Source organism: Petromyzon marinus, chromosome 10, assembly GCF_048934315.1.
Source record: "Petromyzon marinus isolate PM22_M1 ecotype Great Lakes invasive population chromosome 10, UKy_Petmar_22M1.pri1.0, whole genome shotgun sequence".
NCBI lineage: Eukaryota > Metazoa > Chordata > Hyperoartia > Petromyzontiformes > Petromyzontidae > Petromyzon > Petromyzon marinus.
The window spans coordinates 10,565,181-10,637,269 of NC_133676.1; the positions used below are offsets into that span (position 1 = coordinate 10,565,181).

Here is a 72,089-nt window from a genome sequence, read left to right on the forward strand (position 1 = left end):
GTGAGTGTGTGTGAGTGTGTGTGAGTGTGTGTGAGTGTGCGTGAGTGTGTGTGAGTGTGTGTGAGTGTGTGTGAGTGTGCGTGAGTGTGTGCGTGAGTGTGTGTGAGTGTGCGTGAGTGTGCGTGAGTGTGCGTGAGTGAGTGTGTGTGAGCGTGTGAGAGTGTGCGTGAGTGTGCGTGAGTGTGTGTGAGTGTGTGTGAGTGTGCATGAGTGTGCGTGAGAGTGTGTGAGCGTAGCGGTTAGCGCGCTGCGCTATAAACCCTGCGACCCGGATTCGATTCCCGTTCACGGCCAACACCAGTGACGATATTCTGAACCTGTTTCCGGGCATCCCCTAGGTCGACTCAGCCTCAAACGAGTACCTGGTTCGGTGTGTAAACATCGCCACTGGGGAGACAAAGGCGGTCGAGCGTGGTGCTGGCCACCTACCCCCTTGTGTGCCGTTCCGGCCTTCATAGGTGATCGCTAACAGCACTTGCCCCTGCAGTCTGTTAAGTCTATGCGGGGGATCTTTGTCTTTGTGTTTTTAGTGAAGTTTTTAAAAGGTCGCGAAACTGCGTGTTCCGTCTGGGTCCTCTACTGAGGGTCACGTGAACTCTCTGTGAGTTGTTGAGGTCTCAGGAAGTCATTGCGGCGGTGGCCCCCGTGACGTTCAGATGTCGTTGTGTCGGCGTGCGACAGATTTGGGACTCGGCTTTATCTTCCAGTTCCTGTGCTCAGTTGAACAGACGAGAGATGCTGCGTACACATGCGTTTACACGCACTGGCAACACACACTAACACACGCACGCTCATAGAGCTAAGTCATACATAGAGCTATAATAATTACTCACGGCAAAAGAAATTCAACACGATTAGCATCATAAGTTACATCTGAAGATCGGACACATAGAGAGAGATATACACACACACGTCATGGAACTTTGCACATGTAGGGCCGTGCACACGCATAAACGAACATACAAAAGCAGCCACACAGAGATGCACACACACACAGAGTTACACACACATGGAGCTACACACACACAGAGTTACACACACATGGAGCTACACAGTACACACACAGAGTTACACACACATGGAGCTACACAGTACACACACAGAGTTACACACACATGGAGCTACACAGTACACACACATCGAGCTCCACACACATGGAGCTACACAGTACACACACAGAGTTACACACACATGGAGCTACACAGTACACACACATAGAGCTCCACACACATGGAGCTACACAGTACACACATAGTGCTCCACGCACATGGAGCTACACAGTACACACACATAGTTACACACACATGGAGCTACACAGTACACACACAGAGTTACACACACATGGAGCTACACAGTACACACACAGAGTTACACACACATGGAGCTATACAGTACACACACAGAGTTACACAAACATGGAGCTACACAGTACACACACAGAGTTACACACACATGGAGCTACACAGTACACACACAGAGTTACACACACATGGAGCTACACAGTACTCGCATCGAGCTCCACACACATGGAGCTACACAGTACACACGCATCGAGCTCCACACACATGGAGCTACACAGTACACACACAGAGTTACACACACATGGAGCTACACAGTACACACGCATCGAGCTCCACACACATGGAGCTACACAGTACACACACATAGAGCTCCACACACATAGAGCTACACAGTACACACGCAGAGTTACACACACATGGAGCTACACAGTATACACACACATAGACCTCCACACACATGGAGCTACACAGTACACACGCATAGAGTTACACACACATGGAGCTACACAGTATACACACACAGAGAGCTCCACACACATGAGGATGCACAGTACACACACACAGAGTTACACACACATGGAGCTACACAGTACACACACAGAGTTACACACACATGGAGCTACACAGTACACACACATAGAGTTCCACACACATGGAGCTACACAGTACACACACAGAGTTACACACACATGGAGCTACACAGTACACACACATAGAGCTCCGCACACATGGAGCTGCACATACATAGAGCTCCACACAAACGGAGCTGCACATACATGGAGCCCCACAGGCATGGAGCTGCACACACATCGAGCCACACTCGCACACTAAAACAGCCAGTCTGTGACACACACGCAGGCTATGACACACACACACGACTGTGACACACACGCAGGCTATGACACACACACACGACTGTGGCACACACGCAGGCTATGACACACACACACGACTGTGGCACACACGCAGGCTATGACACACACACACGACTGTGACACACACGCAGGCTATGACACACACACACGACTGTGACACACACGCAGGCTATGACACACACACACGACTGTGACACACACGCAGGCTATGACACACACACACGACTGTGGCACACACGCAGGCTATGACACACACACACGACTGTGACACACACGCAGGCTATGACACACACACGACTGTGGCACACACGCAGGCTATGACACACACACACGACTGTGACACACACGCAGGCTATGACACACACACGACTGTGGCACACACGCAGGCTATGACACACACACGACTGTGACACACACGCAGGCTATGACACACACACACGACTGTGACACACACGCAGGCTATGACACACACGACTGTGACACACACGCAGGCTATGACACACACACGACTGTGACACACACGCAGGCTATGACACACACACACGACTGTGACACACACGCAGGCTATGACACACACACGACTGTGGCACACACGCAGGCTATGACACACACACGACTGTGACACACACACGACTGTGACACACACACACACAATTCTCTTGAGCGCAACGCGAGTCACACCCAACACTTCACCGCCTCCCCCCCACCTCCATCATCCACCTCTCACACTCCCTCCCCATCTCACCCCCCCCTCTCCACCACCCCACTCCCACGCCCCAACACACGCGGCCACCGCCGTCGCCCCTGCCGCCTGTGTTTATCGCCTCCTGAAGGCTCGCTGGCGTCATCCTCTCGCTAATGAAGATGACCACCGTTAGAGAGACGCGCACGGGGCGGATGGACGGCTGACAGATTACAGAGGGGGCGCGATTTAACCGGAGCGCGGACTCCGAGCGACGCACTTCGCCTCAGCAGTCCCCGCGGGCGAAGCCACGGACGGCAGCGAAGTGTCGGGGACTTCATTGGCTTCGAGCGCAGGGGGGCCAGGAGTGGGTGGGTGTTTGGTGGGTGGGTGTTTGGTGGGTGGTAGTGGGAGACGCAGTTGTTAGTTTAGCGCGACGCGGGCCGAAGCGGGCGATGAGATTGCGTGGGTCTTCAGTGGCCATCGCGGGCGTTGCAGAGCGCGCCGGCCTCGTTTAGCGTCGTCGTCGTCGAGGTTGTGAAGAGGGGCGAGTGGCAGGGCGCAAGTACACATTGGTCGAGGTTGTAGGACGACACCGGGGGGGGGGGCTGTTGCGACGTGGGATTGGCAGGCGGTAGACGAGTCGAGGTATATAGGATTGAGTCGAGTCAGAACACAGCGAGCCGCGGACGCAGACGTTTCACGAGCCGCTCAGATCATCGGCGCTCACGACGACGTCGAGCCAGCAGGCGGGAGGGTGTGTGGGGGGGGGTTGAGTCCAAGTACACGGGCACGTGTTCAGCTCGCTGTCGAATTGTTACCAACAGAGGCGTAGGGTTAGCGCGTATCATCAGTACACACACACACACACGCACACTCTCACACATAATTAGAGCTATCTTATCATCATCAGCAGCAGCGGCAGCGTCGTCGTCATTATTTATTTCCCTGCGCCCATGGACGCCGTGCGAAGGGACCTGATGATGCTCATGTCCGAACGAGCGCTCGGTGGACACAAGTCGCACTTGCGATGCGAGCCTCCGCCGAGTCCGGACCAGGACAGCGTGGGCCACCGCACCCCGCCGCCTCTGCACGCGCACGGCCTCGGCATCGGTGGCGGCGGCGGCGGCGGGGGCGCTCGTCTCAGCCCGCGAGCTGCCTCCCTGCCGGGCCACCTCTTCTCGCGCGACGAGGCGACCGTCCACAGCGCATTCCGTGCGGCTGTGCAGGCAGACCACGCCGCCAGCGGACTGTCCCTCGGTGGCGGCGGCGGCGGCGGTGGTGGTGGTGGTGGTGGGAGCGGCGGGGCTCTCCTGCAGCTTTTTCGGCGGCAGGCCGCGCTCCCCGGGCCGGCTTCGCTGTCGGGACCGGAGAGGTCCCTTCACGTCATCCGCCAGCACGGGGGGGCAGCCGAAGCGCCCGCCAGAGGCGAGCCCTGCACCTCGGAGGATGAGATACTGGAGGAGGAGCTGGAGGTCAGCTGCTCCTCGCCCGAGTGTCCGGCGCCGGCACTGCGAGACTCGGCCAATGCGCATCATCATCATCATCAGCAGCAGCATCAGCAGCAGCATCAGCAGCAGCAGCAACACAGCACAGTCGCGGCAGCTGCTACGGGAAAAGGGAGAAGCAGCGACAGTCCTGGCGGAAAGGGTGAGGAGAGAGGGGGGTCACGGGAGGGGAGAGGACTGGGACCCCTCCACGGGCCCTGTCTATGAGTGTCCCCTCGTCAGCGGGTGTTTACGTGTGCACATTTTGCCGTGTGTGTGTGTGATTGTGTCTGTTTGTGCGTCATTCAGTGTGTGTGTGTGTGTTTTTTATGTTGTTATGTAGATATCTGTGATTGGCCAATAAACAGTGACGACTATCTGAACCGGTCCTGGACCTCCCCTAGGTCGACTTAGCTTCAGTGCGCTGTGTAAACATCACCACTAGAGAGACAAAGGCGGCCGGTCGTGGTGTTGGCCACCCACACCATTGTTTGTCGTGCCGGCCTTCATAAATGCTCGCTAATGGCACTTGCCGCAAGTCTGTTAAGGCTATAGGGGATGTTTGTATTTGAGATTGTGTGTGTATGTGTACGCTTGACTATATGTGTGCGTGTGCCTCTGTACATGTATTGGGGAACGGTAATGCAGCGGTTAGCGCCTTGCGCTACGAAACCCGGTGACCCGAGTCAGATTCCCGAATCACGATGGTATACTCGCTAAAAGCACTTTCCCCAACAGTCCGTTAAGGCTACACGGGGGGTCTTTGTATTTGCGTGCGTGTGCGAGCGGGACCATGAAGAGGTAACGCAGGGTCTGGTTCAGACATTATTCGCCACTGATGTTATCCGTGGCCGGGCAATCGAACTCACGTGTGCCTAGCTCATAGCGCGCACCGGCGATAACCGCTTCGCTCACCGTCTGTCTCCTCGCTCTAACAACTATTCCGTTTTACCAAGTCTGCGCCACGTGCGTCGAGAGAATGGGAACGTTGTTGCCGGGGGTCACGGCCAGGGGCTTCACCAATATGCACTGCCCAGCGCGGTGAAGTAGAGACGAACGAGTACACGCCGCTAGCCGCATGGCGCGGGGGGGAGGAGGTCATCTCCCAGCAGGGCATTGACGACGGGCTGGGTTAGTGTGCCATGCAGTTCGAGTGCTGTCGTGATAACGAATGGAACCCATGCGATGTTTTATCGACTAACTTCTCCCCACCCCCTCCCCCCGCGCGCGCTAACAAGTCACGAGAATGATCCACACGAACAATTCTAGTCGACTCTAAAAAAAAAAAGTGGTCTTTTTTTATTGCTCGTCGTCAAAGCGGGTAAACTATGGACCTGTTTCGACTTTCCTGGCTTCGTTTTTCTTGGGTCTCATCAGCCAGCAGTAGAGGCATGCGTGCGGAGAGCGAGTCCCGCTTGGCATGTCTGAGGTCTCCTTCCGCGACAATGACTCTTTGCGCGTAACGCATCAGCGACTTGCGTAATATGTGATGCAGCTCCTTCGCTAATAATAATCCACTGCTGGATGAAGGCCTTTCTCTCTACGGCTGTTTGACCATACTTCACCACTGTGGGTCAGTAAGGGGGGTGGGGCAGAGGGGTGACTTACGTGATGTGAAATGAAACACGGTTGTCTGTCGAGATTACAAACAATTGAAACAGTAGTTGTTAGGCCATTATATAATAGTAATAATAATCGGCCATCATCAATCCACTGCTGAATTAAAGCCTCTCCAGGTCGTTGCCATCTGTCACCGTTCTGCGACGTGATCGTTAGGTTCACGCGGACAAGTTCGTTGGGGATCGTGAATCGCGAGCGAGCTGCGGAGCCGATGGAGGCGGCGGCGGGGGGGGGTCGTAGCGATGGAGGTAGAGAAAGGCGACCTCACGGACAGAGAGACGCGGCAACTCGAATGTTCGGCAACAGAGAACGGCGATCGTAACAGGACAAATACGCGGGCACACACCGGGAGATTTGGAGTTTTGTTTTACATTTGAACGTTGCCTGAACGTCCAAACAATTGATCGTAATTCACGAATTACTCGCACCGACATAGAATTAATTTAACGTGATATATATATTTTGGAAAGGTGTCAGTGCGTATAGTTAGTATTGTCTTAGATTATTGATCATTAAAACATTCGAGTTAGACTAATTTTAATATTATAGTTTTAAAAATGAAAATTGCAAGGAAATATAAAAACGACGTATTTAAACAAACGTGTGTATTTTACACTCTGTAAATAAATAAAATGACGTATGAACTTCAGTAAAATGTAATGTTTCACGCATGACGCTATGTATATATACACACGTATATATAAAAAAAAACACGTTACTCGCACTATATATCATATATTGTACGTTGAATTAAAAGTAATCTGGGGTTAAATAACGCGCTGTTCAATATTTGTCCAAGACGTGCGATTTTATGCGGTATTCCTCAGGCTGACATCGCTATATTATTTGCAGCTGTTAAGAGGCAGTAACTATAATTTAAGACGCAACATTTTTTGGTGACATCTGAACGCCAGTTGTTTCTCCCCATCACGGAATTGACTAATGTAGCAGCCACTGTGCACACATGTGTGTGCACGCCTACACGAACACACCTACGCTCATACTAATTGATACTAGCTCGCATTGCTGCTAAAGCTATCGTGGATGCTAATACATTTCAACGATATATAAAGATATATATATACATTCAACACGTGATTCATTTGCCAATGAACAAATACAAATACTTAAACGCTTGGCGCTGACAGTACCTTAAGGATCAACACCACATCTTCTTTGGCGATTTGATACTATAATAGGCAATCATGATGAATACTTTACACTGCAATTAACTCCCATATAATATATGTGATACATTGCGATAATTTATTATTCTACACGGGGTATAAGCGCAATTCTCATAGCGCACGGATATCAATCACAACTCTTATTCCTGTTTGGAAAGTTACCATCGTTGGCGCATTCATGATGATCATCATGATCATCATCAACAAGATGATCATCATTATCTTAATCATCAACCATGGTCAATCTACTGCTAGGATGAAGGCCCCGCCGTCATAATTCATATCGGACGGAAATTGTGACTGGAATGATACTTGTTTAAATCCCGTTCACAGTTTTAATAAATAATAATATGAATATAATAATAATGATGCAACAAAATATGTGGTGGCGATGCTGCTTCTGCTACGTTGGCAGTGCTACACAATTAACAACACCCATCTCAAAGCATTCATCAAACAGCACTGCCACGTGTGCCCTGAAGAAGGGTCATTCGCCGAAACGTCACCTACTATTGAATTGTTATTTTAAGGCCACGGTGGTATTGACGAATCTGTTGAGTTTTTTTTATTTTTATAATTAAATTATTACGCTTCATTCTAAAATCGCCACTGTCATATTCAGCTAAAATCGCCACTGTCATATTTTCTAAAATCGCCACTGTCATATTCAGCTAATGTGTCATTGTAACGGGCTCGCAATGCACGCGTCAACAGATTCAATACTTTGACCAACAACGAGCGGCATTTACAATCTCACGAACTGTGATTACAAACGCGAGTGTGTGTAATTGTGTGTGGGTATATATGTGTTTGTGTCTTTTATGCGTGTATTTGGTTTTGTTATTGTACATTTATGCGCGTGTTTTGTTCCAGTGTGTTTGCATGTATGTGTGTGTGTATTTATGTATGTATGTGTGAGTGAGTGTGTTTGCCATATTGTGTTATCTGTGTGTTTACGTGTGATTGTGTGTATTTACGTGAGTGCGTGTGCATGGATTTGTCTGTGTATGGCTGTAAGTGTGACTGGGCATTATGTGTCTGCCTCTGTGTGTGTGCGTGTGTGACTGTGGGGAGTGGTGGAGCAGTGGTTAGCGCACTACTCTACGAACCCAGCGATCCGAATGCAATTGCCGCTCACGGCCAACATCAGTGACGAATATCTCAACCTGTCATGGAATTCCCCTAGGTCGACTCAGCCAACATTTAGTACGGGCGCGGTGCGTAAACATCACCAATGGGGAGACAAAGGCGGTCGGGCGTGGTGTAAACCACACCACCCCCTCGTGTGCCGTGACGGCCTTCAAGAGGTGCGCGCTCAGAGCACTTTGCCCAACGGCATGCATTTGTCTATATGGGTGACATTTGGCTTTGTCTTCTGTGTGACTGTGTTTATCTGTGTGTTTAAACTGCGTTAAAGGTCAAGTGATGCGATATTTCAATTGACTCTCACAGGGCGGGATCGTGCGCGTGTGTGTGCGCGCGCGTGTGCGCGTGTGTGCATGTAGGTTTTTGTATATATGTGTGCGCGTATATGTGAGCACGCGTACATATATATGAATTTGTATGTGCATACGCGTACGTGTTCGCGTATTTGGACGAGTGGTGTTAGCGAGCACCTATGAAGGCTGCCACGGCACACGAGGGGGTGGGTGGGTGGCCAACACCACGCCCGGCCGCTTTTGTCTCCCCAACGGCGATGTTTACTACACACCTCGCCAGCTACTCATTTGAGGCTGAGTCAACACGGGGGATTTTCCGTCCTTCTGCCTCCGTGTATATGTGCTTGCGCACGCGTATGTCAGTTTACATGCGAGTGCGTTGGTTTGAATGCTCATGTGTGTACGTGTATGCGTGTGTGTACACATGTGCGTGGCGAGCGGTGGTGTAGCGGTTAGTGCTACGCTGCGCTACGAACCAGGCGACCCGAGTTCGATTCCCGCTCACGGCCAACACCGGTGGCGATTAACTAAACCGGTTCTGGGCCTCCTCCTGGGCGACTCATCCTCAAATGAGTACCTGGTGCGGTGTGTAAATATCGCCACTAGGGAGACAAAGGCGGGCGTGGTGCTGGCCACCCACCCCCTCGTGTGCTGTTGCGACCTTCATAGGTGCTCGCGAACAGCACTTTCCCCAACAGTCTGTTAAGGCTATACGGGGGATCTTTGTCTTTGTTTTGTCGTTGTACACATGTGCGTGCGTACGTGCATGTGCGTTGATGTATGTCCGTGGGTTTCGTGTGTGCGTGTGTGCGTTTGTGTATCAATGCGCCTGTTTTTGTGTATGGGTGTGCGAATCCCGATTCGATTCCCACTCACGGCCAACACCGGTGACGATTATCTGAACTGATCCTGGGCCTCCCCTAGGTCGACTCAGCCTCAAATGAGTACCTGGTGCGCTGTGTAAACATCGCCACTGGGAAGACAAAGGCGGGCGTGGTGCTGGCCACCCACCCCATCGTGTGCTGTTGCGACCTTCATAGGTGCTACTCGCGAATAAGACTTACTCCAACTTTCTATTAAATCTTGATTTGATCTTGATTTGAAGCTTTCGTGACTGCAGGAATCCATACTCTTTGGTTCTTTCGGTAAAGTCGATAAAGTCACGAAAGAACCAAAGAGTATATTTATATTAAATGCTATACGTGGGATCGTTGTTTTTGTCTTCATAACGCGTACATGTATGTATGTTGAACTGCTTTCGCGTCGAACGTAGCAAATCATGTTAATCGGAGGTGCGGGGGAAGGACAACAAACTAAACACGAAAACCAGTTATAAAGTAATTAGTTTGCCATTTGGATGTAAAAGTGCATAACGCTGTGAAATCCTCGATAACCGTCATCGTTATTACACGGCCGTTACTAACAGCGTCACCTCGTTGCGCGCACACATCGTTCGCGATGCTAAATCTGCGATGACCTTCACCAATCACCGATCCGCTGGCATACACACGACAGTGACCGCAACATTAACACGGCGCATACCGCGACACGCTTTCAACAGCTCGCACTCTGACACTCTGATCGCACCGCCGATACAGTTCCAGGTTCTGTGCTGTGGTCTTGATCGCACCGCCGATACAGTTCCAGGTTCTGTCCTGGGGTATTCTGGACCACGTGTCCCTTCACAGTCGTTCGCAGCAGGTCTCTAACATAGCCAACGGCGGCTCGTTGATGAGCGCTGATGTGAGCGAAACCGCGCGTGCGTCACCCTCTCTCTCTCAACCGTGGCTGTACGCATACAGTCCGTTATCGATCCACTGCTGGATGAGAGGGCCTGTCACCCATCGTGTGAGTTTTAGAAGAAACGAACACAACACATTCACGTCAATAACACAGTGGGCCTAATAAATAATCGGCGACGTTTTAGACAATGGCCCTGATGTCATCATGTGCTGCGAAGGGCAATTACCCGAAACGTCGCCGATTTAATATTTTTATTTGAAAGCCAATGTGATATTTAGGAATGTGGTAATTTTTATTATTATTGTTATGAATTGTGTTTGTGCATCACTGCCAACGCAAGTGGCATCATCGCCACCACATATTTTTATTTAGTTTAAATCGGTTTGACGAGTTGTTTGAGAAATAATATTCACTGCCGTTTGTGAAAGGTGGATAGCACAGACGTGGAAGCATAGAAGTACTGTACAGCAATTGATATTGCAGACATGCCTTCTGCAGCGACAATGTAATTCACCTCTTTATATACGCAAAGGACTGTCAGCTGATGTTTTGGGGAACGCCTGTAAGTGAGTAATACATATATTTACAACATATATACATTAATGAATACAAAATATGTATTAATTCAACTAACCACAGTATTAGTTTTGTTCGACGCTCATGAATGGGAGCGGCGATTCTTCCCAAAGGAAGATCTTACAACAAAAAATAGTCTTCAGGCTCAGTTCAACTAACATTACGTTGTTGGTTTATCATTATTATTTAAATCATACACAGGTACTGGCTATAGAAGCAATGTACAGTTTATTGTTAGGGTTGTAACTATATACATTATTGATTTGTAAGTTGAATTAATTCTTTACACTCGATGCCGCTACATTCACAATAAAACAATAGATTTTTTTTATCGAATCGCAAGCTGGGGGAGGAGGAGAAGGAGGGGGGCAAGGGGGAATATACTGGTTATTTAGCCAGCCATACTTCACCGCGCTGGTCAAAGCGGGTCGGTGAAGGAAGGGGGTTGCCTCGGGGGTTCCAGACATCGCTCCTCACCGATCATTGTCCGTGAGCCGGGAGTCGAGGTGCGGGAGACGTTCATCGGTTGAGTTCCGGAAACACTGAGCGAGGCCCCGTCTCCCGCTGGTGGTTGAGAGCCGCAGCGGGTACCGGACAAAGGTGCCTCACCCATCCCTGGGGGGGGGGGGGGTTGGGGTCCCCTTGTCCCCCCGTGTGTTTGACACCGGCAAGGACTCGAACGCGCGCCGTCACTCGCCGCACCGAGGTGACACGGCGCTGCGGTCGCTGCGTCAATCTCAAGCAAGGGGTCACCTACAGCTGGAAGCGGCCGGTTGCGCGACTAATTAGCGCGACAATCGCGACTCGCCTGCCACCGCTTTGTCCACGTCGCGGCGAGTAGTTGATGCAACAAGGAGCGTGATGAGTGTACAATGCACGATCGGTAATAGCCAATAATGACTGGCTATGCATCGCTGAGCCGATCGGATACTTGGAGAGTCCGAAGCCTCTACTGTGAGCAACCAGTTGCGCAACTTCTTGCAACCGGTTGCAGAGACGTCCACTTATATCAGCGACTGCTTTGTCCACGTCTAACCGAGTAGTTGATGCGACAAGGATCGCTCAAGTGTGAACCCGGCTTTATAGACACTGACCACAAGTATTATTCTTATCCGTATGTAACGCAATATTTCAAAGATTTGCATACGTATAGAGTAAGTTCGTGCAATAAAATAAACAAATGTTTAAGCGAATATTTACTGTAGGTTGATGGCATAGAAAGGTTACCCCTCCACCACGGACCCCCATTATTAACACCATCATCACAACAATCAATCATCATCACAATCAACGATCATCATCATTTATATCACAACCAATCACCATAATCAATAATCATCAGCATCAACCATTATCATTCCACTGCTGGATGAAAGTCTTTCTAATCCACCGCCATCTCCATCTGTTACGATCCATTTATTGTAATCGATGCTGCGCACTACACACGTCGCATGCTTATTGATGTCTGGTAGTGCACGATCGATCGAGTCAGGATCGTGCTTGATTGGATGACTGCCATGAACATCGTTGTCACAGGCGGTGGTTGGCAGTAGTGAGTAGTGCAGAGCAATTCATTGATGTGCTGCACCTGCCCATGTTTCCACGGCTATGAACTCGCATTGCTCGGCTTGGCGAGGAGGCTCCAACAATCCTCACACCCCGTCGAGGTATGGGCAGTCCCTCAACCAGCAGTGGATTTGCGAAAGGTGGGCACGTGTAGAGGTGTAAACTAATAACGCTCCTTGCCTAGCACAGCAAGATGAGTCTCAGGACTCCTCTTTAAGAGGGCCATGCAAAGAGGATGTTTGGCCAATTTTCTGTGTGCACCCGGTGAACCCCCCCGCCCCACCAGGAAAACGAAGTGGGCACAACACACACACACAAAACACCCTACAGATAGATTCAAGAATCCAGTTGCTGCAATGTCACCATCTGGAACACCTCGCACCCCAAGTCTGGTACACCTGATATCCCCCATGCAGTCTCCACGTGGAAACCAGGCTCAACAGCCTGCTGAGCTTCCGAGATTTTGGGAACATTCCGGGCGATTTGGTCGACTCGTGGGTGACCTGGCATAACTCAGACCCCTCACCTGACTCACTCACTCACCTGACGCACCTGACTCAATTGAGCATGGTGGTGGTGCTAGATACCGCACTACGGGAGGATGTGGGATTGAGTGGACTTGCCGACGACCGGTACCAGCAGTGTCAACATCGGCCTCTATGGAAGAGGCTCGTGAAGGACGCTGCTGGGTAATTGGAGGCAGTCGCCCTCCGACAACAACGGAGGGCAGAGGAGCGCAAGGCGCCTAAAACGCAGCAAATTTGGCACAGTGGGGGGTACAGCTGGTACATCGACCGGTCATCTCAGTCAGTCAGCGAGCCTTCGACACTTCACGTGGCCCCAAAGTGCACCTGGCTTGGCACAGGCGCCACGGTGACGTCACCGTCACTTAGTGGCGAATGGCGGCTGTTGGTATTGGTGCTGAATAGTTGTGGTATTTCTACGGAGCCTAAACATTCCGCTCCGTCAAGCGGGAGGCAATGACGACCGTCAATATTCTGCCGAGTGACCATCAAGGTCACGGGGTCATCACGGCCAATGGCGGCTGATGCAAAGTAGGATCGCCGCGATATGGCGATATCGCGATGTATCGTACGATATAAAGTCCACCACGAGTATCTTTACGTTCCGTTGTGCAAGACGTCGTTGTTATATCGTGATTAACTCTGCTTTCGTTAGGTAAAATGTATATATGTATTTATTTTCGCAGACATAATATCTGTGAAATAACGCGCGCAAAAATTACATGTATAACTATATATCCAATTACATCATTTATATATTGAAATACATATGGAAAAACAAATATTTTGGCGGAGCGATTGATTGACATGACGTCTTCATGTACGGACAGCGCATGGGTTCTGAGCGCTATAGATTTACTGGTAAGTGGCAGTATATCACAGGACTCGTGGTAGGCGTGCGCCAAGTGAACCGCAGTTGAAGAACACGAAAGTGCTCCTGTTTCGCCCTTGAAGTGCAGCAGAGCACGGGAACATCGCAATAATAAGAACGCAGATCGAACGCTAACAGTTACATCGGGGAAAACGGTATCACGGTAATCGTCATGTGATCAACGTGACAATTACATCACGGGGAAACCCTCACATCGTCACGTCTCGCCGTCGCTTTCATCTTTGTCATAGATCCCGTCGTTGTTAGATTCTCGACGTCTGGATTCGTACGGTGCGAAAGAAGTTCAACATACATTCAGCACATACGAGGTCTGTTCCTAAAGTCTCACCCTAACCAGCAGCAGCAGCAGCAGCTCCTCTTAGCTCGTCCCTTTGTTGTGTAGCTCGTCAGACGGACATTACAATTGATTCGCAATATATTGTTTGAATGCTGTTCATATTATTGTCGTACAACATTTAGTGCGTACCCTATTCGATGAAAAATGAATACCAGTTCCAATTTATAACGTTTGCGAATTACTTTACAAACAATGTAATGTCTTTCACGCTGCCTTTTTTTATAGCCTTCAATACTATAAGATGAATAGCAATAGTGGACCGTGACGGATGGCGACAGCGTGAGAAGGCTGTCATCCAGCAGTGGATCGAACATGGATTATGCGATTGATGATGATGATAATAATGGCATGCTTGATCACGCAGCTCTGACTTAATAGATTAACAACACACGCAACAACAACAGCAACAATGTTATATATATTATTATTTTATTGTTTCCCTTCAACGTGACTTTCACCGAAAGAACCAAGAATATAATATAATGATAACTATGTCTGCTGTGTCCACTCAGTCGCAAGCACACACGGAGTGATCACGGGCTCGTACACATGGAGAGACTACCAAGCCCTCGTGCGCGAGTGGGATGGGTGGTGGCATCGCAGGGCCGTGAGGGATGGCCACGGCGTCGAGGCGTTGGGGTGGGGGGGGGACTTCATCAGCAGTGGACAGAGCATGGCTGATTATTATAATAATCGCCATCATGATTACAATAATCATTTTCATCCATCATCACGCGCATCAATCAATCGGCCATGAACCATTCCGTGAATAATCATCAGCCGTGGTCTATCCACTGCTGGTGATTATTCACGGAAATTATTTGTGGTCGATTGATTGATTGGTGCTCGTGATGATGTGCGAAAATGATGATAATTTTGGCGATGATTATTATAGTTAAAAATTATTAATGACCATGATGATTCGCAGTTGATCAATGATAATAGGTTGTAGTCGATTGATGATAATGAGCAGAACATATATTCAATTAATGGTTGATTGATGCTGATTAACAGCTGGATGATGATGCGTAGTTGATGATGATCATTATGAAACATACAAATGTGAAGAACATTTTAAAAGTATGTATACGTTAATGCACATAGAGGTTCGCTAACTCGATTACGTTTCTCTGCATCATCTCTCTTTCGAAACGCGAATCTTTGCGAAAGTCTACAGTTCGCGTTGGGGAAAATCGTGTTCATACATCAACATGTGCAGCGCCTAATCGAGCGGGTTGGCACGTGGTAAAATAATAGCACGTGAAATACGACATAGTGACGCGCAGTGGAGTAACACGTGTCACGCAGTGGAGTAACACGTGCCACACATGAGATTAGCACGTGCCATACAGGAGAGTAGTACGTTGCAAACGGGAGAGGAGCACGTGGCACGCAGTGGAATAAACTCGTGCCACACGCCGGACCACACACCGTAGACAGTCGGCGGCTGCACGCTTATTTCGGGAAATCTCCGGGATTAGGATGCGTGTGTCATTTGACAGATTAATTGATTCAAATAGATTATAACAATCAAGACTGTGTAAGTAGTATATCAGACGACTAACGTTTGCACCATTGTATGACCATCTGGCTTCCTCGGTTAATCTCACGAACAAGGCAAAAACAAAACAAACAAACACACTCGTAAAAAAACGTCATTGATAGCTGAATACAATTGTTAACGGAAAAGTGATAATTAATCGCTGATGGGATGAATCGAAAGGATGACATTTACGATAATACTTTTCTCATCACACTGCTCAATGGAGGCCTCCCTAGTAAGCCGGCCACCAGAGTTCGATTCCCGCTCACGGCCAACACTGGTGACGATTATCTGGTACCGGTCCTGGGCCTCCCCTAGGTCGACTCAGCCTCAAATAAGTACCTGGTGCGGTGTGTAAACGTCGCCACTAGGGAGACAAAGGCGGCCGGGCGTGGTGCTGGCCACCCACCCCTTCGTGTGCCATGCCGGGCCTTCATAGGTGCTCGCTAACAGCACTTGCCCCAACAGCCTGTTAAGGCTATACGGGGGATCTTTGTCTTTGACCACACTTTACCACGCTGGTCAACGCGGACGGTTGAAGGGGGGAGGGGAGGATCCATAAATATGTTCGATATCTTTCACCGCTGATGTTAGCCGTGTCCGCGAATCGAACTCCGACATCCGTATTCGCATCGCCGTGCTATGACCGTAGCTACCTCTTATACATACAGGGTTACAAACACTGTGCACTTGGCCAATCACAGCGTTACAATGCGCCGTACACACTACCCCGGTTGTCTATGCCCAGGGGGTCGGCAACCCGCGATGCCGGATTCCGCGTGCGGTGGCTCCTGAAGGAACCGCTTCGTGACAGTCCTTTAGTAGAGGACCCACCCGTCTAATATTCACCACCACAGTGCATTGCGGCTCTTGAAATATCGAGGGGTGCTTTCTTTTTTTTTTGCTTTGCCGAATTCGTTAAAAAAGAAATGGCTCTTCTTGTTGTTATTTTTTTTGGGTTTCCAACCCCCTGGCCTATGCGGAACGCCGCACTCAAACGCATCGATTTCTATCCCCTTGTATGCTCGGGGATTTCTCTGGGAACTGTAGATTTCGCCAGGCAGAATACATACATAAATAACAATACTCGTTGAAGAGGTCCTAAACCAATGGAGGACCCTTGTGAAGAAAAAAAAATACATTTGGTTGAGACTCAGCGAGGCTTTCATTGGTAAATATAGAATTATTGTCAGAATGATTTGTACCTCCTTGTGATAAATCGATCAAGATAACGCGTAACGCTGACCAGAAGTCTTTATGTATGGACACACATATACTACACGCACGTGTAGAGGCAAAGAGCCCCGCGTAGCCCACGCAGGCTGTCGGAGCAAGCGCAGTCCGCGAAGCGCCGACGAAGGCCGACACGGCGCACGAGACGCTGGTGCGGCCAGCACCACGCGTTATGCACACACACAGATAAAGGTCCCCCGTATAGCCTTTAACGGACTGTTGGGGCAAGTGCAGCTTAACCAAGCATACGCAGATACAGACGTAAATATAGATGTGCACGCACACATACACACGCGGATATATATGAATAAAAATATCCCCCGTTTTGTATTGTTTCCCGTATTAAGGTCGTATTAAAGGGTGGTGTTGCTTGTACCTTGCCCGGCCGCCTTTGTATCCCCAGTCCCAATGTTTGCAGACAGCACCAAATACGTGTTCGTGGTTGAGCCGACCTAGGGTAGGCTCAGGCCTGATTCAAAAATCACTCTCCACTGCGGTTAGCCATGGCCAGGAATTGAACCTGGGTAACCGAATGTGCTGCACAGCGCTCAAACCAACGCGCATATGCATGCATATATGCCTTTATATATAAACACGCGCAGGAATTCACTAACACAACAAAATACTCTGCGACATTGCATTACAATTCTTTGGCCGGAAACCGGTTAGATTCCCATCCAAGGTTAACACATCAGTGGCGAGTGATATCCGAACCTGTCCTGAGCCTCTCCCCGTCGCCTCCATCCAGCAGTAGATTGACAAAGGGCTGCGTACTGATATCAATCAATCAGACAATTGGAACTCTTCTTGCAAACCTCTCTCCATTTTGCCTCTCATCTCGAAACCGCTCACAGAACACGAGAGCCGCTCCAAGTGCGCCCCCGGCTCTGGCGACGGCCCCCCAGACTCGCCGAGTCCCGGCGGAGGCAGCCACGGGCAGCTGGGGGGCGCCGGGGCCGGCGGGCTCCAGTCCAGCCAGGGCAGCGGCCCGGGTCCCGGCGCGGGCCCCCCGGGAGGGACCCTGGGCTCGGACGGGGTGCGGCGCTACCGCACGGCGTTCACGAGGGAGCAGATCGGGCGCTTGGAGAAGGAGTTCTACCGCGAGAACTACGTCTCTCGGCCTCGCCGGTGCGAGCTGGCGGCGGCGCTCAACCTGCCCGAGACGACCATCAAGGTGGGTGGTGGACACAGGCGTGGTGTGCCGCGTGGATGTCGGTCGCGAGGTGGGGTTGTGGAGGTGTGGACCGTCGAGGTGCGTGTGTGTCCACGTCGTCTCCGCGTGGTGTCGTCGTGAGATGCTGCAGATATGGAATACAGTATCATGAACCACATCATTGAACAAACGGATTGCTTCAAATACTTGGGTTTACCGATTGATTCAAAGCTTACTTTCCAACCGCCTATTGATCACGTCTCGAAGATAATACAATATTTTTTTAATATACAAAAAAACAAACGCTCTTTTCCCATTCGATTGCGCCTGCAAACTTTTGAAGCTATCATTCGAACACTTCGCGTGTACTGTGACGTTGCTCACAAGTGAGCTACAAATGAAACACGGGACAGACTTAACCCGCTTTATCCGTTCTGTTCTTCAATTTTCTACTGGATATACCATACAGGACCCACCATTGTGACCTTTGCTTAAATTTCAATCTCACGTCACTTTACGCAAGAAGACATCTACACCGGGCCATGTTCATCCGTAACATTCTTATTGACGATTCTGCGCTACATTTAACTAATTAATGAAGCCAATTGTCAAACCAAGAAAACCGAACACGTCCATCTAATTGCTTTTAAATATGCGTACAACAAAAAAAATTGAATAGGTGACAATGTTTTTTTGCTCTTGCAGCACCAATGTTTTGGAAGAACTTAGTTTCCTCCCTTCACCGAGCACGTCTTCCTTCAAAACATAGCCTTAAAAATAAGATGAGCGCCAGATACAGCAGCCACATTTGCATCTGTGATTCGTAACTCTGAACATTACCCAGTGTATTGATAGTTCCATTTTGAAGCGCATTATAATCGAGGGACTGTGTCGTCTTGGATTGTTGTTGTTGTTGTTTTGCTGCCTTGCCCCAAGCTTGCATTTGGTGTTGACAAAACTGCAGGAATTAATACACTTGCGCAATGTGTACTCCCATGCTTTATTCATATGCATTTATTCATTTCATTGTGACTTCCTTAATTTCTCTCCATCTTACTCTTGTATCTTTTATGTATTTTGTTTTGATGTTACTTTGCTGACCATCTGTGCAGAAAAGAGCTTCATAGGTTCTTGTGTTTATCTTCTTGGTTCTTTCGGTAAAGTCACGTAGAATGGAAATAAAATAATACAAATAAAACATACTAAAATAAAATTCTCGCGACGTTTCGGCCACAACACAAGTAACCTTCTTCAGGTGAAGGAACAGAACTGTCGGGACGACAGCGCTTCAGTGAACACTGCTAAGCTTCGCAGCGTCTTTTAAGCTGGGTGGGAGGAGCAGAGCACCTTGACAAATGAGTTTACATATCAACAGAATAATTTCGCATTGGAATAGCTGTGTTAAAGTGTTGGATTAGCAGGGTGTTAAAGTCAGAAATTAGCATGTAACTGGGAGATTAGCATGATGCTAATGTGAGGGATTAGCAATATGCTCTCCAATCAGCTGAGCTACTAACATCAGCTGATTGGAGAGTATATTGAGTTTATTGATAACATTGATGTAGTTTATATTTTAGTTTTTTTTTATCAGTTTACTATATGGTATTCATTATATAGTGTAGTGTATACCCAGTTACTTTATGTTAATAGCTCAACTTATTGAAGAATATATTGAGTACATTTATTATATTGATGTAGTTTATACTTAGTTCTTTCACATCGGCTTATTGTATGATAGTTGGATAGTTGCAGTTCTTTAGCATCAATATACCAAATGCCTCTGTTGATATGTAAACTCTGACTTTAACATAGCTACTTCCATGACCAGTTACATGCTAATCCATCACATTAACATCATGCTAATCCAACACTTTAACACAGCTATTTCAATGCTACATTTTTCTGTTGATATGTAAACTTCTTTGTCAAGGCGCTCTGCTCCTCCCACCCAGCTTAAAAGACGCTGCGAAGCTTAGCAGTGTTAATTGAAGCGCTGTCGTCCCGACAGTTCTGTTCCTTCACCTGAAGAAGGCTACTTGTGTTGTGGCCGAAACGTCGTGAGAATTTTATTTCATTATGTTTTATTTTTATTATTTTATTTCCATTCTACGTGACTTTACCGAAAGAACCAAGAAGATGAATCCCTGCAGTCATGAAAGCTTTAAATCGATATTCTTGTGTTTAGTTTGATGTCCCCTCCCCTCATTTCCGGTTGGCTATGTACGGTGTGAAATAAGTTCTACCTACATACATATCACACCTTCTGGGGTTATCATAACAATAAATAATGGTAATCATTCGCGTGTAACTAATACTGTTAATCACGAACCAAAATTATTTTTCAATGCAAAATGCCACGATCGTTGCTCCGCATCTCCCTTACTAGATACGCGATACCAGATGCTGATTGTGAGTACAATGAGAACTGTGATGGGGAGAAGAAGGCAGGGAATTTGGTAGCCGTGTTGTGGGGTGCGGGGATTAGAGCATCGCACCATGAAGCCGGCGACCTCAGTTTGACCCCTGGCCACGGCTCACGTCAGTGGCGAGTGATGATGTGACGGAACCGGGCCTGGACCGTCCACCCACCCTCCTCCACCACCACCGTGGTGAAGTACGCTCAAACAATCCACGTGAACCGACGCGATGTAGGTAGGCTTTCACCCAGCGGTGGATTGACAAATGTCAGTAAATGATTAATTTAAACATAATTGAAAAAGAAAAAAAATATTTGTTATTTGCTGTTAAGCCTATGATAAAATACTAACGGCTCCCAATCTAACATGAACTGTGTGCTATCACCAGAGGTGCAGCAAGCATTGAACCACCTTGTTGCACAGAGAGTGCAATTCACTCAGGAACAGTCATCATCGTAGAGAACAACTTCGACAGTTGTTTGCAACAACAACAAAAAGGTCTTGCTCTCTCTTCCTCCACAAATGAACACAATAACCCGGTGTTCATCACAAATCCAACAAATATAAAGCTTGCATTTGTCAGAGCAGTAATACGGTGAAATAATTAGGTCAACCAAACATATTTAAAATGCGATGGTTTACAACCTTGTCATATGACCTTGCTTCGAGGGGCATACACAATCTGGGCGGGACGTGGGTATGAGACCACAACACACTTAATGATATGGCTCAGCCCCCCCACATCCCAATCCCCTAACCTCTACAGGACTAGCGCTTGTTTTGCAGCATCTTCGGCGACTGGGCAGAGATTTCACACTCCACTCGAGAGCCTGAGAGAGACAGACAGGTGGAGTGAATCGAGAGTGGCTGAACCCCGTCTCCGAACTCATGGTCGTCCCCTGCGGTGCTGGCTCCAACACAGCCGCTATGATTACCCCCCCCCCCCCCACCTTAAGCCACTCGGCCACCTCCTTAGACGAACCTTCAGTTAAGGGGAGGCCGGTACGAGGGTGTGAGGCTTGAGGTGCTGTGTGTATGGTACGGTGATCGAGAGGCGGTGGAGAGAGTGGGTGCAGAGGTGGGTGCAGAGGTGGATGGATGGGGTGGGTGTAGAGGTGGATGGAGAGGTGGGTGGGTGCAGAGGTAGATGGAGAGGTGGGTGTAGAGGTGAATGGAGAGGTGGGTGTAGTGGTGGGTATAGAAGTGGGTGTAGTGGTGGGTGTAGAGGTGGGTGTCGAGGTGGGTGTAGAGGTGGGTGTAGAGGTGGATGGAGAGGTGGGTGTAGAGGTGGGTGTAGAGGTGAATGGAGAGGTGGGTGTAGTGGTGGGTATAGAAGTGGGTGTAGTGGTGGGTGTAGAGGTGGGTGTCGAGGTGGGTGTCGAGGTGGGTGTAGAGGTGGATGCCGAGGTGGGTGTAGAGGTGGGTGTAGAGGTGAATGGAGAGGTGGGTGCAGAGGTGGATGGAGAGGTGGGTTCAGAGGTAGATGCAGAGGTGGGTGTAGAGGTGGATGCCGAAGTGGGTGTAGAGGTGGGTGTAGAGGTGGGTGTAGAGGTGGGTGTAGAGGTGGATGCCGAGGTGGATGCCGAGGTGGGTGTAGAGGTGGGTGTAGAGGTGGGTGTAGAGGTGGGTGCAGATGTGCATTGGGCGGATCATCCTTAATCGACGCAACCACAATTGGCAGTCGCCTCGAGTTGCCCCGAGTTAGCGGCGACTGCCTCTGAGATTTGACGGTGGTAATGAGAGGAGTGGCTTGAACGCGATCGTGGGAAACTGGTCACGTAGACAGTTGCGTAAAAGGCTGGAAACAAATAACAGTAACAATGACAATGTGAGTCATGCCAGTTGTAACCAAATGGAGCGATGCTCCCAGGATGCCCTACATGGCACATGACATCACAAAAGTGCGTGAAAAACGAAACTATGTTTTTGTTTATATTTTGACCAGGTTAAGGCCCATTGAGTTACATAGATCTTTTTAAACAAGCGACCTGGCCACAAACGATAGCTCAGCGAAGTGGATTATCACGTGGACATTTTTTTAACACCCAACTACTCGAAACGCATGTTTCTAAACGTGGAGGGACAAACCGGAGCACCCGGAGAAAAATCCACGCGACCAGGGGGAGAGAGACACGCAAACTCCAAATAGACCTGTGTCAGGATCTGGATCGAACTCACTACCTCCTGGGTACCAGGCGAGGTAGTTAACATAGTTGCAATACGCTAACAACTGCACCACTGATTCCAACACAAACACACATAACCACGTGCACACAAACACAAAACAAAACGACAAAGATCTCCTTCACCCCCCCCCCTCCCCGTATAGCCTACACAGACAGATGGGGCAAGTGCAGTTCGAAAGGCTACATACACACGCACACGTCAGCACACACGCGCGCTGCTTGATCATTATGCGGATAAAATGTAAGACCTTCTGCTGATAGAAAAAAAAACTTTGGTCCGGAGGGCCCATTTGGTTGATGGATTTAAATGTTATTTTATATGTTTTGTGTGACGACACAGACGCCTGTCGGGTTATTTACGATGTTATTACTGTGCCTGCGTGCCCTCTCCACTGCGCAGAGCCTCATCCCAGTCCCTCTCTCTCTCTCTCTTCTAACTCCCACACCGACAAACACAGCACGAACAAAGATCCCCCGTGTAGCCTTAACATACTGTTGCGGCAAGTGCTGTTAGCGAGCACCTATGAAGGCCGGAACGACACGCGAGGGGGTGGGTGGTCATCACCACGCCCGGCCGCCTTTGTCTCCCCAGTGGCGATGTATACACACCACACAGGTACTCATTTGAGGCTGAGTCGATCTAGAAGAGGCCCAGGATCGGTTCAGATATTCGGCACTGGTTTTTGACCGTGAGCAGGAATCGAACCCGGGTCGCCGGGGTTCGTAGCGCAGCGCGCTGACCGCTACACCACCGTTCCACACTCCCACACCAACACGCAATGACACACACACAGACAATGGCAAATATCCCCCGTATAGCCTCGACCTACGTTTAGGGCAAGAGCTGTCAGGAAGCACCTCTCTGAAGGCTGGCACGGCACACGAGGGGTGTGTGTGTGTCAAGCAGCCGCCAATCGCCACTGAGTGGCGGTGACGTCACCCCGGCACGTGTGTGACGTCACCACGGCACGTGTGTGCCAGGTCCAAGTGCACTCCGATGCCACGTGGAGTGTCAAGGGCTCGCTGCTGGCAAGGAGGTCACGGGACGGGCCCAGGTGTCGTGGGTTCACTGACTGAGGTGCCCGGCAGATGCAAAGACAAAGATCCCCCGTGTAGCTTTTAACAAGCTGGTGGGGCAAGTGCTGTTAGCGAGCACCTTTCAAGGCCAGCGCGACACACAATGGGGTGGGTGGCCAGAACCACGCCCGCCCGCCTTTGTTTTCCGAGTGGCAATGTACCTGGTGCAATGTTTATACACTGCGCCAGGTACTGATTTGAAGCTGAGCCGACCTAGGGAAGGCCCAGGATCGATGCAAATAATCGTCACTGGTGTCGACTGTGAGCGGAAATCGAACTCGGGTCGCTGGGTTTCGTAGCGCAGCGCGCTGAACCACTACACTACCACTCCCCACATTACCGCTTCCTCACCGCTCTCCACAGCCGTTGCACTCCTGGCAGATGCACCACTGCACAACGACAAAGATCCCCCGTATAGCCTTAACAGACTGTTGGAGCAAGTGCCGTTAGCGAGCACCTGTGTGTGCACGCGCACACGCAAACACGAACAAACACAAATGCACACACGCAACAAACAAACAAACACCACACCACGCACACTGAGCTGATAAATAATCCTCCCCGTGGCCCGCCGGGTGCAGCTCGTGATTGACTGACGGTTTGGTTTGAGCTCCTCCGTGCGCGGTGCAGATCCATCACGGCGCGTGATCGTGGCTGCGCGTCTTATATAGCCGGGCCACGGCCATCGTTCCAGAGGTCATGCACGGAGTACGACCCGCATAGGCAGCAGCGGCAGGGGAATGACACAATTTAAAGCTCATCTTTCATTAAATAAAAATAATAGAGAGAGATTGAAAAAAAAATTAGGTGTCTCGCGCAGCCCGCAATGTGTTTGGGAGTAAATTATCTACAGATGGAAACGCTCGAATAAAAAGAAATAAATTAAGGATTTATTACTTTTGGCAACGGGTGCCTTTTTCTGTGTGAAGCGGGACCCCCCTCCCTACCCCCCATTGTGAAGTGAGGTCGTGACCCCAAGGATCGTTACAGCTCCTCGCACTCCGCGGACCTCGTAATGAACACGGGACAAATTAGTGCGAGTTACCACCACGATCACTACCACCATGATCACTACCACCACCATCATGCTCACTACCACCACCATGCTCACTACCACCACGATCACTACCACCACGATCACTACCACCACCACCATGCTCACTACCACCACGATCACTACCACCACGATCACTACCACCACCACCATGCTCACTACCACCACGATCACTACCACCAGCACCATGCTCACTACCACCACGATCACTACCACCACGATCACTACCACCACTACCATGCTCACTACCACCATGCTCACTACCACCACCACGATCACTACCACCACCATCACGACCACCACCACCATGCTCACTACCACCACGATCACTACCACCACGATCACTACCACCACCATGCTCACTACCACCACGATCACTACCACCATGATCACTACCACCACGATCACCACCACCGCCGCCATTGAACACTGAGATTAGACGCTACGTAATCATTACCTTGGATGAATGCATATTTCCAGTCAGGGTGAGCTGACATTACCACACATTCGCAACAATCTGATGACAATTGTTTGGACGATAAGTTTAATGTGCTTACTAAAGAGTCGGTGCTTATCAAAAATATCACGCCAGCTTGCACGCGCCTGTCAAGAAGATGGATTATTTTTAGTTGTAAGTTTCAGTCAGCCTATAGTTCGCTAAGGCTCATAGAACCACATGATTGCAGACTTGATACTTAGTTATTGACGTGCACTTTAGTCCAGTGGCAGATGAACTGACCTTGACAGGTATGTGGCTGAATAAGGGCAGTCGGTCGAAACGTTGACGTACGCACGTAGAAATAACAGTTGAAACACAATCGCCTTTCACGATCTTCCACATCGGAATTTTTTCGTATTTTTTTTTCATATAAAAGAGGTCGAAAAATAAATATATATTTTTTATCAGAACGCAATTCACTCTCTGTGACAAAAGGAAAGTCGCATCAATGTGGCTCAAGGCTCGCTTGACGCAGGCACCTGCAAGTGTATTGTTGGGCCAATTCCATTCATGAGCGTTTCGCTCCACGTAGGAGGAAGCTGTAGAGCCCGGAGAACACCTACCTCGAACACGAAGTGGGGTGGGGGGGGATCATACTAAAACATCTCCCTACACATAAATAGACTCAAATGTGCATCGCTTTACCGTGCTACACAGAGCCGTCCCTAGGGTACGGCGAATCAGAACGACTGCTCCGGGCCCCTCGCTTTGGGGGGGGGGGGGGGCACATTTTGTTTGCCCTGGGCACTGCACCTCCCCTACTATGGACGGCCCTGCCGCTACCTACCCATAGATTGGCCACCTTGCAGCCCGATCTTCAAACATCTGGTGTTTCCAGGAAGTCTCCCAACAATGTATAATCAGGCGTGATCGCCTAATCATTATCATCATGATCGCAACAAAAGTTATCATTCCACAACACAGAGTAGAGGTGGGGGGTGACAAAGCGTGACCGGATCTGGAGAGCATGCAAACATGGAGTGAGTGGTTGATTGTGGTTGCTTGCTAGAAACAACGATTGACGGCACGAGCTGAATTAAATATGTGTTTTTCGATCCTAATCATCATTATTATACTCTGCTGTTGATTGAATGAAATATGTTTATATCAGCTTCATATTAATGTTGATGTATTTAATTAGAAAAACCCATCTATCTGCTATTCCGAGCTTAGCTCAATAACCAAACGCAGAAGAGAAAAAGACAAAGCTTTAATAGACTTTTGGGGTAATCGTTGTTAGCGAGCACCTATAAAGGCCGGCACGGCACACGACGTGGTGGGTGGCCCGAACCACGCCCGGCCACCTTTGTCTCCCTTATGGCAATGTTTACACATCGCACCAAGGTGGTCATTTAATGCAGAACCGACCTCAAGATACAGTAAGGGAAAAAAAGTATATGATCCCCTGCTGATTTTGTACGTTTGCCCACTGACAAAGAAATTATCAGTTTATAATTTTAATGGTAGGTTTATTTGAACAGTGAGAAATAGAATAACAACAACAAAAAATCCAGAAAAACGCATGTCAAAAATGTTATGAATTGATTTGCATTTTAATGAGGGAAATAAGTATTTGACCCCTCTGCAAAACATGACTTAGTACTTGGTAGCAAAATCCTTGTTGGCAATCACAGAGGTCAGACGTTTCTTGTAGTTGGCCACCAGGTTTGCACACATCTCAGGAGGGATTTTGTCCCACTCCTCTTTGCAGATCTTCTCCAAGTCATTAAGGTTTCGAGGCTGACGTTTGGCAACTCGAACCTTCAGCTCCCTCCACAGATTTTCTATGGGATTAAGGTCTGGAAACTGGCTAGGCCACTCCAGGACCTTAATGTGCTTCTTCTTGAGCCACTCCTTTGTTGCCTTGGCCGTGTGTTTTGGGTCATTGTCATGCTGGAATACCCATCCACGACCCATTTTCAATGTCCTGACTGAGGGAAGGAGGTTCTCACCCAAGATTTGACGGTACATGGCCCCGTCCATCGTCCCTTTTATGCGGTGAAGTTGTCCTGTCCCCTTATCAGAAAAACACCCCCAAAGCATAATGTTTCCACCTCCATGTTTGACGGTGGGGATGGTGTTCTTGGGGTCATAGGCAGCATTCCTCCTCCTCCAAACACGGCGAGGTGAGTTGATGCCAAAGAGCTCCTTTTTGGTCTCATTTGACCACAACACTTTCACCCAGTTGTCCTCTGAATCATTCAGATGTTCATTGGCAAACTTCAGACGGGCATTTATATGTGCTTTCTTGAGCAGGGGGCGCTGCAGAATTTAAGTCTTTCACGGCGTAGTGTGTTACCAATTGTTTTCTTGGTGACTATGGTCCCAGCTGCCTTGAGATCATTGACAAGATCATCCCGTGCAGTTCTGGGCTGATTCCTCACCGTTCTCATGATCATTGCAACTCCACGAGATGAGATCTGGCATGGAGCCCCAGGCCGAGGGAGATTGACAGTTCTTTTGTGTTTCTCCCATTTGCGAATATTCGCACCAACTGTTGTCACCTTCTCACCAAGCTGCTTGGCAATGGTCTTTTAGCCCATTCCAGCCTTGTGTAGGTCTACAATCATGTCCCTGACATCCTTGGAGAGCTCTTTGGTCTTGGCCATGGTGGAGAGTTTGGAATCTGATTGATTGATTGCTTCTGTGGACAGGTGTCTTTTATACAGGTAACAAGCTGAGATTAGGAGCACTCCCTTTAAAAGTGTGCTCCTAATCTCAGCTCGTTACCTGTATAAAAGACACCTGGGAGCCAGAAATCGTTCTGATTGAGAGGGGGTCAAATACTTATTTCCCTCATTAAAATGCAAATAAATGTATAAAAATTTTGACATGTTTTTCTGGAATTTGTTGTTGTTATTCTGTCTCTCACTGTTCAAATAAACCTACCATTAAAATTATAGACTGATCATTTCTTTATCAGTGGGCAAACGTATAAAATCAGCAGGGGATCAAATACATTTTTCCCTCACTGTAGGCCCCAGTAGTGGTTCAGATAATCGACAGTTGCGTTGGCCGTGAATGGGAATCGAACTCAGTTCGCTGGGTCAGCAGCACAGCGCTGCTAACCGCTCTCTCTCTCTCTCTCTCCTGCAACAGGTCTGGTTCCAGAACCGGCGCATGAAGGACAAGCGGCAGCGGCTGGCCATGTCGTGGCCTCACCCGGCCGACCCGAGCTTCTACACCTACATGATGACGCACGCCGCGGCCGCGGCCGCCACGGGAGGGCTTCCTTACCCCTTCCCCCCGCACGTGCCCCTGCCCTACTACCCCCCCGTGGGCATGGGGCCCGGGGCGGCGGCCGCCAGCCCCTTCCCGGCGGCCGCCCTGCGACCCCTCGACTCGTTCCGCGCCGCCCTGCACCACGCGCACCCTTACTCGCGACCGGAGCTGCTGTGCGGATTCCGATCTCCCGCCGCGGCGCTCTACACGGCGGCTCATCACGGACTTCAGCAGCAGCAGCAGCAGCAGGCGGGCGGCGCCCACTGCTCCTGCCTGAGTTGCCACGCTGCGGCCAGCGGACAGGCGGGCGGGGCCGGGGCCGCGGCCGTTGCGGCGGCCGCGGCGGCGGCGGCCGCCGCGGCCGCGGCGGCGGCGGCGCAGAGAGGGGGTGGAGCGGCGGGTGGCGGAGGGGGTGCGGGAGGAGGAGGAGGAGGAGGGGGTGCGGCGGGAGGGGGTGGAGCGGGACCAGATTTTCTGTGCACCACGCGCTCCGACAGCAGCTTCCTGCCGTACGCGGCGTCCGTGCTGAGCAAGCCCGCGGCACTCACTCTGGACCAGCGAGAGGAGGTGCCGCTCACGAGATAGCAGCCTTGGCTGTCCCTGCGCGACCTCTCCCCACCCCCCCACGCCCTCCAAGGACCCTTGCCCTCCCCGCCCGTCCCTCGACTTCCCAGAGAGACGATCTCGCCCGAGCTCCGTTTCTTCCTCTCCGCTTCCTCCCCGAGACGACGTCAAACTCATAGCACCGTCCGCCGCCTTACAACAACAACGACGACGAAGACGACAAACAGCGGCACGGCTGTTGACTCGTTTCTTGTACATTGGCGGACGCGTTCGAGAGAGAGAGTCGGTCGCGTTTTGAGTCGGGTGCATGCCACGAGTCGGGATTAACGATTTTAATGTTTGTGACTCGATCGATCGATCAAGCGCCGCGCACAACAAAAAGGCTTTTTGTGTGTCACGGGGCTCAAGATTTTTTTCGCTGTAAATTTTTTTTTAAAAATTTCGGTTGTACGTATGTATGTTGAACTTCTTTCGCACCGTACGTAGCCAACCGTGCTAATCGAAGGTGTTCGAGGCTCTCGGCGTGCGGTGTTAGTCGCTGCTGCTGCTGCTGCTGCGCGCACGTGCGTGTGGATGTTTGACAGTCGAGGAGGTGAAAGGGTCCGTGTGAACATAGGGACACTATAGTGATGCCTCCCTACCGCTCCTCCTAAATGCGTGGTCGTTCAGTAAATTAATAACTTATGATCATTAACGCATAACTATACTTATATATATAGACACGTACACACGTACAGCGACAATACAAAAAAAATAACCGTTACGTGTACTGTGTGTGGGTAGCCCCGAGTTGTATACAAATACCCCAGGCTACGAGGATTGTAAATAACTCGACGCTGTGTGCGGAATCTCGTGTCGCTTCCCCGCGCGAATGTGCGTGTGGTGTGTGTATCCGTGCCGGGTCGTGGTGTAAATTAAACAATCAAGCTCCTCTCGGATGGACCTCATTTGCATACCGGTGACCGCCTCTGCTAACCCCCCCCACAGCGAACAGCCCCCACCACTCCCACCCACCCCCTTCATCAACCCCCCCCCCACCCCACATCACCACCCCCTACCCCCCGTCAGATGATGACTAGCCACTTAGCAAAGCAATTAAAATCGACACCGTGGCCAATCGCAAGAGGACATCAGCCGAACGCCGGACGAGGCGTGGGGCCGCGTTAACAAGCGCGGCTGCCGTGCGACTTATGTCCCCCCCCCCTCTTCCACCCCCACCTCTACCCCCCCCTTCTCTCCAACCTCCCCTGCATGGATGCCAGTGGAACTATTTGTATAATTAGACATAAAATCACGGTGGTTTAGTAAGCAAGCAGCGCAGTCCGGTCTCCCTAAAGCCCCAGGACTCGACAGGCGAGCGCGGAGTAACTGGAGCTTGCGCTGTAACACGCGCGTTGCGTCGGACGAAATGAATTAACGGATTATTCGTAATTATAAGACGCACATTTCCCTCGCCCCCCCCCCTCTTTCTCCCTCTGTATTTGAGAGTAATTGTCATTGGGTGATGCGACTTATAATCCGGCAGGCGCGTGCGCGCGCGCGTGTGCGGTCATGGGAATGGCCTCGGTCGACTCAACTTTATTGACACCTCTCACAAGTTTTGGATGTGTCTTACTTTCTGGAGGGTGTCTCATCATCCGGACCATATGATCATTATCGACGAGTGTGTCAGACTAACTGGGTTAACTATAAACACGTGTGTATGTGTGAGGGTTGGATTATTGCTCGAAACGGGTGTATAATTTATAATTGTTTTTTTTCTGCAATGGAGACATATGGGCGTGCGTGTGTGCGTGCGTGTGGTTGTTTTTTGTTCATAAAAATACATTTTAAAATGCGTTGTCCGTGCAGTTTTCGTGTGTGTGAGTGGAGGATAATTAGCGTTTAAGCGTCACAACGAGTGGATGATTTCGTGCTGGTGCGAGTTTAAATGTGTGAGTGTGTATGGGTGTTTTGATGCGAGGAGCGGTGGTGTAGCGGTTAGCGCGCTGCACCACGAACCCAGCGACCCGAGTTCGATTCCCGCTCGCGGCCATCACCGTTAACGATGATCTGAACCGGTCCTGGGCCTCCCATAGATCGACTCAGCCTCAAATGAGTACTTGGTGCGTTGTGTAAACATCGCCACTGGGGGGACAAAGGCGACCGGGCGTGGTGCTGGCCACCCACCCGGCCTTCATAGGTGCTCGCTAACAGCACTTTCCCCAACAGTCTGTTAAGGCTACACGGGGGATCTTTGTCTTTGTATGTATGTAAGAACGAGACATGTTGTGGGTTTACTCTCCAGCACACCGGCGTGCTGTACTACTAACGAATTTGCATGTTTTGATTACGTAACAAACCTTGCGATCTAGTACCCCGAAAAAAATCTCATGGATAATATTGGTCGCGAAAGCCAACGTGTTAAAGCTATGCATGAGTGTAAGTGTGAGTATGTGTGTATGTATGTGTGTGAATATGCGCGCGTGTGTTATATGGCTGTATACACCACATCATGTATGTGTATGTATTTGTCTGCGTATATATACGTGCGGTAAACTGAATTAATATACACAAGTTAATCTGTAAGCGCTCGTATGAGTGTGACACATAAATGCTTCTGTGTTAGTAAGAACTTAATATTGCAAAAAAATAAAACAAGTAATTATCTGACCCAGCAAGCAGCGTTAAATTTTAAATACAAACATACATCAAATATAAAGTAACAGAGTCTTAAGCGAACATTTGCGGGTGGATGTTGAGACAGCATTTGTTATCCATTCCCCGCCGACCATCAATTATCATCGCCACCATCATCATCATACTCACCAAAAATCAGTAATTGTCACCACCATCACCATCATCGTTATCGCCGCCATCATCCGATCATCACCATCAATCACCGTAATCATGAATTAATTATCAGTCAGCATTATCGTCCACATCAATCATGATCAATCTTTATTGCCATCATCATCCTATTAATATATATATACATTGTCCACAATCGCAAACGTGTACCGTATAGAATATCTACACTTGATCCTTAACGAAAATAACAAACACACACAAATGATCTCCCCTGACATTGTCCACTCATCCTGTCTCTGTACAGTCAACCCCCTCCCCACTTTTTATGTACTGCCGTTGTATCGATAGCAATTCCCATTCGTATCATTATTCACAGATACTCGCGGATCAGGGTAATGGGATTCAGGCTTGGCGATACAGAGGATTAATAGGGATTAATTTATCTCTGGATATTTTCCAGAACGCTACTTAGGCTATGCACAATAATCCCGCTTCATTGTACCCTGTACATCTCATAATTCCTTGAACAAGTTTATAACCACAAAGAATAACTCAACATTAATTACGCCAAAATAATTACCGGAACATCGTTCAGAACTGAAATGAAAACACCCGGAGTGTTCAAATCAAAGATCCGTGCCGTGCTTTCAGCCGCCACTGCTTCTCCCATCGATTCAACTCGCTGACACATCACGAGGGGTTCTTCCGTGTTTACGGAGTGAATTTGTTTTTACACGAGTCGTTATCTCTAAATTAAAATAATTATGTACGGAGTGATCAATGTGTATTGATCACCTTTCCACCCCCCTTCAGTGAGCGAGTCCCCAAGTGTTCGTTGCTCGTGAATAATACAAATCGTCATCAGCAGCAGCAGCAGCAGCCATGGTCAATCCACTGCTGGATGAAGTCGTCCCCGAGACCTGCCAATGTTGATAATCCACCTAAGAATCCGCACATTCACCGGTTTATTCGCTCCCATTTCGATTCGGCCGGCGATGTTCGATTACTCCCATCCCCTTGCCACAATCAATCACGGATGATATTTTGCAACGCATACTCTAGAATTCGGGCGATTTATGGAAGTAATTTGTCGTCACATACCACGGACACGAACGTGAATAAAAAATATATTCAGGATGCAGCAAATTCGTTCGAACATTTTTTTTGTTCCTTAATGTTACGATCGCGCCTTTACCCTTTTCAGCGTTGACATGTGTTCTGCGATGATTCTAATTCTGCTCGTGTATCCCAGATCTCCGTTGTTGTGTTCTGTCTCACCTGTCATTATCAATGTAGCCCATGTATGTACGAGGTCGAATCCCAGGCAAACGATTCCCACGACCTGAACCGATCTTCGGGACCCCCACCCCCCGCCCGCCCCGATCGCCTTTCGAACTGACCAGAGTGGTGAAGGTTGGTCAAACAACCCCAAGTACTGACCCGCCTTCATCCAGCAGTGGATTGACAAACGGATGCACATGATTGATATTTATTACGTACGTACTGTATGCTTTGTGTAGGAACACGTGGGAGTATCATTGCTATTGATGTGCTCTATGTATGTATGTACGCACGCGTGGATGTGTGGATGTTCAGAATCAGAATCCGTATTTAGGCTGTAGGAATCCGATTATCCGATGACACAGATGTTAAGTGGGGAGCGGCAGAGTAGCGGTTAGCGCGCTGCGTGACAAACCCGGCGACGCGGGTTCGATTCCCACTCACGATCAAGAACAGGGACGAAGATTTGAACCGGTCCTGGGCCTCTCCTAGGTCGACTCAGCCTCAAATGATTACCTGGTGCGGTGTGTGAACATCGCCACTGGGGAGACAAAGGCGGCCGGGGGGTGATCTTGGCCCCACCCACCCTTTTTGTGTACCGTGCCGGCCTTCATAGGTGCTCGCGAACAGCACGTTCCCCAACAGTCTATCAAACGCTCTACGGGGCCTCTTTATTTGTCTGTGTGTGTGTATGATTGAGGTTACACGGTGTATCTTTACGCGCGTGTGTGTGTGTGTCGTATGCAAACAAATTCGAGACCGGGTGTTGACAGCGCCTTAATAAGGGCAGGGTTAATGACCAATGCGGTTCGTGTATTTTTTTGTTCATGTTTGTGTCGACGAAACAATGTTTGTATTTCAACAGCTAAGAACCACACACTGAGACGCCGAATTCGCTTTTGCGAGGACGAGCCGAAGGGAGTGAAGAGGTGGGGGTGGGGGTGGGGGGGGTCGCAAGCTGACAGCAAAACGTCACCCGCTGTACGCGGCTGACATAGACCACCCAAGTGACACCGGGCACCGACACGGCAATTCAAGTATACGGGGTACGCACCGTGAACCATCACGCGAGCTCTGCTCATCGACGCGGCAGCGGATTTAGTTTTCGGGATGGCCATCGATCAAAGGCGGCTGCGGCGGCCACCGCGTCGCAGAGATTTTCAGATGCACTTCTGCGGCCCGTCTGGAACGCTCTTCCCTCCGATATTAGGAGACCACTGGAGCCGTGCGCTTTTGAATCATCCTGATTGGACACTCATTTCGTTAAAACTGAACGTGTGTTTAGTTTGTCGTCCTTCCCCCGCATCCTCCGTTTAGCCACGGTTGGCTTACGTACGGTGCGAAAGAAGTTCAACATACACGACAGTAACATCGGCAATCCAGGCCAAACATAACAACAGAAAGTTGCTATCCTCGTATAGAATCACGTTATGTAGGAGTAGTAATAATAAAAATAATAGCAATAATATTATTAATTTACAGCTATCTGCCCAATCTATTGGTGTCAATCCCCGATTCCGTCTACGAATGTTTTGGTGACCGAGGAATATCTGAACCGTTTGTGAACCCTCACCTCACCATAATTCATCATCGCCGCGTTGACGTATGCTTGACACGACCAGACTTGACCGACACGACCTGAGGAGGAATCCTCCAGCAGCGGCTTGGCAAAGGAGCGATATATAAATAATAATTAATCAAATATTACACACACACATATACTGTATATACTGTACTCTACTTGTCTATCCATCCCCTCTTCGCCCCTCCACGCAGTCTTTGTACCACCAATCGATGCTCACCCCCCCCCCCCCCCCACCGTGAACCCTCACTCGGTGGGAGGTCGCTCATTATCCTTCGCTGCTCTCACTGTCTAGAACTCCCTTCACGCGGACATCCGTGCTGTCGAATCCGTGGCCCCTGTTAAAGTTCAGGCAGCCTCTGACTGACCCCCAACCACCCCCACCACTCTCTGCCCCACTGTTCAAGGTGATGAGTCCCTTAGATGCGGTAGAATGTCGTACGCACAACTTTATACGCGACGTACATTCACACTTTACCGTAATTGTAACGAGTCCGTGTTGCCGTGTGTATGCGTACAGCAATCACAACAACTGCCGCCATCCGCCACTCTTAAGTGGCGGGGACGTCACCAATGCGCCCGTGCCAGGCTAGGTGCACTTTGAGGCCGTTTACCTGCAGCGTGGGAGGCCCGCTCGCTGCTAGGGAGGCCACGGGACAGAGCCAGGTGTGATGGGTCAACTCACGACACCTGACTCTGTATCGTGACCTCGATGTGGACACGCATTCACATAACACCATAGAATCTCCAACCACGTTCCATCGATTCGATGAATTGTCAGGATTTCCAGAGTTAAAGATATTTTCAGTCCATGTTGGATTATGACTACGCTCGTTTAATCCGGGACAGCCTCACCGAGTCTCATGACTCTCTTTGCAGGAGGGTCCTGCTATTCGAAGGATACCGATCGATGTTAATTAATGCATCAATGTCTAATACTCTACAAAGACAAACATCCCTTGTATAGCTTTAACAGACTGTTGGGGCAAGTGCAGTCAGCGAGCACCTATGAAGGCCGGCACGGCACAGAAGGGGGTGGGTGGCCAGCACCACGCCCGGCCGCCTTTGTCTCCCTAGTGGCGATGTTTACACACCGCATCAGGTACTCATTTGAGGCTGAGTCGACCTAGGGGAGGCCCGCGACCGGTTCAGAGAATCGTCACTTGGTGTTGGCCATGAGCGGGAATCTTACCCGGGTCGCCGGGTCCATAGCACAGCGTAGCGCTAACCCGCTACACTACCGCTCCCCACATGTATGTATGTACATGTCATACTGCATACATGCACATACATACCTACATGTCAAAATCCCAACGTCAGTATACACACAAACCACCGTTCTCCACGGTGCTTCTTTTTTCTATGACGTCCCGCTTAGCTGTGACGCGTACGCAACTAACAGATGGACGTGAATACGACACACGTACACATCCACAACTGACGAACACACACACACAGACACACGCACGTGGACACGTTCCGTATACAATGAATAGTCGTGTGTGCATGTATATCAATACACTCACATACACATAATTCACACACACACACATTTGACGCCAACAATACGTACACTCTAAGCACCGCAAAGTCAATAGCAGTATGTGCGTGGATATGAACACATACATACACACGCACAACACATACTTGACACACAGACATACTTCACAAACACGCATACTTGACACGTACAAGTGATACACGCGTTTATAGCAACATGAACATCCGTGTGTACGTGGATGATATACAAACATACCTGACACACACACATACTTGACACACACACACAACACATACTCGTCACACGCATACTTGACGTACACGCATTCTTCACACACACGTACTTGACACACGCACATTCCTGACACACGTACTTGACACACGCATACCTGAAACACACACATACTTGACATACGCATACTTGAGACACACGTACTTGCCGCACACACACGTACTTGACACACACACACACACTTAACACACATACATTCTTGACACACGCACATACTTGACACACACATACATACTTGACACATACGCACCCAGAGGCCGAGTACAAGGTCAGCAGCAGCAGCAATCAGCGCTACGCTACGAATCGGTCCTGGGCCTCTCCTAGGTCGACTCGGCCTCAAATCAGTACCTGCCGCGATGTGTAATCATCGCCACCGGAGAGACGGACATAACGCATCGGGTGCCGTGCCCGTCTCTGGACATCTGCGACAAACCGAGCTTCACAGCTCATCGGATTCCTCCAGTGGCAATGAATATTCGGATTGTTGCTCACAGCAAACAGCACTTGCCCCCAACAGTCTGTTAAGGCTATATGGGAGGTCTTTGTTGTCGTTGTCGGTGGGTGGGACTGTGGGGGGGGGGGGTATTAGGGGGCTATGGGGGGCTATGGGGGGCTAGGGGGGGTTAGGCGTCTGCGCGGATTTCTCCGCTCCTAGCTCCGCCTGCCACTTCGCATTGCGCGGAAGGGCAACATGAGGAGCAATTCCGCCATCGATTTGGGCCAGAGGAGTCTCTTGGGCTGAGGGTTGCGGGGTGAGGAGGAGGAGGGAGGTGGAGTTGGTGGTGGTGGAGGGTGTGGGGTGTGAAGGGGGGGGGGAGCAGGATGGGTGGGTGGTGAGGCCGCAGCCAAGACACGGCGGCGCGCACAAGCGGCATCATTAGAGACTAACAGCCAGACGCCTCTAACAATGATGGAGAGAAGCTAAATCGATGGGGCCGTTCATTAAAGGCGGCGCTGCAGCACCTTCCTATGCGCGGCGCCGAGACGCGGTAAATAATGGACTTGGACGAAGGCGCGACGAGCGCTGGGGAAATGCGGTGGACGTGTACACACACACGTGTACACACACGTGTACACACACACGTGTACACACACACACGTGTACACACACGTGTACACACACGTGTGTGTACACACACACGTGTACACACACACGTGTACACACACACGTGTACACACACGTGTACACACACACACGTGTACACACACACGTGTACACACACACACGTGTACACACACACGTGTACACACACGTGTACACACACACGTGTACACACACGTGTACACACACACGTGTACACACACACGTGTATACACACACACACGTGTACACATGTACACACAACAACAACCGCCATTCGCCACTAAGTTGTGATGAGGTCACCACGGCATTTGTACCAGGCTAGGTGCACGTTGAGGCCACGTGAAGTGTCGAACGCCCGCCGGCAGGAGGTCACGGGGCAGACCCAGCAGGTGCCACGGGTCGACTGACTGAGATGAGTGGCCGATGCACCACCTGTGCCCCCCTACTTGCCAACTCGATGTGCTTTAGCCACCGGGCGCTCCGCTCGTTGTTGTGAGCGTCGCTCCTCTGCCCTCCGTTGTTGCTGGAGGGCGACTGCCTCCAACTGCCCAGCAGCAGGGTCCTTTACGAACCTCGTCCACACACAAATACAAAGATCCCCCGTATAGCCTTAACAGACTGTAGGAGCAAGTGCTGTTAGCGAGCACCTATGAAGGCCGGCACGAGGGGGTGGGTGGCCAACACTACGCCCGGCCGCCTTTGTCTCCCCAGTGGTGATGTTTACACATCGCACCAGCTACTCATTTGAGGCTGAGTCGACAGATACTCGTCTGGTTTTGGCCGTGAACGGGAATCTAACTCTGGTCGCCAGGTTCGTAGCGCAGCGCGCTAACCGCTACACCACCGCTCCCCCCTCCCCACACACACATATACACATATACACACATATACACACACATACACACATATACACACATACACACACACATATACACACTTCTCTGGAGATGCACACTGACAACGCAAACACAGCCACTTTGGGGCACGTGAAGTGATCTGGGTTCCTTACTAAAAATCTCGCACTAGATCCATCTTCTCTTTAACAACAACCGACGCACATCTTATTTAGGACTCAGCTGTCGGGCACGTGTGGTGCGTGTGTGTACTGTGTGTGGTGAGTGTGTGTACTGTGGGGTGGTGCGTGTGTACTGTGTGTGGTGAGTGTGTGTACTGTGTGTGGTGCGTGTGTGTACTGTGTGTGGTGAGTGTGTGTACTGTGTGTGGTGAGTGTGTGTACTGTGTGTGGTGAGTGTGTGTACTGTGTGTGGTGAGTGTGTGTGCTGTGTGTGGTGAGTGTGTGTACTGTGTGGTGCGTGTGTGTACTCTGTGTGGTCAGTGTGTGTACTGTGTGTGGTGAGTGTGTGTACTGTGTGGTGCGTGTGTGTACTGTGTGTCGTGAGTGTGTGTACTGTGTGTGGTGGGTGTGTGTACTGTGTGTGGTGAGTGTGTACTGAGTGGTGAGTGTGTGTACTGTGTGTGGTGAGTGTGTGTACTGTGTGTGGTGAGTGTGTGTACTGTGTGTGGTGAGTGTGTGTACTGTGTGGTGCGTGTGTGTACTCTGTGTGGTCAGTGTGTGTAGTGTGTGTGGTGAGTGTGTGTACTGTGTGTGGTGCGTGTGTGTACTGTGTGTGGTGAGTGTGTACTGTGTGTGGTGCGTGTGTGTACTGTGTGTGGTGAGTGTGTGTAGTGTGTGTGGTGAGTGTGTGTACTGTGTGGTGCGCGTGTGTAGTGTGTGTGGTGAGTGTGTACTGTGTGTGGTGAGTGTGTGTACTGTGTGTGGTGAGTGTGTGTTCTGTGTGTGGTGAGTGTGTGTACTGTGTGTGGTGCGTGTGTGTACTGTGTGTGGTCCGTGTGTGTAGTGTGTGTGGTGAGAGTGTGTACTGTGTGTGGTGAGTATGTGTACTGTGTGTTGTGAGTGTGTGTACTGTGTGTGGTGCGTGTGTGTACGGTGTGTGGTGCGTGTGTGTACTGTGTGTGGTGAGTATGTGTACTGTGTGTGGTGAGTGTGTGTAGTGTGTGTGGTGCGTGTGTGTATTGTGTGTGGTGAGTGTGTGTACTGTGTGTGGTGCGTGTGTACTGTGTGTGGTGAGTGTGTGTACTGTGTGTGGTGCGTGTGTGTACTGTGTGTGGTGCGTGTGTACTGTGGGTGGTTCGTGTGTGTACTGTGTGTGGTGAGTGTGTGTACTGTGTGTTGTGAGTGTGTGTAGTGTGGGTGGTTCGTGTGTGAACTGTGTGTGGTGCGTGTGTGTACTCTGTGTGGTGAGTGTGTACAGTGTGTGGTGAGTGTGTGTACTGTGTGTGGTGAGTGTGTGTACTGTAGGGTCCTGGTCCTCCCATAGGTCGACTTAGCCTCAAAATTACTACTGGTTCGGTGTGTTTTAAAACACCAGCACTGGGGAAGACAAAGGCGGTCGGGCGTGGTGCTGACCACCCAAACCCCCTCGTGTGCCGTGCTCGGCCATCACAGGTGCTCGCAAACAGCAACTTGCCCTAAAAGTCTGTCAAGGCTATACGGGGGATCTTTGGCTGTGTGTGCCTTGATGAGTTCCCGCTGTCTCTCTGTCTCGCGCGAGCGCGCTCTCCAAAGGCATCACGCGCACACGCGCACGCGCACACTCACACGCGTATCGCGTCGATTGTGTCGCGATATTGGTTTTGACAAGAAAATAACTTCATCGCTTGTTTAATGCGTGTTATATTGTCCTGATCTCGTCCGTTAATAGGCGAAACAAAATTAGATGTCGGGCTACGAAATTAGACTGGCAAAGATCGATGACCCGTCTCGCTGTCCTTTCAGCTGCCTTTAATTGACTATATTTTCTGGGTAATTGAGCTGCTAGCTCGCGCGGGCGCGGGCCGGTTAAGTTGCTGTCGGGCGGGGGGGGGGGCAGGGGGGGGGCGAATAGGGGGGGGGCGAATAGTGGGGGGTGGGGGGAGGATGTTGAGAGGGAGGAGGAGGAGGAGGGGTGTGTGCACGCGTCACATGATGTGCGGGAGAGTGGAATATAAAGCGTGCTTGTGCGTGTGTGAGTGCGGGAGGGGGTGTCTCTGTGCAGGAGCGCGTGTCTCTGTGCAGGAGCGCGCGTTTTACGCGGTCTGTTTGCCGTGAGCGAGCGCGTGCGCGCGTTCGCACGGGTATGTCGGTGTGCAGGAACGTGTGTTTGTGTTCGTGCAGCAGTGTGTGTGTGTGAGATCAGAAATGTGTGTGCAGGTGTGTGTTCGTGCAGGAGCGCGTGTGTGTGTGTACAGGAGTGTGTGTTTGTGTGTGCAGGAATGTGTGGGTACGTGAGTGCAGGTCTGTGGGTGTTTGTGCGGGAATGTGTGTGTACGCGAGTGTAGGGGCGTGGGTATGTTCGTGCAGCAGCGTGTGTGCATGTCTAGCGGCGTGCGAACGTGTTCGCAGAAATGTGTGTACGTAAGTGCAGGGGCGTGCATGCGTATCGTGCAGGAGCGTGTGTGTATGCTCGCAGGCCCGAACGTGTGAGTTCAGGACCGTGCAGCAGGGCGCATGCGAACATGCAGGAGCGTGCGTGTGAGTGTGCAGAAGCGTGCGTGTGTATATAAGCGTGCAAGTGCAGGGGCGTGCGTGCGAGTGTGCTGGATCGTGCGGTAGCGTGCAGGGACACGTGTCCTCCCCGTGTGTGCGCGCGCGTGCGTACTTGGCGACCTGAGTTCCATTCCGTGGCGCGGGGCACATCGTCAGGCGATTACTTGAACCGATCTTAATAATTACAGTCGGCGGTTAAACTCCTGCGTCAACTCACGCAGCCGAAGGCCGCGTCTTGTGGTGTCTGGCCATGTCGCGATGATGCAGGGCATTTTATTCGGTTGTAAGGGGGTGGGGGGGCATATTGGGGCACCCGTGCTTTGCACGGCATATGAGCATGGTGGTATCGTGCACCGCAACACTGACTGCGCGCCTGAAGCATTATTTGGCACTTACAGTAGCAGCCCGGGGCGTTATTAGCTCACACTAACTACAGCTCAACTATTGTATGGTTTATTATCTAACCAGGTATGAACATGGGGCGACCTCTGTGTGTGTGGGCTCGTGTGTCTGTATGCAAGTGTTTGTGTGTGTGTGGTCGCGATGGGGAGTGGTAGTGTAGCGGTTAGCGCGCTGCGCTACGAACCTGGCGACCCGGGTTCGATTCCTGCTCACGGCCACCACCAGTGATGATAATTTGACTCAGCCTCAAATGAGTACTTGGTTCGATGTGTAAACACCCACCCCCTCATGTGCCGTACCGGCCTTCATAGGTGCTCGCTAACGGGACTTGCCCCAACAGCCTGCTGAGGCTATACGGGGGATCTTTGTCTTTGGTCCGGCAAAACAACCCCATACCCCTCAGTGGTGCCGGACTGTAACGCTTGGGTGAAACGGCCAATTCTGGGCTCTGGACGGTTGGGCTCTGGACGGTTGCGAGGGGCTGGTAAACCCCTCCACCTTCAATACAAGCACCACTAAAACACGTGTTAAACATCTAAGCTTGTGCCTCGACACTTAACGTGGACTTAACGTGCACATAGCCTGGCACAAGCGCCGTGGTGGACAGCGGTTAACCCACTGTGCTACGAACCCGGTAAGCCGAGCAACCAACATCAGGACGAATATCTGGGCCTTCCCTTGGTCGACTCAGTCTTTAATGAGCACTTGGTATACAGGAGGTCGTGGGCTTGATCTCAACCCTGATGATTGCTGTATATTTGGAGTTTTCATGCCCTCCCCGTGTCTTCCGGGTTTTCCCTTACCTGGTAAAATAAAAATAGTTAACAGTTTAGTTTATAGTTTAAACGTTGCCACCAGGGAGACAAAGGCGGCCGGGCGTGTCGGTCTTCATAGGTGCTCTTGAACAGCACTTGTCACCAACAGTCTGTTACATGCAACACTCGGGATCTCCGTCTTTTGCGCGTGCGTGTGGAGTGGCCCATAATCTCAGCCAGGTAAACCCATAAGCTTCTGGGTCTGCATCCCCTGACCTCCTGCATCGCCAGCCTCATACATCCCCCGTGACCTCGAAGTGCACCCAGCCTTGCGCATATTCGGCGATGACGTCACAGTCTCGGCAGTTAGTCACGTGCTCTCTGAGGCGAGGGCGACTTCCCTCTGGCTGTCGTTCCGTCGTCGCCATTTGTCTCCGATCCTGGAGTGGGATTCCCTGTCCCTTGAAGGTCAAGGAATTCGCATTCGCTCGAGACTTTCTGAGCCCCGTGGGTTAACGCGACACGTTCGTATTTACGCGATCTCGCCAAAAAAAAACCTTTATTACGAAGCAAATGTAATCGTCGATTGTCGAATCAAGCATTCGATCGCGAATCGTGACCACGTGAGATGTTTGAGTCCCACGTGTTTAACGAAGCTTCTCTCTCTCAGGGTCTCTCTCTCTCTTGTCTCTTTAGCGCTTCTCTCTGCGGTTGCTTCTCATTCATTGTGCTCATTTGCATGCATGGATCAACTCTGAGATCAATTGTTTAAGGGCGCCTTGTAAATCTAAGTTGTTATTATTATAACTTCCATGGAATATGTTCTGGGCAAGCCACTTAATTTCCGTAATCAGTCAATGACGCCTCTAATTTGCACGTGTTCGCTAATCCACGTGTTACTCTTTTTCTCTCTCAGCCTAATTCCGAATATGCATCTGCCCACGCTTCTTTGCGTACTTCTCAGCGAACTTTCCTTTGTCAGCGTGTGTGTTGTATGTACAGGAATGTTGAACCTCTTTCGTACCGTACGTAGCCAATCATGCTAATCGGAGGTACGGTGTTGACGCAGTAGAGAGCACAGGTGGTGCATCCGCAAATCGTCTCAGTCAGTCAACCCAATGTAACCTCTGGGTCTGTCCCGAGACCTCCTGCCAGCGAGCCTTCGACACTTCACGTGGCCTCAAAGTGCACCTAGCTTGGCACGAGTGCAGCGGTGAAGTCACCGGCATTTGGTGGCGAATATCGGCTGTTGTTGTGTCCTCATCCACTTGCCGTGATTGAAGACGTTTTTCGTCAGGCTGTTGCTTTCTATTCTCAAGTTCAGTATTCCCAACAATAAAACCTGCACGCATTTTCTCGTAGTGGTGTATCAATTACATTACTTGTGTATAATCACTTTACAGTACTGCGTATCAATATATGGAACTGTGCAATGTATAGGGTAAACAGATAAAGACCTCCCACATAGCCTTAACAGACTCGTGGGGCAAGTGCTGTTAGTGAGCACCGATGAAGGCCGGAATGGAACACGAGGGGGTGGGTGGCCAGCACTACGCCCGACCGCCTTTATCTCCCTAATGGCGATGGTTACACGTCATACTAGGTATCCATTTGAAGCTGAGTCGACCTTGGGGAGGCCCAGAACCGTTTTAAATAATCGTCACTTGTGTTGGTCGTGAGCGGGAATCGAACTCTTGTCGCCGGGTTTATAGCGCAGCGCGCAAGCGACTACACTACCGTTCCCCACTATAGGGTACAAAGACAAAGACCTCCCGTATAGCCTTAACAGACTGTTGGGGCAAGTGCTATTAGCGAGCAGCTATGAAGGCCAGAACGGCACGCGAGGGGGTGGGTGGCCATCACCACGCCCAGACTACAGGGTACACACACACACAATCAGTTGTATGTTATTAATGGTGCTTGTGCAGCAATATCAACGCAAACGCATCACCAGATAATTTGTTATATTCCATACATTAACGTTTTAACATTCCACGTATTTGCATCCTTCGTCTTAACAATAATAATTACGTTTTATACAATATCATTCATGCTAATTGCATCCCACAACGCTGCACATTAATTATAATTTCTGACCCGCCCCTCCTCGATATCTGCGAAAAAGAGCTTCATAGCTCATCGTATTCCTCCAGTATAAATACAAATTGTGGTTCTGATATATCAGGGCCGATGTAAAATAACTTTCAGATGTGATTCATTCGGGATGATATATTAGTCCGATGTTGTTGATGTTGATGCTATGAACGATGCTCATGCTGATGTTGATGCTGAGCATGATGACGATGGCACCGATGTTGAAGATGTCGATGATGACGACGACGACGACGACAGTGATGTTCATTATGATGACGACGATATTGAAGTTCGTGATGATGGTGATGATGGTGGTGATGATGTTAGTGATGATGATGATGCGCGTTATGGCACACGGTCTTAGTAAAGGGCTGTGCTGGAGCACGTGACCACGCACGTGCTATTGTGACGTAACGATTAATCGAGTCACATCGATTATTGCGGTCACATCTTCCCGCGCGTGGATAATTAAATTCAGCAGATGGTTCTGCCGATTCCGCATACAGCATTCGGCATTACACATACAGTACCGCACAAGAGAAATCACGATTATGATCGACACCTTGCATCGTGAAACGTCATGGGCGGAGGATGGGCGGCCCACACGACCGTCTACTGCAGCTCGCCACTGACGTTAGCCGTGGTCGAGAATTGAACTCAGGCGACGCCGCGTGCACCGGTGGAGTGGGCTCACCAATGAGTCGCCGTGTCGCTAATGGGCGGTTCAAGCGAGACGTGAGCGGCGGGTTGAGTTGGGTCGTCGCGTGCGAGTGGTGAACGGGGTGGTAGCATGGGTGGGGTGTCTTGTGTGTGGTGGGTGGGGTGTCTTGGGTGTGGTGGGTGGGGTGTCTTGTGTGTGGGGTGTCTTGTGTGTGGTGGGTGGGGTGTCTTGTGTGTGGTGGGTGGGGTGTCTTGTGTGTGGTGGGTGGGGTGTCTTGTGTGTGGTGGGTGGGGTATCTTGTGTGTGGTGGGTGGGGTGTCTTGTGTGTGGTGGATGGGGTGTCTTGTGTGTGGTGGGTGGGGTGTCTTGTGTGTGGTGGGTGGGGTGTCTTGTGTGTGGTGGGTGGGGTGTCTTGTGTGTGGTGGGGTGTCTTGTGTGTGGTGGGTGGGGTGTCTTGTGTGTGGTGGGTGGGGTGTCTTGTGTGTGGTGGGGTGTCTTGTGTGTGGTGGGTGGGGTGTCTTGTGTGTGGTGGGTGGGGTGTCTTGTGTGGTGGGTGGGATGTCTTGTGTGTGGTGGGTGGGGTGTCTTGTGTGTGGTGGGTGGGGTGTCTTGTGTGTGGTGGGTGGTGGGTGGGGTGTCTCGTGTGTGGTGGGTGGGGTGTCTTGTGTGTGGTGGGTGGGGTGTCTTGTGTGTGGTGGGTTGGGTGTCTTGTGTGTGGTGGGTGGGGTGTCTTGTGTGTGGTGGGTGGGGTGTCTTGTGTGTGGTGGGTGGGGTGTCTTGTGTGTGGTGGGTGGGGTGTCTTGTGTGTGGTGGGTGGGGCTGGTTGGGTGGTGATTGACGGTGGGTGGATGGGTGAGTGACTGTGTGTGTGTGGTGATTGTGGTGGTGGGCTGGGTGTGATGTGTGTTGGCTGGGTGTGATGCTGGATGAGTGGCTGGGTGTGTGCGCGTGTTGTGATTGGGGTTGGTGGGCTTGGTGGGGGTGAGGGTGGTGGTGGGGGTGGTGGGGGTGGTGGGGGTGGTGGTGGTTTCTCAGTGATTGATGGCGCTATTACGTTGCGCTCTTGTAAGTGTGACCGCGCGGATTACAATGCATATGCTTAGGATAAAATCCACTTAACCAAAACGGAGCGTGACGCCGCGCCTGTATTAGCGAGTCCCACCCCCCTGCCCCCCCCGCCCCCCCCAATTGGCGTGACAAATAAAGAGCGCCGTGAATGATGGCGAGGGATACTAAAATGAAATGAAATAACACGAGACGGCAGGAGGGAAGGAAGGAAGGAATGAATGAGCACGAGGAGGAGGAGGCAGGGAGGGGATATTTTTTATTTTTGTAACTTGCATCATGCCGCCGGTCGCGGTAACACGAACGGGGGGAGAGAGCCTCGGCCCCTCGCGGTCCACATCCGACACCCGCGGACTTCGTTTCGTTATTTCGGTTAGCAGCGTGGCCACGCGCGTGGCCACGATTCGCGATCGAATGATCGATTCGACAATCGATGATGACGGGTTAGATCGCGTAGATATGAAATGTGTCGTTAACCCACCACCACCCGACACAGCCGATTAGTGAGGTCCGTCGCGTAAACTACGTTAGCACACCGGTGTGTTGGAGAGTAAACCCACAACGTTTAAAATTGGAGTCCATTTCCTTCGTTGTCTGCCTATCTCCTTTGTGACGTTGGTTGTTTGCATCGTGACGTCATTGACATAGATGTGACGCGCGTGCGGGACTCGCGTCCATCGGAAATATTCGGTGCATTATCATCGTGCCCCCCTCCCTAAATAATCGATTCCGATCGACTAATCGATACATTTATTAAGATTGTGATGCGTTGAATGATTCGTATTCCAAATCTATTCAACTCAGAGAACGAGCGATTAACGGACCAAAATTTACTATTTAAATCGAACAATTTTAAACTGGCTTAAAGTTCGAGATCTCGTTTTAAACTGTCGAGGTAAGAACAGTAAATGTATAAATGTAATTATATATAAATATGTACGAAATATAACTTCTGTATTTACCCTATATATTTATACTCATGATGTGCTCTTTAGGGGTTGGGTTGTTGAGAGTTTGCTACCAAAAATATCCTGCTGGCAAAAAAAAGTGTTTCCAAGGCAGGTGCTTATAATTGTTCAATATAAAATATGTATATTTTTTTAGTTATAACGTTTTATTTTATGTCGATAGACGAGTCTTTTGTTTCGTGTGTTATTTATTTTAAATAATAACCTTTTATATGCATGTATGTATGCACAGTTTTTTTAAAAATCATAAATCAGATAATGAGTAGACAAACCATTAATATGGATAACATAACTGATACAAAATTTAATGAAAATATGTTTCATATCTGACTCATGCACAATTGTTCTACGTCAGAGGTACTGCCAATGAAACGCCAGTAAACCCTTCAAAAGGACTATTGCCCGAAACGTCAGACTAAACGCCGCTAAAAAACTGCCAAAACGTGCAATTTAAAAGTTTGTGATAATGCAGAGGATAGCGTGGACACGTGACTTGGACGCTCATCATCATCATCAATCACCAGCCATGTTCAGTCCACTGATGGATGAAGGCCTTCTCACGCCGTCGCCAAACATCCAGTGCTGCTTACAATCCATCGATCTCGCTCCTCCACGCGAGCTGATCTCATAGCTCCATTTCCCACGTGGTCGTACTCTCGGGCGCGTCTCCCTCCTCTGGCTGCCATTCCGTCACCAGTCTCGCCCATCGGAACGTGCCTGGACATCCGTGAAAAGAGAGCTTTATAGCTCACCGGGTTCCTCCAGCATCAATAAAGATGATCATTCTGATTCTCAGTATCAGTGTCATTTTTCACATCACGTGTACTATTGTCATTGTTGTTGTTATTATTATTATTTAACTCAGGGCTGATGATGTTGGCGAGTTAAGCTCACTCCCTCCCTCATGCCACGCATGCCCCGTGCCATATGCCAGCCATCTCGTGTGCACGCGATGTGTGTACGTGTGTGTACGTGTGTTTGTGTGTGCACGTGGGGAGCGGTAGGTAGTGTCGTGGTTAGCGCGCTGCGCCATGAAACCCGGCGACCCGAGTTCGATTCCCGCTCACGGTCAACACCAGTGACGATCATCTGAACCGGTCATGGGCCTCCACTAGGTCGACTCAGCCTTTACAATTAGTATCTGGTGTGGTGTGCAAATACCACCACTCGGAGGACAAAGGCGATCGAGGGTGGTGTTGGCCGTGCCGGCCTTCATAATTCTTCGCTAATAGCACTTGCCCTAACTGTTGAATATGGGAGATATTTGCATTTGTGTCTGTACGTGAGATAAACGAGTGCAGCACGTGCTGGAAAGAAGATGGACTGATGTGGTACAGGAGGATGTGGACCTGAGTGGACTTGCCGATGACGGGTACCAGCCGTGTCAAGATCGGCTTCTGTGGAGGAGGCTGATCTTGGACGCTACTGGGCAACGGAGGGCGGAGGAGCGACGCTCACAACAACGGACGGTTCGCCGGGCGATTAAAACGCAGTAAGTTGGCACAGTGTGGAGCACATGTGGTGCATTTGCCAGTTAATCTCAGTCAGCCAGCCCATTACACCCGGGGTTTTTTTCTTTCCCCGAGACCTCCTGCCAGCTGCGAGCCTTCCAACACTCCACGTGGCCTCAACGTGCACCTAGCCTGGCGCAAGCGCCCTGGTGACGTCGCATCCACTCAGTGGCGGTGGTTTGTCGCTTTTATACCGGAGTGCATTCAATTTGCGTGCGCGCTTGTGTGTACCCATTTGAGCGCCGTGACCGAGCAACCGAAAAACGAAACCACCACAAGGCAGCCTCGTCTTCGCCAGAGCTCCCCCCACTTCACTCCTCCCTCCACATCATCAAACAAAAAACAAACCCACGTGGCATAGGGACGGAAGCGAAAGCGGGTCATTCGATTCGCTGGGCGCGGGGTTGCCCCCATGCCAACGGGAACAGCTTTCACGCTGTAATCATGACAAACGATGCGCCGTTAGCGAGCGCTTAGCGGTGGATAGGCTGCCACGCGCAACGGCAGCCGCATTCATTCCGCACATTCGCGCCGCCCGCCGCTAACAGCCCCTCGCCTCGCTCGCGAATTAAGTCGTCAGGAGGTAATGATGATAAATGGCGCATTAAGGCGACTACAAGGAAGTCAATTTATGCGTTGATCTATTTTAATAGTTCTCAAATAACACTTTGAATAGCGAGGTCAGCGCTCCAATCAATGCGCGTGTCCGCCCACCCCGGCTGAGTTAAAGGTCTCGTCGGTTGGGCCCGGTATAAACACCCCCCCCCACTTCAACATCCCCCCCCCCCACTTATACCCCCCCCACCCACTACCCTCTACGTATACACCGCCCCCACCCCCACTCCACCACCTGCTACTAACACACCGCCCACTAATACCCCCCCCCCACCACATCTACACAGCCCCAACCCCCTGAACCAGCCCCCCACTTCTACACCGCCCCGCTCCCTACCCCTATAAACACCCCTCCTGCAATTCCCCCCTGCCTCCCTCTCCTCACTTAAATAAATAAATAAATGCCCCCCTTCACCCTTCCGTGTCCCCCTTCACCCTTCGCCCCCCCCCTCTACTTCCATCTCTCCGCACACCCCCGTGGTTGTCGCACGTGGGTGAAGGTAGACCCCCCCCCCTCCCGTACACCGCTCCACTCACCCAGGTAACCCCGCAGCCACCACCACCACCCCTCCCTTACATCCGCGCTGCTAATGCGGACCGACGTTTACCCCAGCGGGCTGCTTTAAGCGAAGATTGAAAAAAAATGTGTGGCTGCTGCTGCTCCATATCACGCATATGAAATGCTTCTTGGATAACTTAGTTCAAATTAACAGCTCGCTGTGTGTATGTGTGCACGCGCGGCTTCATATTATTATTACTGTGTGTGTGTGTACGGAATATGATTGATGAACTGGCTAAAACGGTAGCCAATTTAGGAAGAAGTGATTGGACGATATCGCAATACGGCGCTGGTGTAGACACGATGCATGTGTGCGTGTGTGATGCTCGCTAACAGTCCTTGCGTCACCAAGAGTGTGTTAAGAAGGCTGTACGGGTGGGAACTTTGCATTTGTGGTGGTGCAGTGTAGCGTGTAGCGCACTGGCCACCCCAGTTAAATTCCTGATCGCGGCCAACATCAGAGACAAATATGTGAACCGGTACCGGGCTTCCTCTGGCTTGTCTCAAGCCTTAAACGAGTAGCTGGTGAGATGTGTGACCATATTTGCATTGGAGAGACAAAGGCGGCCGGGCGTGGCGCTGGCCACCCGCCCCCTCGTGTGCCGTCCCGGCCTTCGTAGACGGTACTCGCTCACAGCACCTGGCCCCAACTCTCTGTTAAAGACGACGCAGGGGATCTTTGTGTGCGCATAGATGCGCGCGTATGTGTCAGTTAACCTTTAACTGCCGGCTCTGCCTCGTGCCAGCGAGCCCTGGACACTTCGCGTGGTCTCAAGTTGCGCAGGTGCCGCGGGTGAGGTCACCGTCACGTTCGCGGCGAATGACGAGTTTCGTTGGTGTTGTACATTTGGGGAGCGGTGACGCAGGGGTTTGCGCACCGACTACGATACGGTGGAGAGTAATGTCGCATGCGATTCGGGATACTTCCCCTAAGGTCAACTCGGCCTTAAATTGCTTCCTGGTGCGGTGTTTAATCTTGATTATTGGGGAGACAAATGCGGTCAGGCGTGGGGCCAGCCACAGTACTTTAATAGGTGCTCACTGACAATAGCCTACACGGATACAGAGGGACTGCCTATATACATGTGTATGCGCGTGCGCGTGTGTAGCACGTGTGTGCGTGCGTGTGTGTGGCACGTGTGTGCGTGTGTGTGGCACGTGTGTGCGTGTGTGTAGCACGTGTGTGCGTGTGTGTAGCACGTGTGTGCGTGTGTGTAGCACGTGTGTGCGTGTGTGTAGCACGTGTGTGCGTGTGTGTAGCACGTGTGTGCGTGTGTGTAGCGGTGGTGTAGCGGTTAGCGCGCTGCGCTACGAACCTGGCGATCCGGGTTCGATTCCCGCTCACGGTCAACACCCATTGACGATTATCTGGGCAGGTCCTAGACCTCCCCTAGGTCGACTCAGCCTCAAATGAGTACCTGGTGCGATGTGTAGACATCGTCACTAGGGAGACAAAAGCGGCCGGGCGTGGTGTTGGCCACCCACCCCCTCGTGTGCCGTGCCGGCCTTGATAGGTGCTCGCTAACAGCACTTGTCCCTAGAGTCTGTTACAGGTTATACGGGGGATCTTTGTCTTTGTAGCACGTGTGTGCGTGTGCCTGCCTTGCTGACCTTAGCAGGCTGATACAACAGCCTGCTGTGGAGGCTATAAGTGGCTCTTTGTCTTTGTAAATGAGTGCGTTTGTGACTAAAATATATAAAGGGCTTAATGAGTTTAATTTCGCTATTTGGTCATTCGGAACATTCATTAATCGTTGCCGTTAGTAACGCGCGCGTGAGAATCAGGGCCACTTTTACGCATTAACGTGCGCGTCATTGTCCCAATTATTCACACAAACTTATTGTGATGTGAGGCGTGTGTGTCTTTGTACGCACCAACGCGCGGAGGAGCGGTGGCGCAGTGGTTAGGGCACGAATGATGAACGACCATAAAATAACGGCTGACATCAGTGACGAATATCTGAAGCAGTCCTGGGACGTTCCCTAAATCGACTGAGCCTTAACTGAGCACCTCGTGCGGTGTACAAACATCAGCACTGGGGGGTCTGGCGTGATGGTGGCTACCCACGCACTAACGTATACCGTCTTGGGCTTAGCAGAAGATGCTCGCTCACAGCGCCTGCCCGCCAGCAACTCGAGCATCTTTGTCCCTGTGCACAAACATACATATACATTCGTTACAATTTAATAATGCACACCAAACCTACTTCAAGATTGAAGGCTTTCCCAAGCCGTGTCTACCATGGGGCTTGTTTAGATCCATGGTCGACACGGGGGAAGGGAGGTAGGGAAGGGGGGGTTGCCGTGACCGGGAATTGAACCCAGGTTTGTACCGCAATGCGCTTACCATTACGCTATCGCTTCACCCATACAGAACACACACACACACGCGCGCACATATACAACCGCACACACGCACAACAATTACATCCGTGTGGGCGTATTTAGTGGGGGTATATTTTAACTTTTAATATTCTAACCCCTTCGTAAACTAGAACAACATTCCGGCGCTCATAATAGCATTGCCATCCTAAGTGCCCTTCGTATGAAATTATGCGCGCGCGGGAAAAAAAGAGAGCCGAGAGGAGGGGGGGGGAAGCAATGGTAGGGGTGGGTTTGGGGGCGGATGGAGAGGGGGTGGGTCGTGGGGGGGCTTCGGGGAAGAAAGGTGATGTAGGGCATAAAGACAAAGATCCCCCACATAGGCTTTCACCGACTGTAGGGGCAAGTGCTGTTAGCGAGCACCTATGAAGGCCGACACTGCACACGCTGGGGTGGTTTGGTCAGCACCACGCCCGGCCGCCTTTGTCTCCCCCCTGGCGATGTTAATTTACACACTGCACCAGGTACTAATTTAAGGCTGAGTCGACCTAGGGAAGACCCAGGACCGGTTCAGATAATCGCTACCGGTGTTTGCCTTTAAGCGGGAATGAAACTCGGGTCGCCGGGTTCGTAGGGCAGCACGCTAACCGCTACGCTACCGCTCCCCACGCAGCCACACGTACGTACTAACACACGCACACAGACACACGTAAACACACACACACACGCGCGTCTGTCTGTCTGTTGCATCGCGTGTGCGGAGGAGTGGCTTAATGAAGTGGCTGCCAGCGGCTTTAGCCAAGATTAATTGCATCTCGCGCCTGTTCTGTTTGGTTTGTATTAAACGAGGTATTATGAACACATTAAAGTGCCTCTAATTAGCTATTTAATCCTGGAAATTCGCCATTGCACTCGCGGGCTTACGAGGCGCTCCGCTAACTGCGTTCGCCCTCCTCCACTCGCGCTTATCCCGCGGAGGGAACTTCGGGGCTCGTTAAAGGTTGGCGCATTTATTTAAGGGTACATGATACGCGCATTTATCGCTCGGCAGCAATAAAAGTAAATTGGATGGTTTTTCGGGACGCCTGCCGGAACGATTATACTTATTTAGACTCTACTGATGTTGCTAATTGCTTTTATGCAAATGCGGGCGAGATGAGCCAGATGACTTTTGCAATGTGATTCGTTTAATAACCATCTCGCCAGTTTTGCCTAATATCATTTTAGGATAATGGCTGCAATTTGCTGTTGTTTCAATCAGCTTACGCGCGGGCTGCATCCGTCTCCCGCCACCCGTCGCATCACACCGCCGGAGAATTCCGACGTTGTTTGTTGTTACTGCTATTTTGAGGCGAGCGAAGGACGGGGATGAGCGCGGTGCGTGGTAGTCTAAGCGGGTCGCGCGTTGCGCTACGAATCCGGCGACCCGAGTTGATTCCCGCCTACGACCAACAAACACCGCGGGTCCTGGGACGCCCACTAGGTGAACTCAGCCTCAAATTAGTATCTGGTGCGATGTATTAACAAATATTTGTTTTTTTTTTGTATTAACATAGCTCGCACCAGGTACTCTCCCCGCTTGGGAGACAAAGGCGGCCGGGCGTGGTGCTGGACAGCCACCCCCTCGTGCGCCACGCCGGCCTTCATAGGTGCTTTCTCGCGAACAGCACTTGCCCCAAAAGTCCGTCAAGGCTATACGGGTGGTCCTTTTCTTTGTCCGTCGCTGCGTGCGACGGGCGAGTGAATGTCGACAGCGCGCCAGATGCGGCGACCTCTTCCCACACCGACGATGGCCAATGCGGAATAGCCCACTGTGCTACCGCGGTTGATGCTCTGAAACTATGGACCACGCACAGTCATACCACTCACTGCCCGCTTTGATCATTTCATGTCCATGGGTCTCTATGGAAGTCTTTGTATCTTTTCGTGGGTCTAAATCTTCAGCCCATGGACCACGCTAACACCACCGCCGACTTGTATAATTCGCGAGCTAGCAGTTGTGATGTTTACTCGGGTGTGTTTATGAGTCTGTGGGTGACTTTGCATATGCTCGTCCATGTGATTATATGGGTCGTTGTGTAAGTCAATGAGAGTCTACGATTGTGTGAACCTACGTGAGTGAATCTTGATTCAAAGAAGCCTGACTCTGCTGATGAGACACTGCGTGTCGAAACCGCTCCAGAGTTTTCTTATCTTAAAGCAATTGCTGCTGAAATTATGGACTCCCACAATGACGTGCGCTTGATGGTTTGTTAAATATTTAAGGGTTTTTTTTCAATTCATGTGGACAGACGGATATGTGAAAGAGCCATATTGTTTCTTATTAATTTTGTTACGTGAGAGTACAGCCCTCTATGTGAGTCTATGGGTCTCTGTGTAACTGTGTATTACGGCAGAGAGCGTAAGAGACGCGATGCAGGGGAGTTGGAGGAGAGAGCGGAGAGAGAGAAACAGATGTGAGGCAGACGAGTTGGAGGAGAGATCAGAGAGAAAGAGACAGCACTAAAGAGACGCGGGGCAGGAGAGTTGCAGGCGAGAGCAGACGGAGAGAGCGAAAGAGATGCGAGGCATGGGAGCCGGAAGAGCAGAGAGAAAGAGAGGGAGAGAGAGAGAGCGAAGAGATATGAGAGAGAGAGGGAGAGAGAGCGAAGAGAGATGAGAGAGGGAGAGCGAAGAGAGATGAGAGAGAGAGATGAGAGAGAGAGGGAGAGCGAAGAGAGATGAGAGAGAGAGGGAGAGAGGGAGAGCAAAGATAAATGAGAGAGAGGGAGAGCGAAGAGAGATGAGAGAGAGAGAGGGAGAGCGAAGAGAGATGAGAGAGAGCGAAGAGAGATGAGAGAGAGAGAGGGAGAGCAAAGAGAGATGAGAGAGAGAGAGCGAAGAGAGATGAGAGAGGGAGAGAGAGAGAGAGGGAGAGCGAAGAGAGATGAGAGAGAGAGGGAGAGCAAAGAGAGATGAGAGAGAGAGAGAGCGAAGAGAGATGAGAGAGAGAGAGCGAAAAGAGATGAGAGAGAGAGCGAAGAGAGATGAGAGAGAGAGGGAGAGCGAAGAGAGATTAGAGAGAGAGGGAGAGCGAAGAGAGATGAGAGAGAGCGAAGAGAGATGAGAGAGAGAGAGGGAGAGCGAAGAGAGAGAGAGAGAGAGAGGTTCCCATTAAGGGGCGATGCTGGAGAATCAATAGGAGGCCCCCTTTTCTCCTTCTCTCCATTTGGGCGGTGGTCGCCCTGGGAGGTACCGGTGAATTAGCGGCGCCGTCGCCGCGCGCAAACATCCGTCAGCCGCGTCTCCCCCCGCGCCTCCGAGGCGGCCGCGTAAAGGCGCATTATGGTTCACAGTAACTTGCTTCATTACCGTCGCCTGGGTAAGGACAGGGGAGGGAGAGAGGACGGGAGAGAGAGAGAGAGAGGAGGCGGGCGCGGGGGGGATGGAGGTGGGATGGGGGAGGAGAAGAGATAGAGGGAGATAGGGAAGTGGAGAGATGGAGGGTGGAAGGATGGAGAGAAGGTGTGATGAAAAACGCGATGCCAGGAGGGAGATGCAATGTCTGGGGATATGAAACGGGGTGGTGTTGGGGGGGTATCGGGAGATCTGTAAGGGTGGAGAAAGAGAGATCGCAGAGTGGAGAGCGAGGGCGGAGGGGGGTGAGATGAAGAAGATTGAGAGACGAGGGAGTTGTAGGTGGGGAGAGAGATGAACAACGACAGACGGGAGAATGTAGAAATGTTGGGGAGCGCAGAGATGGAGACACGAGGGAGTGGGGAGAGGGAGAGAGCGACCGAGAGTGTGGACGGAGATGAGGAAGCTACCCGTCGGAGGCCGTTTGACTGTAGGAAGGGCTGCGTGTAGATGCAGCACTTGTCGTAGTTAAAAAGAAAAAAAAAGAGACTGAGCGAGAGAGAGAGCGAGAGCGACATGGAGTAGGAAGAGAGGGGGTAGAGAGGGGGGGGGGCAGAGAGGGGGGTAGAGAGAGGGAAGGGGTAAGGAGAGCAGAGCGAGAAATATTTTGTTAAATCTTTCATTTAAAGGGGGGGGGGGGAGTTACATAAAGCAAAGCATTAAAAAAAACGAAATGATGAACGAAGCAAAGTGCCGACTACACCGAGCATCTTCTGTTTTCCTCTGATCGTAAAACAAGAGATGAGGGAGTGGAGAGGGAGGGAGAGGGAGGTGGGTGGGAGAGAGAGAGAGAGATGTAAAGATGGGGTAGAGAAGAGATGGAGACGTGAGGGAGGGAGAGCCGTAGAGGGGTAGGAGGCGGGGTGGGGGTGAGCGGGCGGGGGGCAGGGAGAGAGAGAGAGGAGAGGGAGGGGAGGGGTTGAGGCGTGCCTTGATTCAACGCTCAATTACAGGCCAGCTCGGCTCCATGTCGGCTGAGGCATTGACCCAGCTCGTGTTTTACAAGCAGCGCGACAGATGTCATCAATACGGGCGCCCGTGAGCGCACTCCATCACCGTGAAACAAACCTGGACGGACGCGCGACCTCTTTGTTGCCGCTGCTGCTGCTCCTGCTGCTGCTGCTCCTGCTGCAGCTGCAGCTGCTATTGTTTTGCTTTGGGGAGAAGTGCACATCGTTTAATTTCAGCCGGAACCGTCCAGAAACGCTGGTTCTCTCAAATGTATTTGGGCATTTTTTTAAATGCCAGACCAGTGGGCTAGGCGTATAGACCCGGGTTCAGCAACCAAAATAACATTGAGAGACATTTGTTTCGAATTCGGTAACAAACAGAAAAACCCCTCAATGTTAATACGACACAGTGGCACTTCATACACAACGTGACAAAGCAGTGCTTAAAGAGCCGCACGCGGCTCTGGAGCCACGGTAAACTGTACTCCCATGGTAAACTGGACTCCCATGGTAAACTGAACTCCCATGGCAGATGGTAAACTGAACTTCCATGGCCCATGGTAAACTGGACTTCCATGGTAAACTGGACTCCCATGGCGAAATGGACTTCCATGGTAAACTGGACTCCCATGGCGAAATGGACTTCCATGGTGAACTGCACTACCATCGTAAACTGTACTCCCATGACCCATGGTAAACTGGACTTCCATGGTAAACTGGACTCTCATGGCCCATGGTAAACTGGACTCCCATGGTGAAATGGACTTCCATGGCCCATGGTAAACTGGACTCCCATGGTGAACTGGACTCCCATGGTAGACTGGACTCCCATGACCCATGGTAAACTGGATTTCCATGGTAAAGTGGATGCCTGGACTATAGAGCGAGCCGCTCGCCAATCGGAAGGTTGCGACATACAAGTCCTGGTTTACTGGGCAAGGGGGGAGGTTTGACTCAGGCCATCTTACATTTGGGGGTCGATAAAACGAGTACCATTTCCTGACGAAGTCAATAGTGGTTCTCCTATGGATAGACGCGCTCCTGTCATAGGAATGTGTACTGTCCATCACTCGCCTCAGGGCTGTAAACAAGAGATGAGAACTGATGCCTCAATGCTCATTTGAAGAGGAAATCTCTTAGACTTCGTAAAAAAATATCAAACAAACATCGTATTGTCGTGTTAATCATGTTCGTATAATAATTATAGGAACATATGTGGCGCAATAATATATGACCGTTACGTAGAGGCGTACCTTGATTGAAAACTCATGTTAGATTGAAAGCTCACTTCTTTAGAACTGCTTTTTGTGTTTAGATTGTTGCCCATCGCCCGCACACCCGATTAGCGCGGTTGGCTACGTACGGTGCGAAAGAAGTTCGACATACCGTACATACATTGTTCTCCAGTGGCAGCGCCAATAATAATCCCTGCTCCAAGCCAGCTGAGTGCAAATTATCGAGCCAGAGATTAATTCAAAACCACACGGGCAACGGAGAGAGAGCGGGGCATGAGGGTTCACTGCGGACACACACGAAACTAATCTTTTTTTAAATTTATTTTACCAGCTAATGCCCACTGAGCGATGTAGCTGTTTTCCAGAAGCGACCTGGCCACAAACGATTGGTCAACGTAGCGGCCTTTATGTGGAAATTTATAGCAGCCAGATACTCTTAACGCGTGGTTTATTTATTTATTTTAAATATGGAGAGAAAAATCCGGAGGGCCCAGAAAAAGCTTCACGCGACCACGGGGAGAACATGTAAATTCCAAAATGTACAGGCGTCAGGGTTCGGGTTCGAAGCCACGACCTCATGTATACCAGGCGAGATAGTTAACATCTCGCCACCGTGGCACGCGCGGCACTCACGCGGCACATATCAGCACAGCGAGGGAACTGAGCCCCCTCCACCCAGCACACAGGGATCGATTTCAGTGTAAAATCAGATCTCATTTTATTACCCGGTCGGGGCTTTAGCGGGTTTCCTATTATTCTCCTCCAGATCATCATCATCATCATCATTGTCGTGAGTCAGTGTCTATCCACTGTTGGATGAAGCCATCTCTTGCCACTCCCACCCCGATCCCCTCCCGATACTAATCGTCAATTTGACAAACCGGAATATTCACTGGTGCGGCAGCAGCACCCGAAAGGCCAAATATATCACGTATACATTTTAACGACACAGTTTTGACGACACATTTATATATTTACGCGATCTAACCCAAAAACTTCGAAAATGGATGTATGCATTGCAGGCATATGCATATGCAGTATATGTCTTCTGTATATTCATTCACATGTGTATATTTTTTCAGTAACGCGCATATTATACGTAGCATTATCGTTAGTCATGAAATATCGCGTTACGACCGCGCCTCGAGACAATGTACAGAACAGTGGGACCGTTTTTCTGAATCGGTCCTGGGCCTCGCCTAGATCGATTCAGCCTCAAATTACTAATTGGTGCGGTGTGTAAACATCGCCACTGGGGGGACAAAAGAGGTCGGGTGTGGTGCTGGCCACCTACCCCCCTCCTGTGCCGTGTGGACCTTCATTGGTGCTTGCTAAGAGCACTTGCCCCAACAGTCTGTTCAGTCTTTGGAGTTATATATACAGGACACACATGAGTTCAACTCCAAAGCCATGATGATCATCATCACTCGTGGTAACTGGTATATAAATCTGGCTTGAGCTTCCAGCAGGTCACCTCAACCTAACCCATCTTAACCGAGCAAGAGGCGAGATTAATCCAAATAAAATGTGTAATTGGTCATGCATAGCTTCAAGTACGGCATTGGCGCATGATATTGTATTATTGTTTGCAAACAGATATTATTAAAAGTTACAAAAAAACATGCGAGTAAATTACGGTTTATCCACTGCTGGATGGAGGCATCCCCACGCTATCGCCATCTATCAGGGTCCTATGATGCCACAAACTATGTCGCAATTCCACATGGACTCATCTCATCGCTGCATCTCTGCAGTGGTCAATATCTGGGGTGCCGCGGTGGCTATGATATGTTAACTCCCTCGCTTGGTATACAGGAGGTCGTGGGTTCGATCCCGACCCCCTATATATATTTGGGGTTTGCGTGTCTCGCTCCTCGTGGTCGCCCTGCTTTTTATCCGGATCCTCCGGTTTTTCCCTCCCACATTTAGAATCGTGGGTTTATAGTCTTTGGCTGCGATAAATGTTCACGTTATGGGCCACTTCGTGAGCTATCATTTGTGGCTAGGTTGCTTCTAAAAATGAGCAATATAGCTCAGCGGGGCCTTGCACGGCAAAATAAAATAAAAACTGGTTACAGGTTCTTGTTCTCTCCTTTGGTTGCGATTCCATTAGAAACATTGTCCATCGGCCATCATGCCTTTGAGCGATGTGTTCTGCCCAAGCACGCTTACGTTTTTTTTTTTCTCCCAATGCGACGTCTCACACGTGCTTCTTTCCTAATCCATGTGCAATTTTTTTTGCGCCTGCCAGTGTATATCCCTTAGTTACAAGGCCATCGATGGTGGCGATAATTATCAGCAACGTGAAGGCAGTGAGGGTCGGTGGATCACCACGCAGATGCTGTGAAACCCCCTTCTCGTGGTATTCAAGGAGGTGTCATACCCTGGCTCGCCAGGGGAAGATAGACACAGCACATCTCCAATACGGACTCCCCATGTTACATCTGCATGGGATAGCGGGTTGCCCCCTCGCACGCGTGGGTCTTCTCCGGGTGCTCCGGTGTCCTCCCACGTGTAGAAACACTCATTCATTTGTCGGTAACACCTTAATATACAGAGGACTACAGAGCTTGGGCAATCGTTGGAGCCGGCTGACCGCCTGGCTGCTGCCTTTCTTCTTGTCTGCGATTCCTCCTCGTGCCTCTCAGCCGCTCTTTCTCTTTCTCTCTCGAGAGAGAATTACGTGTGGCGCGTTATAAGTTGAATTTACTATTATGCATTATCATGGAATAAAATGTATAGTCAAGTTTGGGCGGAGTGGTGGCACAATATATGATGAACTTATTTTAAAATCGTACATAGTCAATCCTTCTAATTGGAGGTTACTCTGGCTACCTAAGGTCGATTCCCGACCACGGCTAATGCCAGTGGAGAGCGCTGTTTGAACCTATCTTATCTCACCCCCCCATATTCACCTGCAGTGATCATGCCACGGTTGAGAATGTTAACCGAGTGGCAATCAAGGAATTGGAACGCGTCCCAGAGGATAGTCACCGAGCGACACGGAGTGATGACATCGGCCGGTGGGCAGGCGCTGATTTGTTTGGCGCATCACGACATCGTGATCTGTGACTGATGGTAATGATGAAGATGATGATCATGATGATGATGATCATGATGATGATGATCATGATGAGGATGATGATCATGATGATCATGATGATGATGATCATGATGATGATCATGATGATCATGATGATGATGATGATCATCATGATGATGATCATCATGTGGATGATCATCATGATCATGATGATCATGATCATGATGATCATGATGAGGATGATGATCATGATGATGATGATCATGATGGTGATCATCATGATGATGATGATCATGATGAGGATGATGATCATGATGATCGTGATGATGATGATCATGATGAGGATGATGATCATGATGATGATGATCATGATGATGATCATCATGATGATCATGATGAGGATGATCATCATGATCATGATGAAGATGATGATGATTATAACCTCGAAGAGAGGAATTGAGTGGAGAAAGAGGACTGTGGAAGGCAGGCGGGACGACAGGAAGAAGCGGCCGTCTGTGAACTACACGTGTCCCTTAACCCTCCCCCCCCCTACTCTCGAGTTCCCAGATCTCTGCGCTCGTTACTTTGTTTAAACTCGCGTGATTAAACCAATAATACAGCCAATGATTGGCCAAGAGACGGGCCTTCCACTTCAAGGCCCCCCCCCCAGCCCGCTCCTCCCCACCATCCTCCCCGGCTGGCCTCACATTGACCAGGTCTCTGTAGTCTCTTTGATGTAGCAGTTGTTTGGAAGGATAATTCAGGGCTTTTACAGCTCTAATGATGATCTCGCTCTTTGTGTTAGCGCCCGTGATTGGGGAAGGACCGGGGTCTGGAAATACATCGATACATCAATACTGGCAGCTCGGGAGACGGGAGGAACGGAGGCAGCCGAGTGGTCGAGAGTCGGAGCTGCACTGTAACGTGGGAAATTGCACCCCCGTGACTCGAGTGATCCACAACCTGAAATTATGCCGGGCCTTATTTACAGGGCTTGTCTGTAATTAGGGATATGAGCCATTGTGAAACAGCGGAGGCAATGCGTTAATTACTCGCGTTTGTCTCTGAAGGTGTGCGCACGTGTGCGCGTGAGCGAAACGTCAGTGCACGGGCAGCGGCGGCGATAGCGTCGACACCACCCGACGGCCCGAGTTCGATTCCCTCACCACGGCCAAAACCGGCGACGATTTATCTGAACCGGGTCCTGAGGCCTCGCCTAGGTCGACTCAGCGTCAAAACGTGTACCTGGTGCGGTGTGCAAATACAACGGCGGACAGGTGTGTGGTGCTGGGCACCCGCTCCCTCGTGTGCCGTATAGGGTGCTTGCCTCTACAGTCTGTTCAAGGTATGGGGGAGTGGGGGGGGGGGGGGTATCTTTGTCTTTGCGCGTACCCGTGTAAACGTGCGTGCGCGTGCGCCTTCTGTCGTCGTGTGTCTCGTCACGCGGTGAACCACGCGGGTTCGAAGCGCTACGCGGGGGGGCACATCAAGAAACCACTTCAGCCGAACCCACGGCCCCTTGATGCAGTCGTCTCTCGTGGCGCGCGTCTCGAGATGCGAGAAATAGCGGGCCTCGTTCAGCCCCGATCTCAGAGAGCGAGCGAGAGAGAGAGAGAAAGCGAGAGACAGTGAGAGACGCAAAGCATTTATTAAATTAGGTAACACCTGCCGGTCTCCCGCAGTGTTTTAGAGCCTTATAAGCGTTAGCATTTTTCTTGATCAGTGGCACATATGGCCATTCTGTGGCTCACTGGCACGTGAATTAAACGCGGTAAAAAATAACTCTAATTTAAGGTTTATTTGTACAAACAATAACGCAAATAAAATCAAACAAAGCTCAACTACCACGCAATGAGGCCAGCGCGTTAACTCGTATAAACGCGCAGGTGCGTGATTTCATTTTGGACGGCACACCTGGGTGTCTGGTTGAGCGCTCGTTGGGGTGGTGGTGGATGGTAGGGGGAGGGGGGAAGGGGGGATGTTGGATGGAGGAGATAGGGCAGAGGTCGGCAACCTGCGGCTCGCGAGCCGCGTGCGGCTCTTTAAGCCACCGCTTCGTGACAGTTCTTTATTCAGGGGCCGCCGTCTCGGCGTCACCACCACCACCACAGTGCATTGAGGCTCTTGAAATATTGACGGGTTGTGTTTTTTTTTTACCGAATTCGAAAAAAATGCCTCTTCTTGTTGTTTTGGTTGCCGCCGACTCCCTGGGCTAGGGGGGATACGTGAACCTAAAAGCCTTATGACCACAACTCGCACACTAACTCACCACATTCGTCAATAACACTGGGACTTTGAAATTATTATGTTTATTTTAACAAATCACATCGGGTAATTACATTTATTTTAACAAACTGACTTCCGTAAACATTAACGCATGGTGCATTCATTATCTTTTGAAATAAATTTAGGACAAAACAAAACGATTACAGGTGTAATCTTTGAGCATTCGTCAATTATTGTTTTGCCCCCAATCAGGATTCTTGGTCGACGTTTGTAAACGACGTTTTTGCGGTGACCCCCTCACAGGAAGAATACATTAATAATAATAATAACAGATAATAACAGATAAAATATCAACTGAATAATAAACAATTACAATATTTAGTCCGTTATAATTGCCAACGTTTTGGGGTAATGGCCCTTCTTCAAAACACGTAAATATCACGAAACCATTCAGGGCAATTGTCCGAAACGTCGCTCATTATATATTTATTTTAAATCCACGGAGTTAGTGACGCCATCACGCCAATGTGCACAGTGACGTCACCAGAGCGAACGCGCACCAGCCAGTCAAGAGCCCAGCCAGGCGGCCAGGAATCCAGCCAGCAACACTTTTTATCCCCAATATACTTTGAAGTTGTGTGTTGCACCATTACTTATCTGTCGCTTCCACGCCGTGAAACGTGATGTCTGTTTTGTTTCACGGCATCAGAACAGCGTCACACCAGCACGCCCAGCATGGGACGCATCTTGACTGCTGCCATTGTGCATGTGACGGACAACCAATGATGGTGACTCTGTGGGTGTTGATGTGAGTCTCTGAATCTCTCTGTGAGCGTCTTAGTTTCTAAGTGAGTCTACGGGTCTCCGTGTAAGTCTTTGGGTCTCGATGCGAGCCAATGGATATATTTGCGATAAATAAAAAAAACTGAAAACTGAAACTGTGCGAGTCTATAGATCTCTACGCGAGTGTATTGCTCTCTGTGCGAGTCTACGTATCTCTGTACGAGTCTATGGATCTCTGTGCGAGTCTACGGATCTCTGTGCGAGTCTATGGATCTCTGTGCGAGTCTACGTATCTCTATGCGAGTCTATGGATATATTTGCGAGTCTATGGATCTCTGTGCAAGTCTACGGATCTCTGTGCGAGTCTATGGATCGCTGTGCGAGTGTATTGCACTCTGTGCGAGTCTACGGATCTCTGTACTAGTCTATGGATCTCTATGCGAGTCTATGGATATATTTGCGAGTCTATGGACCTCTGTGCGAGTCTATGGATCTCTGTGCGAGTCAATGGATCTCTGTGCGAGTCTATGGACCTCTGTGCGAGTCTATGGATCTCTGTGCGAGTCTACGGATCTCTATGCAAGTCTATGGATATATTTGCGAGTCTATGGATCTCTGTGCAAGTCTACGGATCTCTGTGCGAGTCTATGGATCGCTGTGCGAGTGTATTGCACTCTGTGCGAGTCTACGGATCTCTGTACTAGTCTATGGATCTCTATGCGAGTCTATGATATATTTGCGAGTCTATGGACCTCTGTGCGAGTCTATGGATCTCTTTGCGAGTCAATGGATCTCTGTGCGAGTCTATGGACCTCTGTGCGAGTCTATGGATCTCTGTGCGAGTCTACGGATCTCTATGCAAGTCTATGGATATATTTGCGAGTCTACGGATCTCTGTGCGAGTCTATGAATCTCTGTGCGAGTCTATGGATCTCTGTGCGAGTCTATGGATCTCTATGCGAGGGTATTGCTCTCTGTGCGAGTCTACGGAGCTCTGTACGAGTATATGGATCTCTGTGCGAGTCTATGGACATCTGTGCGAGTGTATTGCTCTTTGTCCGAGTCTACGGATCTCTATGCGAGTCTATGGATATATTTGCGAGTCTATGAATCTCTGTGCGAGTCTATGGATTTATGTGCGAGTCTATGGATCTCTGTGCGAGTCTATGGACCTCTGTGCGGGTGTATTGCTCTCAGTGCGAGTCTACGGATCTATGTACGAGTCTATGGATCTCTATGCGAGTCTATGGATATATTTGCGAGTCTATGGATCTCTGTGCGAGTGTATTGCTCTCAGTGCGAGTCTACAGACCTCTGTGCGAGTCTATGGATCTCTGTGCGAGTCTATGGATATCTGTGCGAGTCTATGGATCTCTGGGTGAATCCCATGTAGACGGAGCAGGTGGAGTCCACATTTGCTGTATCGCATTCTCCTGTCAAGCCAGAGTACGGCAGCTACTTGAGACCCACGGCATGGAAGGTTCACAACATTTGTGTGCAATCCACCAACCCTCCCTGCCTCCAACGTGCTGGATTGCAGGCGTGCGCCACTGCCGCCAAGCTGTTGCTGATGATGTTGGTGATGATAATGATGGTGGTGAAGGTTATTGATGATGATTTGCTGGTGGTGGTGATTAATGGTGTTGATGTTGATGATATCGGGGTTACAACACGATAGCATCTAAGTGCAGCCACGACTCAAAGACGCTTCACGCAATATTGCTCGATGCTAAAATACAGGAAGGGTATAACCAACAGCGTGATTGCGAGGAGTGAGAAGCATGGCATGTACGTTGAACTTCTTTCGCACCGTACGTAGCCAACCGTGCTAATCAGAGGTGCGGGGGAAGGACAACGAACTAAACACAAAGAGCAGTTTGCAAGAAATTAAGTTTCCAATCTCGATTAAAAAGTGCAAAGCTCCAGTGATGTCCTAATATCGGAAGGAAGAGCGTTCCAGACGGCCGCAGAAATGCATCTAAAAGCGCGCGATGCAGTGACCGGGAAGAGTAATCGGAGCCTGCAGACCTTGCAGAATTTAACAACGGTCAAGCAATCAACATTCCGGAGGTCACGAGATAGGGAATTCCAGATCTCGGGAGGAACCATAACAGAAAAGGAGCGAGCTCCCACCCTTCCCATGGAGTTGGTGACGAACCGCATCTTCGAAAGGGAGGTCAACGCTGGACTGGAGAAATTGAGTAGGGGGTGCATAGCGAGATTCTTGATGATGATTGGTGGTATTGGTGATGACGATTGTGGTGGTGGTGTGCTGCTGCTGATGGTCGTAATTGTCGATGATGATGTTGATGACGGTGATGGATACGATCACGACGATGGCAGTCAGTGAATGAGACAGTGCTGACGCTGTGCTTGCGTGCGTGCGTGTCACCGAACGTCCTAATGAAAACGAATTTTGGTTAAAAGCGCAGCCGATAAAAGCGCAGTTGGCGTCGTGACCGAACCGATCCGTGTGTCCCTCAGTGACCCCTTCCCACCTCCACCATCGATCACGAAGCCGCCTCTTCTCATCTCGTCTTCAGAATCCTCTACGGCCTGACTCTTGGTCACCTCTTTAATCACCCCCCCCCCCCTCCTAGTACCCCCCCGCCCCGCCCCGTCTCTCCCACACTCGCGCACACGCACTTGTGACATCCCTGCTCCAGCAAAAACCGTTGCTTCATGATGCTGACCACTTTTAGACAACAACACGAAGACCCCCCCCCCTCCTGCCCCCGGTGTAGCCTCAACAGGCTCTTGGGGGCAAGTGCTGTGAGCGAGCACCTATGAAGGCCGGCACGGTACACGAGGGCGTGGGTGGCCAACACCACGCCCGGTCGCCTTTGTCTCCGCGCTACGAATCCGACGACCCGAGTTCGGTTTCCGCTCGCGACCAGCAACAGTGGCGGCTCAGCCTCAAATGAGTACTTGGTGCAGTGTGCCAAACATCGCCACTGCGGAGACGGAGGCGGCCGGACGTAGTACTGACAACCCACCCCCTCGTGCGTCGTGCCCGGTGCTCGCTGACAGCATTTGGCTCCACGAGTCTGTTCAGGCGACACGTGGGATCGTTGTCTTTGTGTGGTCCCTGTTTGCATAATATCGGCAGCGCGGGCCACTGACCGACGGTAGCAGTTGTGGCTAAACAATCTCTCATTCATGGAACATTTACAGGGTCGCGTCTTTGTCTTTTGCACACAGAGAATAAACACGAGCGCGCGCGCACACACACACACGCGCACACATGCGCGCGCCCGCTTTACGTCTACCTGCGCCTCGCCTCTCTTAGCACAACACTCAGTGGTGGGACCATAAAAAAACGACTTCAGAAAGAGGCCGCCGCCTCGCGTTTTACAGCCCCGGCAGAGAGGCGGTTTGTGCCGGCGAAGGCCACCCCAATAATGGGACAGCCGCGGTGGTGTTTGCGGGCGTGACGCGCGCGGTAACTCTTTGACTGCTTCATGATGCGTAATTAGAACAAAGAAAGGAGTGGAGGGTGGGGGGGGGGGGGCTTTGATGTGAGCGGTGGAAGTTCGCTTCCCTTTGTCCCAGCTACTCACAACACCAACGGACGGACGGAAGAAGGAAGCGGACAGGGCGGGTGCAAGGAGACCTTTTGTGTTGTGGCCCTGTGGTGGGTTTTTTTTTGTTGCCGGTATCAAAATGATGAAAAAAAAGTTATAGACTTTATTTACCCTTTCCGGCAATGATACAGGACGCGTTAAGATGTTCAAAACAACAATAGTCGTCAAGTCTGCATTAACCACACATCATGCTTGTGGTAAACACATGCAAGCAAACGCGCTATGATGATAATGATGCTACAAATTGTGCTTTGAAACTGATTGGCCTACACCAGAGACAGTCTCCTTGATGGCCTTGTCTCACCGGTGTTAGACCAGAGGCGAACAGCACAAAGGTGATGCAAATATGAAGGCTCGGTTTGAGCAGTCATATCTATGGGACCCTAATGCAGACTTGATGGTCCCTTGCGACGAGTGTCTATTTTGACACTTGAACATCTGAACACATCCTGTATATTTACCTTTTCTCGTCGCATGCAGGTTTCTGTTCGTGTTCAACGAAAACACGTGCTGTGCCCGCAGTCGTCAGCGAAACTTATCGCAATTGACCGCCTCTGACTCGACCAAGGCGACCGTCGGTGGAGAGTAATGTTTGAAACGATGCTGGGCAAATCCCCCCCCTCCACTCCCCACAACACCTTCACATTCCGCACTGACCAGCGTGGTGAAGTATGGTCAAACGAGTGTCATGACCGACATGTTCGGTTGTGGATCGACAGCGATTGTAACGCTGGTGTCGTTTTTAACATTTTAAACCCCGGCCAGCCGAGTTCGATTCCCGGCCCGGGGCGAGGTGGCTTACGAAGCGGTTGTGGGCATCCACGTCGCCACCCTCCTTCATTAACCCGCCGTGGCCAGAGTGGTGGCGTATACTCGAATCACCCCGATGACCCGTACCGGTGGGGGAGCGGGGGAGGCGCAAGGGGGTGGAGGGTGGGGGCTATCATCCAGCAGTGGATTGATAAAGAATTGTACATATAAAAGTTAAGTAGATTGACTTGTCGTCGGTGGCGACGATGACCAAAGTGGAACACGCGGATTCGAGAACTTACGCAGGTCATCGACATCATCATGATGCCATCATCATCAATAAATCATTCATTTGAACTGCTGGTAAGAAAATTGCGCACTTATTCAGTTTGCGGTTGACGTTCGAGATGGGGAGTGCGACCCCCCCTCAAGGGAATGGCGCCCCCCCCCTTCCCGCCCCCCCTCCACACCAGTGATCCGTGGATCAAACAAATCACTGGAGACACCGGCGTATGGCAGCGAGAGCAGTCGGTGATGTGCGGACGCTGTCGCGAGAGGTCACAACGCTTGGCGCAGTGGCTCCTTCGCGCTCGACTCCGATGCGTCGTGAACGAATGAATGAAATGTTAAGGGAAGTCAACGTGGGGCTTGGGCAGAGACGTGGACAGGGACAGAAGGAACAGTTTGGTCAATCGCGACAACGGAGCGGTAGCCGCGGAATGGAACGTCGCGTCGTACGAGTCGACGTTTTTCCAACCCACCGAGGAGATGGAGCGATGGAATCAGCTTACGTGCGCGTGCTGGGTGGATTATCTCATCGGAGAATCGTGGGAGGCAGCGGTGGCCGGGGGGGAGAGGCCTTCATCCAGCAGTGGATTGACCATGGATGATGATGATGACAGCTTTGATGATAATGAACCCTTGTCCTTCATCACTTCATGGTGAGTTGAGAGATCAGTCGAGGCTTTGGGGGAAGGGGTGTGTGTGTGTGTGTGTAGGGGGGGGGAGGTGGTAGGGGTTGTTTCTCAGCGCCGCTCCGCCATGTGCGGTACGAGGCCCCCGCGGGGGGTCCGGGTGAAAGGGGAGGGGGCGGGGGTGGAGGGGTGGGGTCATTGAGCTGAGACGCGGGGGGGCGGGGGGAGGGTGTGCTGGGCGTGACGAATCGAGTCGCGGCTCGAGTCTTACACGACCGCTCGTAGTGAAGGGATAGACACGCAGGGATACAATGTGAGATATATTTTGCCGTACTTTATTGAAGCAGGAGAACAAAACAAGTTTTGCTGGCTGGCTAGCTGGAGGGAGGTAAATACAGACGGTCGGGCAGTGGGTCACGTCCAAAAAAAAACCATGCAGACTGCTCGTATTTATGAAACGAGAAATACATAGCTCAGTTAATGGATACATCGACAGATGCATAGATAAATAGGTAGATGCATACATGATTGGAACAGTTAAACAGATACCTCATGAGATAGCCACGCGTGTACACGTACAGAATAAGACTATTGATGTATACTGAAGGAATCCGATGAGCTATAAGGATCGCTTTTCACAGATGTCCAGTAGGGGCGGGTCAAACCACTGGTGTGCGAGTGTCCTCCGCTCGGGTCGTCGGGGTCAAGGGGGATGCTGCGGGGGGTCGTGGGGCTTCTTTGACCATCGTTAGTCCTGACACGTGAGGAATAAGAATGAGACGAGCGTGCGCACGCCTTTGCACGGGTGCTTCGGAGGCAAAAGGATGGAAGACCGCGCAGAGATTGGTGAAGAAACTCCCACTACCCGCGTGTTCTACCGGGTTGGCAAGAGTTGCCGGTGCAGCAAGTGGGGTTCGTGAACTCGTCCGTGTGGCCTTTTTGAGTGTGACACCCTTTAAATGCCGTCATTGGGTCTCTCCGGATACTCTTGAACAATTGACTTGATACTCAAGGAAGGTGTCACGATCAAAATAAAAAAAAAGATTGTAATAATCTCCATCATCACAATCACGATTAATCATGATCGCCATCAGCCAATGATCGGATGGCTTCTTAAGGCCCTCTCGAAACCATTGCCACCTCTCACAATGTAATAACCCATCTCCGCATTTTTAAAAGCAGCCTATGAATTATTTGCGATGATGACGTGCAGGTCAGAAACATGGCCATTGACAGCGAGACTGCAACAAGAGCAGTCTCGCTGTGCAGATTGTAAGCACGGAGAGCTCCACGCTTGGCATTGCACAAAGAAAGATAATTGGGAACAACGCATAGACCATAGAAGCACTGGCACGTTAAATACCTCATATTGCCTGGTAAGAGCTACTATTAAACTATAAACTACACGTGTTTATTTATTTACCAGGTAAGGCCCAGTGAACTACTATATAGCTCTTTTTCAGAAGCCATCTGGCCACAAATGATAGATAGTTCAACAAAGTGGCTTATCATGTGGAATTTTATAGCAGTCGAATAATTTTAACGGGAGAAAAATCCATGCGACCACGGTAAGAACATGCAAACGCCGAATATATACAGGCGTCAGGGTTGGGATCGAACCCACGACCTCCTGTATACCACGCGAGGTAGTTAACATCTCACCACCGTGGCGAGACACGAGTGGGCTTGGAAGGACACGTCGCCTACAGGGGTCATTGTGGTTGGTGGTCGAGACTACCCATGGAATGGCAGACACTGGAGGAGAAAACGCAGCCCGTGTGGCGGTCTATCGTAGAGATGAAGCAATATCAGCCCGTGTGCAGGCACCAGTTGGGTCATTGCATCGCGAGAGCCATGAGAGATGGCAACGATAGGAAGAGGCCTTCATCTAGCAGCGGATAAATCATAGCAGCTGCTGCTGCTGCCGCCGCAGCTGATGACGTTGATTGTAATAAACCGGGTATGTATATATTAAAAAAAACCCTAAGTGCTGCCATTATGTCTCGTGTCCCACAGAGGATCTTTGATCTCCACTACTCCTTCCTCTTGTAAAACCCAAATCGCCCAGGTTATGGCCAAAAACGAGGCCGCGCGAAGCGATTGGGGTCGGCGATTTGAAGACGGCTCTTGCGGGGGCACTTGCCGACGATCTCAAAGCTCTCTCCGCGGCTGTTACGAAGCCACGGCGAGCATGCGATGGCTCGCAGAGATAGCGCCGGGGCTCTTTACTGCAGCCAAGAGAGAGAGAGAGAGCCTTGCGGTCCGGCACCAGCTCCTAATAATGTGACCCATTAGGGCGAAGCGCGAGTCCAAACAAGGGTATGCGCGGTGAGCAAGACGAATGAGATCTGGAGCAGTGAAACGCATAAGGGAAGATGGATAAAAAAGGTTCCCCTGCACTTCCGTGACAATTTAAACGAGGTGTTGCGTAGCCGTGGTGACGATGACAAATGCAGGCCCTGCCTTTGCAATCATCATCATCATGGTCAAAGTCGCCATTGCTCATTGTTATAATCTCCATCATCATTCATCACCATCATCGTCGTCAACAACGGCAGCATCATCAATGGCATCATCACCGTCATCGTTGCATGCAGTTAAAGTCGTGTGGGAGCTGGTTGAGACGGAACGCAAGGCGCTCTCCCGCACCTCCGATTAGCGCTGTTCACTACGTGCGGTGCGAAAGAAGTTCACCATAGTACTCATCTTGATCAGTTAAGGGAGAATCGATCGAATAGAATCGATCGATTTTCATGCTCACACACACAAACGTGCAGGATTCGTCTTATTATAAATTCCGATACATTGTGTTGTAGGCAGTACGTAACAGATTCGCGTGAACCCCGGTGACACTCCAGAAAGCCGCGATTCCTAACTCGAATCGCAACCCAGAATGATGAGAGCGTATCGACTCGCTGGGTGATCCGGTGGATCCTCATCCCTTCTCCTCCTCCCTCCTCCTCATCCTCCTCCCCTTCCCTGCATCCGTGCCTCCTTTCCAGA

General features: G+C 50.5%; 1 protein-coding gene and 1 long non-coding RNA gene across 2 annotated transcripts; one reads left to right on the forward strand and one right to left on the reverse strand.

Annotated features, from left to right (window-relative positions):
- The first annotated feature begins 2,956 nt into the window (after window positions 1–2,956).
- LOC116940925 (uncharacterized) lies at window positions 2,957–31,012 on the forward strand. Its single transcript, XM_032951315.2, has 3 exons — window positions 2,957–4,508; window positions 17,860–18,179; window positions 28,491–31,012. Exons 1-3 carry the CDS (start codon window positions 3,815–3,817, stop codon window positions 29,196–29,198), a joined length of 1,722 nt encoding a protein of 573 aa, XP_032807206.2. The 5' UTR covers window positions 2,957–3,814; the 3' UTR covers window positions 29,199–31,012.
- A 16,470-nt stretch (window positions 31,013–47,482) lies between these two features.
- LOC142924179 (uncharacterized) lies at window positions 47,483–52,176 on the reverse strand. Its single transcript, XR_012941369.1, has 2 exons — window positions 51,966–52,176; window positions 47,483–47,915 (listed from the first exon to the last, which is right to left on the reverse strand). It is a non-coding gene; the product is annotated as an uncharacterized LOC142924179 (long non-coding RNA).
- Between the last annotated feature and the right edge of the window lie 19,913 nt (window positions 52,177–72,089).

Coding starts and splice junctions, on each gene's coding strand:
- LOC116940925 (XM_032951315.2), top strand. CDS start 3,815: ATGGACGCCGTGCGAAGGGACCTGATGATGCTCATGTCCGAACGAGCG. Junction 4,509..17,859: donor CGACAGTCCTGGCGGAAAGG/GTGAGGAGAGAG, acceptor AACCGCTCACAG/AACACGAGAGCCGCTCCAAG. Junction 18,180..28,490: donor TGCCCGAGACGACCATCAAG/GTGGGTGGTGGA, acceptor CTCCTGCAACAG/GTCTGGTTCCAGAACCGGCG.